The sequence below is a fragment of the Hypanus sabinus genome, chromosome 13 (genome assembly GCF_030144855.1).
Source record: "Hypanus sabinus isolate sHypSab1 chromosome 13, sHypSab1.hap1, whole genome shotgun sequence".
NCBI classification, from domain to species: domain Eukaryota; kingdom Metazoa; phylum Chordata; class Chondrichthyes; order Myliobatiformes; family Dasyatidae; genus Hypanus; species Hypanus sabinus.
In genome coordinates, this window is record NC_082718.1 from 11,809,537 (window position 1) to 11,881,625 (window position 72,089).

General features: G+C 42.4%; 1 protein-coding gene across 1 annotated transcript; it reads right to left on the reverse strand.

Annotated features, from left to right (window-relative positions):
* Positions 1–12,314: 12,314 nt before the first annotated feature.
* LOC132403441 (C-type lectin mannose-binding isoform-like) lies at positions 12,315–47,395 on the reverse strand. Its single transcript, XM_059986843.1, has 6 exons — positions 47,338–47,395; positions 26,816–26,886; positions 23,790–23,959; positions 21,400–21,540; positions 15,228–15,342; positions 12,315–12,514 (listed from the first exon to the last, which is right to left on the reverse strand). Exons 2-6 carry the CDS (start codon positions 26,868–26,870, stop codon positions 12,444–12,446), a joined length of 552 nt encoding a protein of 183 aa, XP_059842826.1. The 5' UTR covers positions 26,871–26,886; positions 47,338–47,395; the 3' UTR covers positions 12,315–12,443.
* Between the last annotated feature and the right edge of the window lie 24,694 nt (positions 47,396–72,089).

The window sequence follows — 72,089 nt, forward strand, 5'->3', positions numbered from 1 at the left end:
CTTATGAAATTATGCCTAAAGTTAATGACATGGATTATGTGATTAAAAAAAAGCCAGGTCAAAGAAGACCAACCTAGCTTTGTCATATATACATATATGATAAAACTATATTATGATGGATATAACCAGTAGTGTCAATAACTCTGTTCCTCTATCTAAATATTTAAGGGTAATAAAAAGGTTTGGGAAATGTAGATTTATCTCATATGAAAGTGTTGAATAAATGGTCTCCAGTTTTCTTCAAATTTAACCGAATGGTCAAAAATAACACTTCTGATTTTTTCTAAATTTAAAAAATATATAGTTTGGGAAAACCATTGGAATGTAGTTGGAGAATTAATTTCTTTCCAGTTCAATAGAAAGGATCTTCTAGCCATTAATGTAACAAATGCAATCGTCTGACGAGCTGAAGGGGATATATAACTGTTTTCCACCATTGGTAAGCCAGAAATTGCAGTAATAGGGTGAGGATGTAAATTAATACTCAAAACTGTTGAAATAGTACCAATATTTCTCCAAAAAAGGGCAAGACCAGAACATGTGTGTCAAAGAGGCTACTTCGAAATGGCACCTATCACAGATAGGATTAAATGTGGGAGTAAAAACGAGCAAGTTTGTCCTTAGACATATGGGCCCTATGCACCACCTTAAATTATATCAACGCGTATTTAGCACATGTAGAGAAGAAGTTAACTAAGTGTAAAATTTTCTCCCATTTCTCTGTAGGTAAGTAAAGTTGAAGTTCATTTTCTTATTCATTCTTAATTTTATCTGATTTACCTGCTATATTTTCATGATCATATCATAAATAGTTGCTACTAAACCCTTCTGATAAGGGTTTAAACCTAAAAAAAAATTCCATGATATCGGTTGGGTATGAATTTGGAGAAGTCTGTAACATATTATTCAAAAAAATTCTCATTTGTGAGTATCAAAAAATGCGATCTGGGTAAATTATATTTATTAGACAACTGTTCGAAAGACATGAAACAGTTATCCAAGAATAAGTTGTGAAAACATGTTATACCCTTGGTTTTCCATATCAAAAAGTCTTGGTCCATAACAGAGGGTGGAAAAAGAAGTTAGATATAATAGAGCTCTTACTATCTTTCCTTTTGGTTAGTCCTGACGAAGGGTCTTGGCCCGAAACGTCGACAGTGCTTCTCCCCATAGATACTGCCTGGCCTGCTGTGTTCCACCAGCAGTTTGTGTGTGTTGTTGTTTGAATTTCCAGCATCTGCAGATTTCCTCGTGTTTGCTCTTTAGATATAATAGGGCTTGATAAAATAAACTTATTCAAATAAAAACTTTAGGAAATTGAAACCATATTCGTAATGTATATTTAATTATTGGATTAACCATTTGTTTATTTAATTTAGAAAGAACAAAGGAAAGTGAAGTCCCTAAAATAGAAACCAATGAGAAGCCTTTTACAGATTTACATTCAAGGTTTATCCATTGTGGTCTTCGTATTGCCACTTAGTCTTGTGTCCAAAATATTAAATACCGAACATTAATTGCCCTATAGTAAAATCTTCAATTTGGCAATGCCAAACCACCTTCCTTTTCAGACTTCTGTAAATATTTTTTTACTTAATCTAGGATTTTTATTCTGCCATATATGTGAAGAAATTTTAGAGTCAACAATGTCAAAAAAGGATTTAGAAATAAAAATAAATAGAACATCCAGATGGTCTCTTGTAAACTGGGGATGTGCAGCAATGAATTTTTTGGACAGCAGTTGTTTCCTCTGTTGTGTCCTTCCATGAAAACCATTCATGTTCAGTTTTTTTTATATAGAGGACAGATGAACAGAGAACTTAGCAAGTTCCAGAGAATTCTGTAGGCCTTTTGTTATTACCCTTGGGTTCTTTTTCACCCGCTTCAGCACTGCATGTTTTACTTTTGGTGTAATCTTTGTAGGATGCCTACTCCTATGGAGAGTAGCAACAGTATTGGGTTTCCTCCATTTGTAGACAATTTCTCTTACTGTGAACTGATGAACACGCAGGTCTTTCGAAATGCTTTTGTAGCCTTTTCCAGCTTCTTTCATTTCTACAGTTCTTCTTCTAAAGTCCTCTGAAAGCTGTTTTGATTGAGGCATGACGCGCATAAACAGATCTTTCTTGAGAAGAGCAGGCTCCATCAGCAACCTGACTTAGTGTGTGTCTATTTTTTTTATAGGGCAGAGCACCTCTTCAACCTACACCTCCAATCTCATCTCATTGATTTCAGCACCTGACCTCAAATAGCTTTTATAGAAGGCATTACCCAGAGGATCACATACTTTTTACAAATAATACATGTGATTTTGGAACATTTTTCTTAATAAATAAATGAACAAGAACAATGTTTTTGCTGCTATTTATTTAATTGTGTTCTCTTTATCTAGTTTTAGGATTTACTTGAAGATCTGATCACATTTTAGGTTATATTTATGCAGTAATAGTAAAAATTCTCCAAGATTCACAAACTTTCTAGCATCACTGTATTGAGTATTTATATAATTATAAACTACATTTCGAGATACAGGACATTAAGAGGCCCTACTGGCCCAATGAGCTTCTGCTGCCCAAATGAACAATTAATTTACTAACCCTTATGTCTTTGGAATGAAAGTTGAAACCTGGGGCATCTGGAGGAAACCCATGTTGTCATGGGCCTGGGAAACATACAAATTATTTACATATAGCAACAGAATTGAACCCTGGCCACTGGTACTGTAATACTTTACACTATTGCTACTTAGTAGAAAAGCAGTAGCTTTTTCTTTGGGATGAAATGTCTAATAGCACAGGATAAACATTTAAGGTGAGAGGGGATACGTTTTAAGGGGATGTGCAGGGTAATTTTTGTTATGTAGTGAATAGTGGATGCTTTGAATGCGGTGCCAAGGTTGGTAACGGAGACAAATACAATGGAAGTGTTCAGGCTCTTAGATAGAGATTAAATGTGCAGAGAACAAAGGGATACGTACAATGTGGAGGCTGATGGGACTCATGTAGTGGGGTTGTAATAACTAACATTGTGGGCTGAAGGGCCTGTTCCTGACCTGTACTGTTTCATGAGGGTCTCCCAGCTCTCCGAGATGATGAGATAGTAAATGCTACTGCACATCGATCCGTATTTTCCAGTAACTGGGACTCTCGGCCAGGCAGCTGGATTACTAACCCGATGGGGAGATCTTAGAGAATTGGCAGGTGGATGAGAGGTGAGAGGAGCAATCAATGCTGCTCAGGAAGTTGCCATGATCTGAAATACACTGATTGAAAGGCTGGAGGAAGCAGAGACAGTAATAAATATCAAAGGATATGGCTAAATGTGTGAAGGAACAATTCCTTCAGGAATTCACTTTCCTTGTTTTACTCCCCAGGCTGCAGAGGAAGCCTGTTTTGTTTGAGTGTTATTTTCTCTCTCTTCCTGTGAAGACAGTGCAGCAGTTTTCCAACCCTCGTCTGTTTCCACTCTCCTTTCAGTGGGTCCCACCTGCTGCTCAATCACACTGTTTACACATTTACCTTGAATTCAATGGTGGAGCTGAAGCATTTACTATTGTCTGTGTTTATCCTTTTTTCCATTGCATGAATCTCTACCTTACCACCTCTTTAATTTTCCTTTCTTCACCTCAGTAATTATTCCTTTAATAAAACCAAGCATGAAGAGGGACAAAATGCTGTTCTCCTTCAGGCAGCCAGGCTCCCCTGCTGGCAAGACAGCAACATGACATCAAATGGCAGAATAACACAGTGAAGTACAGGTCTCAATATACTGCACTCTTCTTCTTTTTCATTCTCTCCATATATCTCTCTCTTTCTCACTAACCCTTCATCCCTTTATGCCTATTTCCCTGTCTGTCTCTCTCTGTCCTGCTCTCTCCCACTCTCTCTCTCTCATTGTCCCTCGGGCCATATTTCTTTCTATCTCTCTTTCAGTTAACTTTCCCAGTCATGTCCTCACTTGTCTCCATATCTCTAACTTGTTCTCTTTCTCTCAATAATAATCTCTATTGGAGCAATACAAAACTGGAGACAGCCCTGTGAGCGAAGCCTTCTTGTTTTACTGAGATCAAAAACAAGGGAATGATGAGGATGAGAGTAGGACCATACAAGAAATTTATGTTTGGAGTCATGAGATATTAGAAAAGTACTAAATGAATAATTTTCATCTGTTTTCTTCAAGGAGTAAGACATGGAGTTTGGAGAGATCTGTGTGGGTGTTCTGATATTGTAGGATGTTTTGAGATCAAGCCAAAGATGGATCTTCTGGAAATCATTAAAGTGCATGAATCACTAGGGTCTGAAAGGATCTATGGTGGGACTCTAATGGGAACTTTCTTTTTGAGTAGTGCTGGAGAGAATTCTTGGGGATAGGAAGAATGAGGAAGAATGTGGGTTGATGTAGGACAGTCAACAAGTTTGAGTAAATTATTTGAGGAAAATGACTAAACAGGGAATGGAGGGATATGAATTGGTGGTAATAATTATTTTAATTTGGCATTATGCTGAGCAGCTGTGCTGTTCTCAGTTATTTTCCTCCTCCAGACACCCCCTGCTCAACCAGCACAACTCAATACACTGCACATCTCCCCTTTGGCTTAAACTTCACTTAACTAAAGTAAAGAGTTCATAACCATTCATCAAACGAACAGAACAATTACTAAATCCTGTGCTGAAATAGTTGTTTCAACCATGTCAGGGAATTATTCAGAGTGTTTCAATGAAGGGTCTTTGATCTGAAATGTAGACTCTGAATCTTCTTTCCACATTCACTGCCTGACCTGCTGAGAGTTTCTACCATGTTGTGCTTTTATTTCAGGAAATTGTTCTGTCTAGTACTGAGCTTGTTGGCAAAAGGAGAAGCAGAGTCAGCTTTGTCTGATACAAAGATCAAGATCCTCGGGGGGGCTTCCATTGCCATACACAGTGTGGTGAAGAATATTGGTGAAGGGTACACGGTGCAGTGTGCTGTACAAGGATGGTGAGGAATGAACAGAAGAGTTCCTTTCTCTCTGAGTGTTACAGAACATCGGGGAAAAGTCACATTAGTAATGTTTGGGGAAGAGAAAGACTCTCTATTCTATAGAGAAACACCTGGGAATTTTTTTAGCCTTTGGGTATCTTTTGTTCAGGGATCTTCATGAATTAATTTCTTAAAAAGTAGTTTCTCAGTTGCAGAAATGCTTTGTGGAAAGAATAAAGAGGAGTCTTAATTGATCCTGTTTAGTTCCCTGTCATGCCTGCTGCAGGTAAGCACAAAAACTTGGTGCCTTTCACAGTGTCCAAGCAGTTTATGAAAATGTCAGATTTCTTGACCATGATAACACCCAGACCATTTGTTCTATCAATGCTGGTGGAGTGATGGATTCTGACCAGGACATGAGGAGAACTCTTCAGCCAGTGGATTTGTGGACATTCTTTCACAAGTGTACAGGGAATTAAGATTTCTTCAGAGCAGGTAAAATTGTGAGTAATCTCAGAATAATGGTTGATATTTATTCATTATCTGTACTGCTAATCTGCCTGAGTAATGTCTGACTCTTCATTGATTTGTGGTGGGTAAAATAACAGGGGGGCACTTCTCTCAGTACACTCTAACTGAAGCCAAACCTGCTCTCACATCGCTAGGAGTCCAAGAAACTCTTGAGGTCTTCTTGCTTTCCAACCAGATGCATTTTGCAGACACTGAGGGGGGAAGAGGTTCCTGAGATTGCAACTGGAGTCAAAACCCTAGAGCCCTGGATGGCAGAACTATACAGGGAGTAGAGAGGTCAAGGGAGCAGCAGTACTGGGAATTTACCAGCTGTGGACAGACATGTGAGTGTGTTTGGGTGCATTGTGGTTCAAGGTGGTTCACTGTCTCCTGGTGTCAGGGCTAGGACATCACAGTGACCGCAGATAGTTCTGGATGTTCAAAAAGTGAACAGTTAGAGGTTGTGGTCCATATTGGTACCAATCACATTGATGGAAGAAGGAATATATAGAACACTGCAGCTCATAACAGATCATTCAGTCGATAATTTTTGCACCAATCGATGCCAATTTTTACTAATCCTCTCCTACAGTGTATCATCCATCATCCATCTTCCTCTATTCACTCCATATTCAGGAGGCCAGCTAAAAGCCTTTTAAACTCCACCAAACTGCCTGGATCTATTACTACTCTGGTACTCCATTCCAGACACCTAACAGTAATTATATGAACAACTTGCCCGACATGTCATCTTTAAACATCTCAATGCACGTCTTCTGACTCATTATGTATTTTCTGTGGCTTTTGAATCTCTGCAATTTCTCTGCAAAATTTGCTCTTTATCATCCTTCCCTCTGGTCAATGATCTTTTGTCTGAATCATATGACCCCAGCTTTTATTTTATTTATAATTATTTTTCTTGATCATCTCCAGTGCAGGAATATTGCTGTCAGAACTGCTGCTGCCCACTGCCATCTGTTCAGAATATTTGGGACTTTTCCTTTATTTGGATGTAGCCCTGCCACAAAAACCGCATCTCTGTCTCCCCACCTTGCTTCATATGTTCTTGTGTTTAGGTCTCAGCACTGCCAAATATTTTTTTTACCTTCTTGTATTTGTCATCTAGTCTTATCTAATAATAAGTAATTTTTGCTGTGGAGCTTTTATTTCTCCTGGTAATTTTGCCCATTTCACCAAGTCAGTGCCACTGGAGTGGTCAAGAAGACCAGAGAACAGCCAATGTTGTTCCTTTGTTTTACACCATAAGACCATAAGATAATGGAGCCATTAGGCCATTAGGCCCAGCAAGTCTGCTCAGCCATTTTGTCATAGCTGATCCATTTTTCCTCTCAGCTCCAATCTCTTATCTTCCCCTGTATCCCTTCATGCCAAGATCAGTCAAGAATTATGTCAAACTTTGACTTCTAATCCTCTTGAAATGAATGCTAACATTGCATTTACCTTCCTTGCCACAGACACAACCTGCAAGTTAACCTTTGAGAATCCTGCACAAGGACTCCCATATTGCTTTGTGCCTCAGATTTTTGTACTTTCTCTCCATTTAGAAAATAGTCAACCCGTTCATATCTTCTACCAAGGTGCATGACCATATATATCCCAACACTGCATTCTATCTGAAACTTCTTTGCCTATTCTCCTAATCTACTTCAGTCCATCTGTAGCCTCTCTATTTCTTCATCACTACCTGCCCCTCCACCTATTTTCATAATATCTGCAGACTTTGCAACAAAGCTATTAATTCCATCATCTAAATCATTGACACATAGCTTTAACACAGGCCCCAGTGGAACATCACTAGTCACTGGTAGCAACCCAGAAAAGGCTCCCTTTATTCCCACTCTTTGCCTCCTGCCAAACAGCCACTGCTTTATACCTGCTAGAATCTTTCCTGTAATACCATGGGCTTGTAGCTTGTTAAGCAGCCTCATATGTGGCAGTTTGTCAAAGATCTTCTGAAAATCCAAATGCACGGCATCAACCAATTCTGCTTTGTCTATCCTGCTTGCTATTTCTTCAAAGAATTCCATCAGAATTTCCTTTGAGGAAACCATGCTGACTATGGCCTCCAAGTACCCTGAAACCACAATTGACTCTATCATCTTCCCAACCGCTGAGGTCAGAATAACTGTCCTATAATTTCCCTTCTTCTGCCTCTCTCCCTATCGAGTGACATTTACAATCTTCAGTCTTTTGAAACCATTCCAGCATCTAGCAATTTTAGAATGATCATTACTTATGCCTCCAAAATCCCTTTAGTCACTCTTTCTGAATCCTTGGGTGTACAGCATTAGCTCCAGGTAGCATATTTACCTTCAGACCTTTCAGTTTCCAAGAACCTTCTCTCTAGTAATGGTAACTTCACACAATTCATGCCCCCTGACATGGGGAATCCCACAGTGAAGACTGATGCAAAATACTTCTCATGTTCATCTGCCATTTTGTTGCCCCCCTCCCCTTCAGCATCGCTTTCCAATGGTCTGACATCTACTCTTGCCTCTTTTTTACACTTCATGTGTCTGAAGGAACTTTTGGTATCATCTTTAATCTTATTGGAAAGCTTACTTTCGTATTCCATCTTTATCTTTTAATTAGTTTTTTAGTTGCCTTCTGTATGGAGAGGTCTCACCTCCCATTTTATGGTATACTCTGAAGGCTGTCTTAAGAGGGAAAATTATAGCGATATCTCATTTAAGACAAAAATAAGGAATAAAACATTAGAGGAATTACAAAATAGGCTGAAGGAACTAGAGAAAAACACAAATTGAATTTGGCACAGGATACATGGCACAGGGGAAATTTAAAAAATTAGGAATGAATTAATATTTTGGCTACACAAGAAATCAGGAAAAATTTAATGTTTCTGAAACAGAGACATTATGAAAGTGGATCAAAGTCTATGAAAATATTGGCATGGAAACTGATTAAAAAAAAGATAGCAGAAAATAGAATTCATAGAATTAGGGACCCAAGAACGAAAATGATAAAAAATAAGGTAAGTGAAATTCAAGAAGCTTTTGAAGTGTTGTACGAAACTCTATATTCCAAAGCTCCAGGGGGAAGCATAACCCAAATTGACACTTTCTTGAATTCTCTAGAGTGACCCTCTTTAAGTGAAGAACAAAAGATGACTGCTGACATAACTGAAGTTGAATTAAAAGCTGCAATTAGTAGGCTTAAATTAAGAAAGTCACCAGGATCAGATGTGTATACAGCAGAGTGGTACCAAGAATATAATCTAGAGGGAGAGATTGCAATTCTTAAATGGTATGCATATGACTTAGATTTTACTCCAAATAAATTGGATGCTAGATTTAAGGACTGGACAGCTAAAGGAATAAAAGTTCTTTGCAACATAATGAAAGAAGGAACACTATTCAGTATTGAAATGCTTAAAGAGAAACACTTATTAGAAAAACAAGATTTTTATCGGCATTTACAGATGCAGTAATACGTTAACAAGATGCTTAAAAATGTAACCAAGGCAAGCACATACTTGATAGAGCTACTTAGAAAAGCCTATAATTCAAATAACGGTAGTAGAATCATTTCAAGCATGTACAAGGGGTTGTCAGATCTTAAAACACATTCAACTTCATACATTAAAACAAAATGGGAGAAGGAAAGAGGGATAATTACATTTGAGGAAGAAAGGACAATAATATGGAGGTATCAATGGAAGTGTACCAGTTCACAGAAATGGAAGGAATTGCGATGGAAAAACCTGATAAGATATTTTATTACAGCCTCTCAGAAATCCCATTATGATAGTAACGTCCCTGTTTGCTGGAGAAAATGTAGAAATCAAAATGCAAATCATTATCATATTTTTTGGGACTGCCCTGTTATCAAAGACTATTGGAGGGGGATACAAAATGACCTACCAGGCATCTTTAAATGTGAAATACCCTTAGAGAGTAAGACCATATATTTTGGATATATACCTCAAGAATGGTTGAAAAGAGATAAATATTTAATGAATATACTGTTGGTGGCTGGTAAAAAGACTCTTCCTAGGAAATGGTTATCACAGGAGAGCCCAACTTTAATGCATGAATGGAAATTACAATGGACATTTACAAAATGGAGAAGATAACAGCATCTGTTAATCATAACCTGGAACAATTTGATTCATACTGGGAAAAATGGTTTCACTGCATAATGCCTCATAGGGCTGATTTTATTCTCACAAATCAATGAATATGTTGTAAAAAAATCACTCCCTACTTGTACATAGTAATCAGTTCTGGCCAATTCCTTTCTCAGTCCTCTATAATTCTTTTTACTCCACTGTAATACTGATATATCTGACTTTAGTTTCTCCTTCTCAAATTTCCGGGTGAATCTAGTTATATTGTGATCAATATCCCCTGAGGGTTGTTTTACCTTAAGCTGTCTAATCAATTCCGCTTCATTGCGCAACACCCAATTCAGAATAGCTGATCTCCTCGTGTACTCAACCACGAGCTGCTCTAAAAGAACATCTTATAGGCATTTGAGAAATTCTCCCTCTTGGAATCCCCACCAACCTACCTGCATATTGAAATCCCCCATTACTATCATAACATTGTCCTTTTGGCATGCATTTTCTGTCTCCCATTGTAATTTGTAGGCCACATCCTTATTACTGTTTCAGGGTTTGTATTCAACTCACATCAGGAAGTTTTTAACCTTGCAGTTCTTTAGCTTTATCCACAATTATTCAACTCCATTTGATCCTATGTCCCCCCTGACTAATGATTTGATCTCATTTTTTATCAACAGAGACCCTCTGCCTTCTTGCTCGTCCTTTCAATACAATGTGTATCATTGGACATTAAGCTCCCATCTATCATCTTCTTTCAGCCATGATTCAGTGATGCCTGCATCATACCCGCCAACCTGTACCTGTGTTATAGTTCATCAGACTTATTCTTATACTGCACACATTAAAATATAACACCTTTAGTCCTGTATTCGCCCTTTTCAATTTTGTCCGCCTTTTACGTTGCAACTCATCCTGTCAACTGCAATTTTGCCCTTTCATCAGCCTCTCCTTGCTAGGAGTCTCACTGCACATTGCCTCCATTTGTAATCCAACTACTCATCTTCCGTACTATCACTCCACTTCCCATCCCCCTGCCAAATTAGTTTCAACCCACCTAAACAACTCAAGCAAACCATTCCACAAGGATATTGGACCTCCTCGGGTTGAGGTGTAACTGGTCCCTTTCGTACTCATCATACCTTCCTCAGACGAGATCCCAATGATCCACAAATCTGAACCCCTGCCCCCGATCTCATTCCACAGTCACACATTCACCTGACTAATCACTCGCTTCTTACCCTCACTGGTTCATGATATGGGCAACAATCCAGAGATGACTACCCTGGAAGTTCTGCTTCTGAGCTTTCTACCTAGATCCTTAAAATCTCTCTTCAGGACCTTGTCTACCTATATCATTGGTGCCAATGTGTACCAAGACATCTGGCTGCTCACCATCCCCCCTGAGAATGCCATGGACACGATCCCAGACTTCCCACAAAACCACATATCGTACAAAATATTGCCCCTGGAGCTATTCTCACTATACTATGCTCTAATAGATGAGGAATGAACAAAGATAACTTACAAGACAATTTACCTCACCCACCGCCTACTCTCACCTAAACCTGATGAGCCAAAGCCACTCTAGTGACTGGCACACTCCCAAAGAATGGCCACTCTGCTTGCACATGAATTATTTTTCTTGGCCCTTTCTAATGAATCCCTCTTGCTGATTGGTCTCTCCTGAACTTGGACATACTGCTGTGAAACTCTGCCTTTAAAGTCTCAATCACCACTCCAACTTAAAATTAGCTCTTTTTACTCACAAACAAAATAATCTGCAGATGCTAAAAATCCAAGCAGCACACACAAGATGTTGGAGGAACTCAACAGGCCAGGCAGCATCTATGGAAAAGAGAATAGATGCTGTTTCAGGCTGAGACCCTTCATGAGGACCCCTGTCAAGGTTGATCCAGGTAGTGGGAGGTGGTATGCAGATAGAACATGGGAGGGTGTGAATGTTGATGGGAGGAGATTGGAGGAAGTGATAAAGGGATGACACCAATAGGTGATGAAGGTAGAACAGGGAATAAAGTGAGGAGCTGGGGAGAGCAAATGGGAACAGAGGGAGAAGGGATCCAGTTGGAAGAAATTGAGGGTGATGGGCAGATGGAGAAGGTTAAGGAGGGGAATGGGTCATGGTGATAGGACTCAGGTAGATCTGGAGGGGAGAACTAATGGACAGAGGGAGAGGATTTGCCAGAAGGTAGAAAATTCAATGTTCATAGTACCAGGTTTCAGCATGTGATGCCCAGGCAGAATATCTGTCATTTTTCCTGCAAACTTGAGTACATGCTGTTTATTCTGTGAGTAAAGAATGACTGTTGTCCTTCAACATCTCTTGGCAGATGAGGTTTCCCTCCTGCAATGTGGTCACGTCGCTTGGGGAAGTTTTAATCTGGAAACAGGGTGATCGGAAACAGGAAAATCTCGTTGGAAGGTCAGGAGTAGAATCCTGTGAGGAGTGTCACAGTTCCTAGAATTCTATGGGAAATCATCTCTTTCACATTTCTGTCAATTATCTATTGAACAGAGATCCTTTATTTCACTCTCATGTGCTGTTGCCAGAACCCAGCACACCAATTGTGGCCAAAATGAATGGGTTAATTTTGCAAAGTCTGTGTTGAATTCCCCTCATTTCAGCATTGAGTGTTGAGGTGGTGAGGAAGCAACAGTGAGACAGGAAGGCTGCTGGAAACTGGACTCAAACAACAACAACACACACAGCTCAGGATGCAATTCTCTTTATTATTGGCTGAGAAACTATGTGAGTACAGACACCACAGACAGTGAGAGCAGCTACAAAGAAATCAGGGCACTGAATCCACTGTTTGAAATCATGAGTGGATGGTTCTGGAGTCTTCCAATTTCATTGCAGTTTGTACGAACAAACAAAACCATGTGACTCGTCACAGTCATAATCATTCCACTTTTCAGAATCTTGAAACAGGAAAAAGAAATCCAGATTGACCTGTTAGTCCACAAGCATAACATTGCAGAGGCTGAAAATCTGAAAATAGTACTTGAAATACTCAGTAGGTCAGGCAGCATGTATAGTGAGAGAAACAGGAAAGTCATTGATGAAGATTTAAACTCTGTTCTCTCTCTGTAGGTGCTGCCTCACCAGCTCAGTGTTGCAATCACAAGGTCACAGAACAATACATCATGGATAGAAGTGTTTCAGACTAGTAAGTCCACGTTAACCATGATTTCCAACCATTTGGTCTCAATTTCCTGCATTTGGCCTGTACCATTCAAAGCCCCATCCCTCTCTGTACTGATCCAAGTCCTTTTAATATGAGAATACTGACCCAGCCTCAATCACTGATGCTGGTAGCTCATTCTATATCCTCACCTCTGTCTGATTGAAGAAATTGTCCTCTGTTCTCTTTAAAATCATTCCCCTCAAACCTAATTCTCTGCCTCCTAATTTTCTCCTCCCCTAAACTGGGGAATAGACTTACCATCCATCTTTTCTATGCCTCTCATACGTTTAAACATTTTGTTCAGGTCACTTTGGAATGTCAGACTGGACTACTCAAATATTCCGAGGAATAGAGGTCCAGTCTGGCAAATCGCTCCCTTCAAACCCGTCCCTCTACTCCTGGCAACATCCTTCTAAATACTTTATCTGTCCTTTCCAATGAAGACTAGTGTGCTAAGAGCCTTTTTCAGCACTCTTTGTACCTGTGAAGCTGCTGTCAATGAACCATGCACATGTGCTCCTCTGTTCCTCTGTCCCACTGTAATCCAGAATGCCTGACCATACATAGACCAGATTGAATTTCCAAAATGAATCAGTTCTCCCTCCCTGGCCCAATTTCTGAACTGAAGTAGATCCCCCTGTAATCTATAATAACCTCTTTCACTATGATCAACACCTCCCTAATCTTGTGACTTCTGAAAACCTATTGAATTGAATTGAGGTGATTTTATTACTTACATCCGTCATATACATGAGGAGTAAAAATCTTTACATTACATCCATGTCTAAATGTGCAATGTGCAACTTGTAGCAATCTATAATAAATATTACATACAATAGGATAGTCAGTATAACATAGAAATACAGTTGCATCTGCATGAATTAATCAGTCTGATGGCCTGGTGGAAGAAACTGTCCGGAGCCTGTTGGTCCTGGCTTTTATCCCACGGTTCTGTTTCCTGGATGGAAGCAGCTGGAACAGTTTGTGGTTGGGGTGACTCGGGTCCCCAAAGATCCTTGGGGCCCTTTTAATACACCTGTCTTTGTAAATGTCCTGAATAGTGGGAAATTCCCATCTACAGATGCACTGGGTTGTCTGCACCACTCTCTGCAGAATCCTGTGATTGAGGGAAGTACAGTTCCCATACCAGACAGTGATGCAGCCAATCAGGATGCTCTCAATTGTGCCCCTATAGAAAGTTCTTAGGATTTGGGGGCCCATACCAAACTTCTTCAACCATTTCAGGTGAAAGAGGAGCTGTTGAACATTTTCACCACACAGCCGATATGTACAGGCCATGTGAGATCTTCGGTGAAGTTTATGCCGAGGAACTTAAAGCTGTTAAAGCTTAAAGCTTAACCCCGGATCCATTGATGTCAATAGGGGCAAAACTGTCTTCATTCCTTGTGCATTTGCATCCGGATAATTTAGATAACTAATGAATAACAAAGGTTCCGATATTGATAGTATAATGGCAAAATCAATCTCCAAAACAAGAAACAGACTTCAATCATCAGCCTCTACCTTCCACTACAAAGCCATTTGAATCTACCTTTCCAGCTCAGACCGGATTCAATGCGACTTAATGTTATAGAGCAGCCTACAACGCGGAAAGTTATCAAAGGCCTGGTTAAGCTGCCCAGCATTTTCAATTTTCAGATTTGTTTAAGTGTTTATTGTCTGTGAGCCATGAAGTTTCCCTGACCATGTTCCATGACGTTGCCTTGTGAATAAAGGGAATCACTTCCTGTGGACCATGTGCAGTCAGAGTGTGTGTTGCTCAAATCGGACATCATGCAATATTCACCGGGGATTGAACTGTTTCAAACTGAGTGCTCGGTTCACCCTGGTTTGGAACTCCATGTGTGAGCTGGAATATATGACTGTCCCATCAGAGATAATCTGAGCCCTCCCCATTCCATTGACCTCACATAATGGGGACAGAGTTTGTAATCCATTGAATAGTTTAATATACCATATGGAGTGATGCAGAAGTTGAACATTATATTTCAGGTTTCAATTTCACACTGATAACTTTACGCTTCTTCATGTTTTTGACTTTCTTTATCTGCAGTGGCACATTGTTGATCTTGCAAACCGGGTATTACATCCCTTATACATCGCTCCACATACAAGGTAATACTGAGTTGAACCTGACCAAGTTCTCAATGTGAAATATTAACTCTGTGTTTCTCTCCGTACTTGCTGCCTGACCTGCTGAGTGTTTGTGAAAATCCAGGTTTTATCTCAGATTCCCAGCATGGGAAGTGTCTTTTCTCATCTTCATACATGGACAGTTCCCTTATCCTTGCAATACATCCCATTTATCCTCCTCTAACTGGGCAATGAGTCCAGTTCTGCTGAGCATGGGGTTGGTTCATTCCTTCTGCAATACTGCGTCTGAAATGGACTTGAAAAAATAACATTTCTCTCACTGCTGCACTTACCTGAAAAAAAATGAATCTGCACACAGTCTTCATAGAAATGTTGATCATTGGGTTCAGAGTCAGCCCAATTGCTATAGCTGTAGATAGTTCCATCACTCCATGTGAAATTCCCTTCCTGTGGGACATAAATCAGTGATTATTCCTGTGGGATCGTTCAGAAACCTGTCACTTAATGGTACAAGGAGGAGCTGTACCCGAGTCAGAGTGAGATCAGAATATGAGCAAACAGGGCAGTGAATGAGATTTTAAATGACGGACTGTCAGGGTGGGGGAAATCTCATGGAAGTAACAGAATCCTGGGAACAAAAGAAACCGGACCTGAGAGTAAAAGTCAGGGAAAATGAATAATGACAACTCGGACAATGAGTCATTGAGCACAAATACACAGTCTGATCTCATAAACACAAGAGGGAGAAAGGACAGAAGAACTTCACATGAATGAACACAAACTACAAAACCAAATGGGATTTGGAGACATGAAAATTTGTGACACACTCAGATCCTGTGTACAGTTCTGGTCTCCAATGTATCAATAGGGTATGGAGACACCACTGAAAGTGAGATATTTGCAGGGAAAGGACCAAAAATGAGAATTCATACTTATCAATAAAGTTTGAGCAAACTTGAACATTGTCATCCCTCAATGACTGAGTTTGGTATCTCTCTCTGTTTCTCTATTTCCCTCTATCTCTGTCTGTCTGTCTGTCTGTCTCTCTCTCTCACTCTCTTTCTGAATAGCTACCTGCTCTAGCTGTAGAGCCAGAGCTAAAATTAACACTTGGATGTTAAAGCCAGATGATTGTATGTGGAATGGCCAAGCAGCTCACTGGGATTCTCCCTCAAATGTGAAGAGTCAACAAGCTCAGCATGGAGAAAAGTTTCTACTTGAGGTGCAGAACAATAAATAAAGGAGAGTCATTAATCAATCCATATAAACATAAAAAACCTACAGCACAATGCAGGTCCTTCGGCCCACAAAGCTGTGCCGAAGATGTCCCTACCTTAGCACTACCTAGGCTTTACCCATAGCCCTCTATTTTTCTAAGCTCAATGTAGCCATGGAGGAGAATCTTAAACAACCCTATCATTTCCGCCTCCACCACTGCCGCTGGCAGCCCATTCTATGCACTCACCACTCTCTGTGTAAAACACTTACCCCTTACATTTCTCCTGTACCTTAAAACTATGCCCTTTCGTGCTAACTATTTCAGCCCTGGGGTAAAGTCTCGGACTATCCACATGATCAATGCCTCTCATCATCTTGTACGCCTGAATCAGGCCTCCTTTCATCCTCTGTCACTCTAAGGATGGTCCTCTGTCACTCATTGGTCCCTTAGAGAATCAGAGTGGACAGCTATGTGTGGAGCCAAAAGAGATGGGGGAGATTTTGAACAATTTCTTTTCTTTGGTATTCACTAAGGAGAAGGATATTGAATTGTATAAGGTAAAGGAAACAAGTAGGGAAGTTATGGAAACTATGGCAATTAAAGAAGAGGAAATACTGGCACTTTTAAGGAATATAAATGTGGATAAATCTCTGAATCCTGACAGGATATTCCCTGGGACCTTGAGGGAAGTTAGTGTAGAAATAGCAGGGACTCTGACAGAAATATTTCAAATGTCATTAGAAACGGGGATGGTGCCAGAGGGTTGGCATATTGCTCATGTTGTTCCATTGTTTAAAAAGGTTTCTAAAAATAAACCTAGCAATTATAGGCCTGTAAGTTTGACGTCAGTGGTGGGTAAATTAATGGAAAGTATTTTTAGAAATGGTATATATGATTATCTGGATAAACAGGGTCAGATTAGGAACAGTCAGCATGGATTTGTGCATGGAAGGTCATGTTTGAGAAATTTAATAGAATTTTTTGAAGAGGTTATGAGGAAAGTTGACGAGGGTAAAGCAGTGGATGTTGTCTATGTAAGCTCCAGTAAGGCCTTTGACAAGGTTCTGCACGGAAGGTTAGTTACGAAGGTTGACTCATTAGGTATTAATATTGAAGTAGTAAAATGGATTCAACAGTGGCTGGATGGGAGATGCCAGAGAGTAGTGCTGATTAACTGTTTGTCAGGTTGGAGGCCGGTGACTAGTGGTGTGCCTCAGGGATCTGTACTGGGTTCAATGCTGTTTGTCATATGATTTGCATGATGGGGTGGTAAATTGGATTAGTAAGTATGCAGATAGGTGTTGTTGTGGATAATGAAGTAAGTTTTCAAAGCTTGCAGAGAGATATAGGCCAGTTAGAAGAGTGGGCTGAAAGATGGCAGATGGAGTTTATTGCTGATAAGTGTGAGGTGCTACATTTTGGTAGGACTAATCAAAATAGGACATACATGGTAACTGGTAGAGCATTGAGGAATGCAGTGGAACAGAGTGATTTAAAATAATGGTGCTTATTTCCTTGATGGTGGAATCTCATGTGGACAGGGTGGTGAAGAAAGCTTTTGGTATGCTGGCCTTTATAAATCAGAGCATTGAGTATAGGAGTTGGGATGTAATGTTAAAATTGTACAAGGCATTGGTAAGGCCGAATTTGGAGTATTGTGTACAGTCCTGATCACCGAATTATAGGAAAGATGTCAACAAAATAGAGCGAGTACAGAGGAGATTTTCTAGAATGTTACCTGGGTTTCAGCATCTAAGTTACAGAGAAAGGTTGAACAAATTAGGTCTCTATTCTTTAGAGTGTAGAAGGCTGAGGGGGGGACTTGACAGAGGTATATAAAATTATGAGGGGGATAGATAGAGTTGAAGTGGTTAGGCTTTTTAAATTGAGAGTAGGGCGGATTCAAACAAGAGGACATGAGTTGAAAGTTAGGGGGCAAAACTTTAGGGGTAACACGAGGGGGATTTTCTTTACTTAGAGAGTGGTAGCTGTGTGGAATGAGCTTCCAGTAGAAGTGGTAGAGGCAGGTTCAATATTGTCATTTAAAGTAAAATTGGACAGGTATATGGACAGGAAAGGAATGGAGGGTTATGTGCTGAGTGCAGGTCGGTGGGACTAGGTGAGAGTAAGCGTTTGGCACGGACTAGAAGGGCCGAGTTGGCCTGTTTCCGTGCTGTAATTGTTATATGGTTATAAGGAGAAAAGGCTGAGTTCAACCCATTCTCATAAGGCATGCTTCCCAATCCAGGCAACATCCTTGTAAATCTCCCCTTTTCCCCCATTTTTATGGTTTCCACGTTCTTCCTGTAGTGAGGCGACCAGAATTGAGCACAGTTCTCCAAATGGTGTCTGACTAGAGTCCCCTGTAGCTGCAACATTACCTCTCAGCTCTTAAACTCAATTCCATGATTGATGAAGGCCAATGTATTGTATGCCTTCTTAACCACAGAGTCAACCTGCATAACAGCTTTAAAAGTACTGTGGACTCGGACCTCAAGATCCCTCTAATCCTCCACATTGCAAAGAGTCTTACCATAAATATCATATTCTGCCATCATATTTGACCTACCAAAATGAACCACCTCACACTTACCTGAGTTGAACACCATATGCCACTTCACAACCCAGTTTTGTATCCTATCAATGTCCAACTGTAACATCTGACAGTCCTTCACGCTGTCCACAACACCTCCAACCTTTGTGTCATCAGCAAATTTACAAACCCAACCCTCCACTTCCTCATCCAGGTCATTTATAAAAATCACAAAGAGTATGGGTCCCAGAACAGATCCCTGAGGCACGCCACTGGTCACCGGCCTCCATGCAGAATATGACTGGTCTACAACCACACTTTCCCTTCTGTGGGCAAGCGAGTTTTGGATCCACAAAGCAATGTCCTCATGCATCCCATGCCCCCTTATTTTCTTAATAAGCCTTGCATGGGGTACCTTATCAAATGCCTTGCTAAAATCCGTATACACTACATCTATGGTTCTACCTTCATCAATGTGATAAATCACATCCTCAAAAAATTCAATCAGGCTCATATGGCATCACCTGCCTTTGACAATGCCATTCTGACTATTCCTAATCATGTTATGTCTCTCCAAATGTTCATAAATCCTGCCTCTCAGGATCATTTCCATCAACTTACCAACCACTGAAGTAAGACTTACTGGTCTATAATTTCCTGGGCTATCCCTACTCCCTTTCTTGAATAAGGGAACAACATCCACAACCCTCCAATCTACTGGAACCTCTCCCATCCTCATTGATGATGCAAAGATCATTGCCAGAGGCTCAGCAATCTCCTCCCTCACTTCCCACAGTAGGCTGGGGTACATCCTGTCCTGCCCTGGTGACTTACCTGTCTTGATACTTTCCATAAGCTCCAGCACATCTTCTTCCTTAATATCTACATGCTTAAGCTTTGCAGTCTATTGCAAGTCATCCCTACAATCACTAGAATCCTTTTCCGTAGTGAATACTGAAGTAAAATATTCATTCAGTACCTCCGCTATTTCCTCTGGTTACATACACACTTTTCCATTATCACACTTGATTGGTCCTATTCTCTCACATCCTGTCCTCGTGCTCTTCACATACTTGTAGAGTGTCTCGGGGTTTTTCTAAATCCTTTCCGCCAAGGCCTTTCCATGGCCCCTTCTGGCTCTCCTAATTTCATTCTTAAGCTTCTTCCTGCGAGCCTTATATTCTTATAGTTTCCTATAATTACCTATTTTCTTGAACCTTTTGTAAGCTCTTCTTTTTTTCTTGATTAGATTTACAACAGCCTTTATACACCACGGATCTTGCACCCTACTCTCCTTTCCAGGTCTCACTGGAAAGTACCTACTCAGAACCCCACACAAATATCCCCTGAACAGTTGCCATATTTCTTCCATACATTTCCCTGAGAACATCTGTTTCCAGTTTATGCTTCTAGATTCCTGCCTGATAGCCTTATATTTCCCCTTACTCCAATTAAACTTTTCCCTAACTTGCCTGTTCCTATCCCTCTCCAATGTTTTGGAAAAGGAGATAGAATTGCGATCATTATCTCCAAAACCCTCTCCCAGTGAGAGACCTGACACCTGACCAGGTTCATTTCCCAATGCCAGATCAAGTGCAGCCTTTCCTCTTGTAGGCTTATCTACATAATGTGTCAAAAAACTTTCCTGAACACACCTAACAAACTCTATCCCATCTAAGCCCCCCACTCTAGGGAGATGCAATCAATATTTGGGTAATTAAAAATCTCCCACCACAACAACCCTGTTATTATTACTCCTTTTTCAGAATCTGTCTCTTTATCTGCTCCTCAATGTCCCTGTTACTATTGGGTGGTCTATAAAAAACACCCAGTAGAGTTATTGACCCCTTCTTGCTCTTAATTTCCACCCACAGATACTCTGTAAACAATCCCTCCATGACTTCCTCCTTTACTGCAGCCGTGACACTATCTCTCATCAACAGTGCCACGCCCCCACCTCTTTTACCCCCCCCTCCCTATCGTTTCTGAAATACCTAAAGCCTGACCCCTGCCCCTGCACCATCCAAGACTCTGTAATGGCCACAATATCATAGCTCTAAGTGCTGATCCATACTCTAAGCTCATCCGCTTTATTCATAATACTCCTCGCATTAAAATTGACACATCTCAAACTATCGGTCTGAGCAGGTCCCTTCTTTATCATCTGCCTATCCTCCCTTTCACACTATGTCCAAGCTTCCTCTATTTGAGAGCCAACCTCTCTTTCCTCCGTCAATTCAGTTCAGTTCCCACTAACAGGCTCCTCGAGAGAAACCCTTCTCTCCAGACTGTCAGGATGTGACTTATTGGGGTCAACGTTCGGTGACGAAAAGATGGAGAAAGGAAAGTCACACAGATCGTGTCAGATGAAGAAGGGAGAGAGAAGGCTCATGTGGAGAGAAACAGGGTCATAAAAATGTGGGATTTATTTGTTCACTGGACTCAGTGACGCTGTGAACAACCAGCATTTATTGTTCTTCTCTGATCATCGTCTGACTATTTCATACGGCAGCTAAGATTCTACACACTGGAGTCACAGTGAGGCCAGACAGGGGAATTATTGGATTTACTGCATTTTATTTACTTGGATCCAAGTTCCTGGATGCTGGAATGGGATTCAAACTCATGTCCCTGGATCATTCGGATACACCCAGTGACTTCACGCTCACACTGCCATATCCGAGTTACTCAGCAGGTTGTCCAGTGTAATTCTATCTGTGGTAACAGTGTAACACGTCATCATGAACTTTACCTTCCATATGTCATTCAGGCCAATCCACGTCCCTGGCGTGTTTTCATCCACATAACTGATCACTTTTGAAATGAATTTGTTGTGTCTGTTTGAGGTCACAGTTGCCAGATTTCCATAATGTGAGTATCGATTGCAGAATTTCTATAAATAAAAGAGTATCATTATCTTTAATCCTCACACTGGGTCCTCAGTAAATCATCTGACCTGTTGTTAGGAATTTCCTTAAACAGACTTGTTTTTCTTCAAAGTGTTTGCTGTCAAAAGAAACACTGTGTTAACTCCACTGGTTGTGGAGTTTCTCCTAAATTATCCTGTGTCTGATCCCCTATAATAAGTAGATTGATTTGTTTACTCTCGGGGCTGGGGCGTGGGGTAGGATAAACTATCAAGTGGAAGCTGCAGCAACCAGGTCACTGGCACTGAGTCTGTCTCTGTGGTTCAGAAGGGATGGGGGTCAAGAGGAGTGCAGTAGTGATAGGGGATTCCATTTTAGAAGAGCTGAAAGCAGATTCTGTGGACCTGAAAAAAAACACCCAGACAGTACGTTGCCTCCCAGTTGCCAGGGTTAGAGGTGTCTCAGACTGGGTCACAACATTCTAAAGGGGGAGGGTGAACAATCAAAAGTTGGGCAACATATTGGTACCAAAGACAGAGATAAGAAAAGTGAGGAGTTCCTGAAAAGAGAATATAGGGGGTTAGGCAGAAACCTAAAAAGCAGAACCTCCAGGGTAGTGATCTCTGGATTGCTGCCAGTGCCACATGACTGTGGGGGTGGGGGGGGGGGAGGGGTAAGAATAGGATGAATTGGCACATGAATGTGTGGCTTGAGAATTGGTATAGCTGATATTATCCTGAACAGTGGTTGGAAAGATATTGGAGTCTGTCATTAAAAACAAGCTTTTGGGGTACTTAAAAGCAAATGATAATATAGGCCAAAGTCAGTCTGGTTTTCTAAAGGGGAAGTATTGTCTGACAAATCTGTTGGAATTCTTTTAGGAAATAACAGGCTTGATACTCAAAGGAGACTCAGTGCATGTTGTTTCTTTGGATTTTCAGAAGGACATTTCTGCACATGAGGCTGCCTAACATGATAAGAGTCTGTGGTAATACAGGAAATGTTCTAGCATGGATAGAAGATTGACTGACAGGAGGCATAACAGGGGCCTTTCCTGGTTGGCTGCTGGTGACTAGTGGTGTGCACAGGGGTCGTGTTGGGACTGCTTCTTTTCTCATTATATGTCAATGATTTGCTTGAAGGAATTCATGGATTTGTTGCCAAGTTTGTGAACGATATGAAAATAGGTGGAGTGGCAGATAGTGCTCAGGAAGCAGGGTGTGTACAGAAGGACTTAGACAGTTTGGGAAAAGGGCATAGAAGTGGCAGATAGAATACAGAGGAGGACAGGCATGATCATGCACTTTGGCAGAAGGAATAAAGATATGGACTATATTCTAACTGAGGAGAACATTCAAACATCAGAGCTGCAAGGGAGGAGGGAGCAGTCATGCAGGATTCCCTAAAGGTTAACTCGCAGATTGAGTCAGTGGTAAGCAAGGCAAATGCAATGATAACATTCATTTAAAGAGGACTGGAATACAAAAGCAAGGACGAAATTCTGAGGATTTATAAGCCACTGGTCAGACTGAACTTTGAGTATTGTGAACAGCTTAGGACCTCCTTTCTTAGAACAGATGCACTGTGATTTGAGAGCATCCAAAGGAGGTTCATGAGAATGATGCCAGAAATGAAGGAGTAACATTTGATGTTTTGGGCCTTAATTCACTTGAGTTTCGAAGAAAGAAAGGAGGTCTCATTGAATCCTATCAAGTCTTGAAATGCCGAGATGCAGTTGATGTAGAGAGGATGTATCCAGTAGTGAAGGAGTTAAGGACTAGAGGGCACAGCTTCATGATTGTGGGACAGGGATTTGGAGCAGGGATGAGGACAAATTTCTTAGCCAGAGGATGGTGAATCTGGAATTCAGACAACTTTCCAGATAAAGTGACTGGGTATATTTAAGGTGAAGTTTGATAGTATTGATTAGTCAGGGTTTTGAGGGTTGCAGGAGAAGGCAGGAGAATGGGATTGAGAGGGATAACAAATCAGCCAATGGTGGAATGGTGGAGCAGATTTGATGGGCTGAATGGCCTGACTCTGATCCTGTGACTTTGGATCTTATTGTTTTACATTCTTTATTTCCCAGTTTTCTCGACATTGATCTGACTGATAGGAAGCGGAGCCCATAACCACAGTGAAGCACACCCTGTAACACAAGAACCCATCATTGACAATTCAACTAGAGTCTGTGCTGTGAGTTAATGGGAATAAACCAGCAGAGCCCAACATTCTCCAGGCCTTGATGTACTATTGCTGGGTTTCAGGGACTTACCTCAGCTTCATTCCATGTCATTAGGTAATGGTAATACCGGAAACAGGAGTTTAGATCAGAAAAATAAAACCAATTTTCATCACAATGTCCTTGGTTTAGAACGTAATACGGGGTCCATCGCTGCTTCATGTCCACGGGATCATTCCCATTTTGTTGGATAGGAATTGAGACTTAAAACAGATAGAATAATGAAACAATTTCCATTAGTCACAACACCAGACACACTGTGGATTTGCTGAAGATGGCCAGTGCTCTTTACCCACATCATGGCCCCAGGGGACTGAGGGCTTTCTGGACGGACACCATTCTTTGTAACAGGGACACTGGTTAAACCTGACAACAACAAATGACTGTCTGACACTGGTGGTGGGAAATGTTTACAAACAGTTCTGATGGATGGAAAAGTTCATATTTAGTGTTTAGCAGGTTAATCCACAATAAAACATTTTGTAAAGAGATGGCTTTATCTGATGAGAAATTGAATTTTTGGAGGCTATAATTCAGTAAGGATAGAAGGTTTCATGTGGCAAGCATGGATTTTAACAAAATGTTTGAGAAAGTCTCATTCAGTTGATTCAAGTAGATCTAAGAGAAACAAATTTATGAAACATTTTGTTCAGTTCACACCTGGAGTTTATTATTGCACAGGAGAGAGTGCAGAGGAGAGTCACTGAGATGTTGCCCAAGGTGGAGTGTTTCAGATTCGAGAAGGGACTGGATGGAATTGGTTTGTTTCCCTGGAGTGGAGGAGGCTGAATGAAGACCTGATAGAGATACACAATATAATGAGAGGCATCAATTGGGTGGTGGTGAGAAAATATTCATCAGTACAGAGACTTCTAAAATGAGTGGAAATTGTTTAAGGTGAGGGATAAGAAATTCAAAGGGGATCTAAGGATTTTTTCACTAAAAGTGTGAATGCCATTTAGGATTCACTTTCTGAGATGGTGGGAGAGGTGGGTACACTCACAGCACTTGGAAACATTGGAGAAATATTTGAATCAAAATGGCACGATGGATGGCGACAAGCCGTGCGTGGTGAAGGGGGTGAGGAGAATTGTACTTGATTGTTGACATGGATATGGTGGCCAATAGCTTTCTTGTTGTATAATCTGTAAAATTATAGATTAGCTGAGGGTTAGTATTGGAAGGAAGCGCATGCGCTGGCCATGCATGTAGCCTGTTACTGCCGCTCTGACTAGTTTTCTTACTTTTCTACTTGGCATGATTAACTTATTATTATTTAATTATTTATGGTTTTACATTGGTATATTTCTACACTATTCTTGATTGGTGCGGCTGTAACGAAACCCAACTTCCCTCAGGATAAATAAAATATGTCTGTCTGTCTGTCTCATGTGTGATACACGGCAGGACCTCTACTTTCTTAGTATTTTGCATAGATTTGGCCTGTCATCTAGACTTTGACAAACTGTTATAGATGCATACAGGAGAGGATCCTGACTGGTTTTCTAAAAAAACTACAGAAAGTTGTGGATACAGCTCAGTTCATCACAGGAAAAGCCCACCTGAAAATTTAACGCATTAAGCAGATTGCTGCCATAAGGAACCTGCATCCATTTTCAAGACCCCACCACCCACTATCCAGGTCATGCTCTGTTCTTGCTTCAACTTTTGCGCAAACAGCATAGGAAACTTCAGCACCACACCACCAGGTTTATGAACAGTTATTACCCTGCAACCCGCAGGCTCCTGAACTAGCATGGATAATGTAAAACAGCTCAACTCTGAACTCATTCCACAACCTACCGACCTCGAAAGGGTGTCTGCACAAGTGTGATTCTACAATTCATGTTCTCAGTATTCTATACAGTTTCTCTTGTTTTGCAACTTTGTTGTTCATCTGACTTAAAATACATCAAATTTGCAATAATTCAGTTGTGTTTTTATTGACTGAAGGAAAATGATAATCAGGGTAGCAATAGCTGACCTATACATAATTTGAGAATAAAGTTTCTTTGACTTTGACAATGAAGATGTTTGCTGATGATTCTAAAGCTGACATTCTTGTAGACAGGATAGAATAATGATTAGGTTACAGGAAGACATTTGTCGACTGGTCAGGTAGGAACAAAAGTGGAAGTGGAAATCAATCCTCAGAGAATGTGGCCATGCATTTGTTGGGATCTAACAGTACAAGGGTACTTATGGGGAATGGTGGGATAGTAAGCAGTCGGAGCACAAACTTTCAAGACAAGCTCTGCAGAGGGTCAAAAGCCAAAGGGATGGATACAAGTCATTGCTCACAGGATTCATGTGTGAGGGAGAGAAATATTTTCAGCACATAGGCTCTGTATCTTTCTGATTCTCTGCCTTGTCCTACATACTGGCATCTAAACTACAGCCCTCCATATCAATCTTATCCATATACCAATCCAAACTTCTCTAAAATGTTGCAATTGAATCCATTTTTGCCACTGCTGGCAGCTCAGTCCACACGTGTACCCCCTCAGAAATAGTTAACCTTCAGATTTGCCATAAATATTTCAACTTTCACCCTAAACTTCTGACCTCTGGTACTACTCTCACCCACCCCCAGGGTAAAAAGCCTGCATGCACTCACCCCATCTATGGTCGTTATCGTTTGCTATTCTTCTCTGACATTTCCCCTCACTCTCCTGTGCTCCAGGGCCTGATGTCCTAGCCAATTGAACCTATTCCTGTAACTCAGGTCCTCCCAAAGTACAACACCTCACACTTGTCTACCGTAAATCTACCTGCTATTTTTCAGTCTAGTTTCCCAGCTGGTTCAGATCATGCTGCAAGATTTGATAACATTCCTCACTGTCTGCTATGCATCAGTCTTGATATAATCTGATGTCTTTGTCTCCTGATCTCTAGGAGAGTCTCTGACTCATCTTCCATCTCAATAGATCAAAGTTGAATGTCCCAAACAAGACATTTCCTACCATACCCCAACCGGACCCAATGCCCACAAATTCCCATGTCCCACAGTCCCAACACAGATATATATCTCTAAAGTTCCTTGAATCAATGGGCTTTACCTGCCACATCACTGACAAGCAGTGTGGTCACCACCAAAATCCACATCAGCATCATGGTTCTTCCCTCAGACCTGAAACACAAGAAAATAATTCAACATTAGTGTCAGGTTTCTCAGTGAAGGTAGGGATATCCTGCTGCCACTCCCACCTCTCTCTCTCCCAGCTCTCTGTGTCGAATAGATTTTCAATCCTGAGGCAGTCCTATTTATGTGCAGGTCTTAGATATTGGAGGTTTCACGAACCATTGAAATCAAACCCAATTGGCTGGACCCACCTGCATAAAAAATTCTGCAAACCAATCACTGAAAGATCTGAACATGATGATTGGGAAACCACAGGAATGTCTTGTGAGCTTCAAGTGTGACTGTGGAATGTTCCTCTGTAACTGAACACTGAGAAACAGAGGCTGCCTAAAACATTTATGTTCCCATGATGTTTTTCATGAAATCAGATCTCAATAAATATTATAAATAACAACAATTACAATGTAATTTTCAGGTGAATACTTCATCAGCTACAGCTTATGATGAACGCACTCATACATACAATTGTCCTGGTCTTTTTCTCATCCATTTCCCATCGTGGGGGATGATCTTTCTCTGTCACTGACTCTGGAAAGTTTGCAATCCATTTGTAAGGATTGGGTTCAATTTAGAATCATGGTCACTGTCCAAAAAAAGGTTGCAGTGAACTCTACTCAGACGGAGCATGGAAGGATGTGGAGATAATAGATTGCTTGATACTTGATGTTTTTCCAGGGACAGTTCTGGAAGGTGTATGAACTAACCTGATGTGGGAATGAATCCATTGATCTCCAGTGGAGTGAGACTGATGGGCCAAACAGATCTTCCTTTCCCTGGATCTTCTCTTGTTCCCCAATCATGTTCTATCAGTAGATTTCCGATCCTGACAACTCCCTGATCAAAAGTGATTCCTCCTGTCACCTTTGATCACCACTTACCAATTATCTAAGATCTCTACCCTCTAGTTAATGTCCCCACTGCCAAGCAGTAGGCTGTAGGAAGTTATTGATAAATCAGCTGATGATGGTTGTGTCTGAGACACTGACCTAAGCAATTCAGGCAATGATGTTCTAGGCTGGAATACTCTACCAGCCAACTTACATTGAGCGAGTAATAAATCCAACCATTGAAATATTTTCTCCATTATACCCCCTGTTGTAGAATGACCAGGTCTCCTCAGTGCTGCATTCAGTGAAATGCTGCCATATTTTAAATGAGTGACGCTGTGACTTCAGCACTTCACCAGTGGAATCTGGCTGTTTGTTCTGCATTTGGACCATGGCTGTGAAAGGTTTCATCTTCATGAAACTGACAAGAAGAAGGCATTAACAATTTCCTGAGATTTTGTTCAAAAGAACACAAAACTAATCCTTATTCGGAAGAAAAAATGTATAGATGTTGTAAGTCTGATATAAAAAGGCTGCAAATATTGCTCATTATAGAGTATTTGCACAGGAAGACATGGGAAAGTAAAGATAAATATGCACTGTAACTGTAGAACAAGGGTTAAAGGAAAGTTTGTGGATTGTTGATTGGAGAGTAACTGAACAAGTTGAACAAAACTGAAGTGGATGTCAGATTGTGAGAGAAGATTTGCAGAGCAGGTTATTTTTTAACTCATATTCTTCTTTGTTCTACACAGGTCTCTTGTTTTTTCTCTCTCTGTGATAGTTGAGATGTATTAATAAGATCTTGTTGATAAACTAATATTTCCTGTACTATCTAATTGCTGGAAAGTGCAGATAATGCAAAGCTTTAAAATAGTATTGTACATTTTCCTTACATCTGAATGAATTTAATGAACTCCAAGTGAGGTCTCAATGTAACAGTGTAGAATATCGGTGAGACTTCCTTGTTTCTGTTCTCCAAAGTCCAACAATAATTGACCTGCTGCTGTATGACTTCATAATATCTCATTTAACTGACAGATTAAGTTTCTGCATCATTTGAACCAGAATGCCAGAGCTCATTCACACACCATCATTGGCTGGTTCCATTCAGTGCAGCACCTTCTGTTTCGCTATTTCTCCCATCAAACAACCAACTCCTCAATTCCCTACCGTACTCTCCAAGTGTAGCATTTACCAATTCATCTTCAATATAAGCTCGTTCAGGAAATTGTCTGTGACTGCAATATTGACTGTCAGTACATGTCTGATGGATATTGATACACAGGTTTATTGGATAATTTTCAAATAAAGTATAAGAAAATAATAGTTAAAGTGCTGTCTGTCCCAGTGAATCGACACCACTCCAGTACAGTCTTTCAGCTCCACTGACAAACCTCAGTACATTCAATATGCACATGTTTCTGTGTAGTTCACCTCCTTCCATGAACTCATTGTGATCAGTTTGGTTATTTTACACAGGACCTTGCATGGTTGGAATTTATTCATTTCTGACATGAAGGCAGCTCAGTCAATGTGTGAGGTGTGAAGATATGCTGCAGTAGTCAACAAGAGGAGCAAAATGTATTGAAATGTTAAACAAGAAATTGGCAACCACCCTGCAGAGAGTGTAACACAGAGCAGCAAATGCACAGAGGGAGATCTGGAGTCAGTAATAAATTACACAGGTCTGAGCAGGTCTAGATTCAGTGTTATGCGAGGAATTTGTGCAGTTTGGCGGAGTATTGTTGGAAGATGGATGGGAGCATAAGGGTTAGCATAACACTTTACAGTAGGAGTGACCGGGGTTGAATTTCCACCACCGTCTTTAAGGAATTTGTATGTTCTCCCCGTGATAATGCAAGTTTCCTCCAGTTACTACGGATATCTCCCGCAGTCCAAAGTCGTATAGGACCAATCAGCGGCATCAACCAAGCTCTATGCAGAGATATTTCTCGCAGGTCAGCAGCAGTTATTTAAAAAGCTGTCTTCACGGGCATTTGTCCATTCTACGAGGCCTATCAGCAGAATCAACAGACCTCTACGAACTAAATAAAAGTACAGAAGGGATAAGCCAAGTGGCCATTGTCAGAATGGACATTGTTGGAATGGCCATTGTTGACAGTAGGCCAGTGGTAAGAGTAGAAGTGACAGGCTTTGGCTCGGAAGAGGCATCGGCTCTGTATAAAGCATCTGTTAAAGTTTCCTTTTCATCTTCTTTTCTTCTCTTCTTGTCCCATTTAAGTGGCTGTGGTGTGTTCTTCATGCCAGATGTTGGAGAACTGGGAGACCCAAAGTCTCCCAGGAAACTACATCTGCATGAGGTGCATCCAGCTGCAGCTCCTTGAAGACCGTGTTAGGGATCTGGAGCAGCAGCTGGATGACCTTTGGCTTATACGGGAGAGTGAGGATATGACGGATCAAAGTTACAGGGAAGTAGTCACCCCGAAGTTGCAGGAGGCAAGCAGCTGGCTGACTGTCAGGAGAAATGAAAATAGGCAGTGAGAGCAGAGCACCCCTCTGGCCATTCCCCTGAAAAACAAGTATACCAATTTGGATACTTGTGTGAGGGATGACCTCCCGGGAGAATCCCATGCCAACCGTGTTACAGGCACTGAGCATGGGACCATGGTGCACAAGGGAAAGAGGGAGAAGAGCAGAGTGGTAGTGATCAGGGACTCAATAGTGAGGGGAACAGACAGGAGATTCTGTGGATGTGAAGGGGACAACCAGATGGTGTGTTGACCAAAATGTTGATTGCTCATTTCAACGGATGCTGTCCGACCTCTGAGTTCATCCAACTTGTTTGTACGGATGGTGTGTTGCCTCTCAGGTGCCAGGGTCAGGGATGTCTCAGAACGCATCCACAACATTTTGGAGAGGGAGGGTCAGCAGCCAGATGTTTTGGTACATATTGGTACCAATGGCATAGGAAGGAAAAGCAATTAGGTCCTGAAAAGAGAATTTAGTGAGTTGGGTAGAAAGCTGAGAAGCAAGCCCTCCTGGATAATAATTTCTGGATTGCTGCCTGTGCCATGCCCCAGTGAGAGCAGAAAGAGGATGATTGGGCAGATAAATGCATGGCTGAGAAGCTGGTGCAGGGGGCAGGGTTTCAGGTTCTTGAATCACTGGCATCTCTTTTGGGGGAGCGAAGACCTGTTCCAAAGTGATGGGTTGCGCCTGAACCCGAGGGAGACCAATATTCTTGCAGGCACGTTTGATGGGGCTGTTGGTGGGGGGTTTAAAGTAATTTGGCAGAGGGATGGGAACTGGAGTGAAGGGACTCAGGATAGTCCAGATGGTAAAAAAGTAAAGCTAGCATGCAGTCAGACTGTCAGGGAGGACGGGCAGGTGATGGGACTTAGTTGCAGCCACCAGGCTGAGTATCAAATCATTAGTGATACAGAATCAGAAAGGACAGCAAATACAGTACTCAAGGTGCTGTATCTAAGTGTATGGAGTATAAGAAATAAGGTGAATGATCTTGTTGCACTATTACAGATTGGCAGACATGATGCTGTGGCCGTCATGGGAGATTTTAACATGCATGTTAAATGTGAAAATCAGGTTGGTCATAGATCTCAAGAGAGTGAGTTTGTTGAATGCCTAAGTGATAGCTATTTAGAGTAGTTTGTCATTGAGCCTACTAGGGGACCAGCTGTACTGGAATGGGTGTGATGTAATGAACTGGAGGCGATTAGGGAGATTGAGGTAAAAGAACCTTTAGGAACCAGAGATCACAATATGATTATATTCAACTTGAAATATGATAAGGAGAAAGTAATGCCTGATGTAGCAGTATTTCAGTGGAGTAAGGGAAATTACAGCAGTATGAGAGAGGAGTTGGCCAAAGTAAATTGGAAGGAACTGCTGGCAGGGATGTCAGTAGAGCAGCAATGGCATGCACTTCTGGGAAAAGTGAGGAAGGTGCTGGACATGTATATTCTAAAAATAAAGAAATACTCGAATGGTAAAATAGTACAACTGTGGCTGACAAGTGAAGTCAAAGCTATTGTAAAAGCAAAAGAAAAGGCATACAACAAAGCAAAAATTAGATTGGGAAATTTTTAAAAACCTACAGAGAGCAACTAAAATATCATCAGAAGAGAAAGCATAAAATGTGAAAGCAAGGAAGCAAGTAATATCATAGTGGATAGTAAAAGTACTTTTCAAGTATGTTAAGAATAAAAGAGTGGATATAGGACTGCTAGAAAATGAGGCAGGAGAAATAATAATGGGGAGAAGGAGATGGCTGATGAACTTATTGAGTACTTTGCATCAGTCTTCACCGTGGAAGACACGAGCAGCATGCCTGATGTTGTAGTGTGTGAAGGAAGAGAAGTGGGTGCTGTTTCTTTTACAAGAGAGAAGGTACTGAAAAAACTGTAAGACCTGAAGTTACATAAGTCACACGGACCAAATGAATTACATCCGAGGGTTCTGAAAGAGGTTGTGTTAGAGTTTGTGGTGGCATTAGAAATAATCTTTCAAAAATTTTTGGACTCTGGTGTGGTGCCAGAGGACGGGAAAACTGCAAATATCACTCCACTCTTTAAGAAAGGAGGAAGGCAGCAAAAACTAAACTGTAGAATAGTTAGCCTGATCTTAGTAGTTGGGAAGATGTTTGAGTCAATTGTTAAGAATCAGGTGATAGAGTACTTGGTTACACAGGACAAGATAGTACAAAGTCAGTATGGTTTCCTTCAGGGAAAATCCTGCCTGACGAACCTGTTGGAAATCTGTAAGGAGATTACAAGTAGGATAGATAAAGGGGATGCAGTGGATGTTGTATATTTGGACTTTCAGAAGGTCTTTGACAAGGTGCCACACATGAGGCTGCTTACCAAGTTAAGAGCCCATGTTCTTATAGGAAAGTTACTAAAATGGTTAGAGCAAACACAAGGAAATCTGCACAAGGAGGGTTGAAGATGGGAGAAGGGGTCATCGGTGGTGGTAGGAGAGCCCTTGTCAAAGAAGTAAGCTCGGAGACGGAGCTGGCGGAAGAAGAGTTCAGTGTCATGGAATACGCGGAACTCGCTGAGGTGTGGGTGAAAGGGGACAAAGCTGAGGCCCTTACTGAGGTCAGAGCGCTCTGCTTCAGAGAGTTGAAGGTCGGAGGGAATGGTAAAGACCTGGCACGGATGAGAGATGGGATCAGAGGGGGGAGGGAGGCTGGTAGTGTCAGTGGAGAGGGAAGGATTGGGCTGAGAGGAAGATGGTGCCTCTGAGGGCCCAGGAGTTGACGATGGGATCTGAGGGAGAGGGGATTGCAGAGTGGTGGTGGGGGAAGGGGAGACGGGAGTCACAATTGCAGCATGTGAAGACCCGGCCTGGAGTTCAAGGCTGGAGTCGCAGTTGGTGGTTGCGCAATCGCTTTGAATCTGTCCATGGTTGTTGGAACCCGCGTTGATGGTGCTGGAGTCCGGGTTTTGAATATGCCCTGGGTTGCTGGGGCAGCCAATATCGATGGCCGGGGTCGGGGCCATGAAACGAAGTCCATGCTCTGGGGTCTGCAGATGGAAGATCTTCCGATCCTTGCAGGAAGTGATAAAGTCAAAGAAACGGCGATTGCACGCATGGATCCGACAGAGGATGAAGTAACAGACAGGTCCATTGCAAACGGAGAAAAAGGTGTCCCGGAGGTGTGGAAGGGATTGTGATAGGGATGCCAGGTACCTTCTCATGGCAGAAAGTGTCGCCCTCAGAGCTCGATGGGAGAAACAACGGGAGGCAGAGACAATTAAATGTGAGTACCTGGGATCCTCAGAAGGTCCAAGTTGAGAAGCTCGAAAGCAGATCCTGAAGCCAACTGGAGTCAGTTGGCAGTGCAGACACGTTCCAAGGAAGGATATATGGCTGTAATAGTGGGTCTGGGTCAAAATATGATTGAAAAGTTGAAGGGCTGAAGGAATTATAGATGGGGAGCAGTGAGAGAGGGTTTCCCTGAACTCCCGTCAAAGAGAAGATTTAAACTTCTTCAGTTTAGGCATCACTGGCATAGGCTTCGCAGTAGAATTTAAAGAGCAAACACGAGGAAATCTGCAGATGCTGGAAATTCAAACAACAATACACACAAAATGCTGGTGGAGCACAGCAGGCCAGGCCGCATCTATAAGGAGAAGCGCTGTTGATGTTTCAGGCCAAGACCCTTCGTCAGGACTAACCGAAAGGAAAGGTAGTAAGAGATTTGAAAGTAGTGGGGGGAGGGGGAAATGCAAAATGATAGGAGAAGACCGGAGGGGGTAGGATGAAGCTAAGAGCTGGAAAGGTGATTGGTGAAAGTGATACTGAGCTGGAGAAGGGAAAGGATCATGGGATGGGAGGCCTCGGGAGAAAGAAAGGAGGAGGGGGGGACACCAGAGGGAGATGGAGAACAGGCAAACAACTAAATATGTCAGGGATGGGGACTGTTCATGGACAACCCGCTCTGGCCTGCTCTGGATCTCTTTATTACTAATTGCCAACGGGACATCAATGGTCTCGACTTCACCACACCCTGTTCCAATTCCAATCTCACTCCTTCCCACCCTGTCTCTTGCAAAAATGCTATCCCCTTCTCACAATTCCTCCGTCTCTGCCGCATCAGCTCTCAGGATGAGGCTTTTCATTCCAGGACGAAGGAGATGTCTTCCTTTTTTAAACAAAGGGGCTTCCCTTTGTCCACCAACAACTCTGCTCTCAAACGCATCTCTCCCATTTCCCGCACATCTGCCCTCACCCCATCCATCTGCCACCCCTGCTTTGTGTGGTAACAAATTGTATGTGTCCATAATAATATATATTGTGCAGAAACATGAGAACAACCAACCATTCACACTTAAATGTGGCAATGAATCTTGTATGGCAAAGCAATCAGGCTGCTCCAGTCAGGATTGATCATTGTAGGACCCCAGCTACCACAAGAGCACCACAGTGCAGTGAGGGCCAGAGGGACATGTGTGGGAGAAAGGAAGGGCAGATAGAGTGATTATTAGAAGATTCTGGCAAAAAGGTTACTCTAGTACCAGGTTACAGACACATGGAGGTAGTTTTTAATTTGACTTGTTTTGTGACCTCCCAGTTTTGTGGGGATTTTACTAATCATCTTTTACTGGTTAAACAAGTTACTCATGGTGAGTTCAGAACGAAAAGGCAGGGAAGTAAAATGAGCTTGATAGAGTTGTTAGGAGTAGGTATGTCCACAGTCAATACCTTAGGTATTACAGATACACAAATCAGTTCCCTTTGGCAGAAATTGAAGAGGGCCACAAGACAAAATGATGATGATCTGGGACAAACTAGTAGAATAGGGAAACAAGGGGTAGAAGTGGAATTGGGAACTTTCCAGTTCTTGCAGACATTTAAGGACATAATTGAAGAAGTTATTGTTAGAGGGAATAAAGGCACACAAAGGCATGATAAAATGCAGTGCTGCCTGGAATTTGTCTGTAGTTGGAGGGAGCGTGTCTATCTCTAAGCAATACACATGCCTTTGTAATGGAGTTATACAAGTCTGATGATCTTTTGATCATCAGGAAGAATAACGAAATTATTAGCAACTGTTGAAAAGTGTAAAGGGTCATGAGAATAGCACCAAAAGTGGCGCTATTGGTGGGCTGGTTTAAAGTGAACTACATAAATACACTTGGAGTTACCCCTCTTAATTATGATAACATTCTTTTCTCTCCATTCCAAAACACAGAACTAGGCTATCGTAAGGGGGCGTAAGGGGATATTGGTTTGCATCATGGCAGACAAAGCAAAGGAGATGGAACGTAGGTCAACAGGAACCCAAGACTGCTGTATGCCATGATGGGAGGTAGGAATAGATGCAAAGGACTCAAATTTACTGAGGAGGGAGGAATGCTGTTGAGAGGCCAACCAGGTCATTGTGCCATCCAGAATAACATCACCTGGCACTCGTAATGGTTGTCCCTATAATAACTCAGCCGTCAATGACCACTTTTGGAGCAGTTATGAGCTTCAATGGGACCACTGGGTGAAAATTATGCCAACACCCATCCACTGGGGAATTCCTCAAAGCAGCCTTTGAGGATCAGTGAAACTGCCCACACAGACCATTGGACTAGGGATGATATACTGTAATGTGATTTAGCCTAAAACCAAGGTTCGGAGACATCATAGCCCAGAGGTCTGAGATGAGTTGGGGACTGTGGTCAGAGGAAATATCAGATGGGGTGACGAAGTGACCAACCCAGGTGCTGATAAAAGCCTGAGTCACTTCTGCAGCCTTCCTCGATGCCAGTGGGACTGCCCCGGTTACTTGGTTTTCCAGTCCACCAAGGTAAGAATGTGCATGATACCGTGGAAAGTGGAAATAGGACCAACAAGGTCCACATTGACATGGTCAAACTGTCGCTCAGGGAGCTTAAAAGGTGTCAGTGGTGCCTGAAGGTAACGGTTATTTTTTGCGCTCTGATACTCCACACAGGCTGCAGTCTGATTGTGAATGTACTCTCTAAGGCCGTGCCACACAGACAGTAGAGCAACCAGTTTCTGAGAGGCCTTCTGGCCCTGATGCTAGAGGCCAATTTGTGGAGTCAAAAACAGTCCGTCTCCAGTTTGTGGGGCAGGGTCAACCAGTTGAGACATTGAACAGGAGAGAAACGCAGCTTTCTTGAACTTAGTATCAGGCCCATGATGCTGATCAGTACGCCTGGACCTCTGGGTCAGTAGCTCGTTCAGCTGCCATGCCAGCATAGTCAACCCCCATGGGTATGGCCTCAATGGCTTGCCCTGAGAGGCAATCAGCCACAGGATTGTCTTTCCCTTCATATAAGGCGGCACGGCATGGCAGCAGCGGCCTTTCAGACCTGGTATTACATTAATTTAATTTTCTATTTTAAGTTTGATACTGAATTTTTGATTAGGGCACATGGATAACAGAGTGGGTATCTACCATCGCCAGATACTACTACAATACAGAGATCATCCAAAAACAAACCTCCACAAAGATCTGCTGGCTGAATTACGCGACGTCGGCTTGCTGAGGGGAACGGGCCTACAATCCTTGGACTTACCTGATGCTGGGAGCCGGAGATGGAGATGTCGAAAGCGATGTGCGAGGAAGCAGAAGTGAGGCAAATGGGCAGGGGTCCGTGCCAGGCTAAAAGCAAACCCTAGCCGGCCGGCTGTCCCGTCCATTCTGCTCTCCAATGTCCACTCCCTGGACAATAAAATGGACTACATCCGATTCCAACGTAATACTCAGTGGGATTACAGAGTTTCCTACGCGTATGTCTTCACGGAGACATGGCTCACTGATGGAATTTCGGACGCTGCCATCTAACTAGACGGGCTAGCTTTGTTTCATTCAGACGAGATGCAGCTGTCTCCAGTAAGGCTCGCGGTGGCGGTGTGTGTGTTTACTTCAACACAGAATGGTCTAAGAACTCTACTGGTTTCCAGACACTGCTCATCGTTAGTGGAGTTTGTGACAGTTCAATGCAGACCATTTTATTTGCCACGGGAATCCTGTCCTTATATTAGGTGTCTACATTCCCCCCAGTGTTAATGCTAAGGAGGCGCTCTGTGAACTGTACGGGGCTATTAGCAAACTGCAGAACGCACACCCTGAAGGTCTGTTTATTGTCGCCGGTGACTTGAACTACGCGAACCTTAAGTCAGTGCTCCCCAAATTCCATCAGTATGTGGACTTTGCAACGAGGGGGGAGAACGCATTGGACCTGGTTTACACAAACATTCCTGGCGCGTACCGGGCAGAGCCTCGCCCCCACCTCGGATACTCAGACCACATCTCTGTTATGCTAATTCCAGCAGACAGACCGCTTGTTAGGTGCTCCAGACCAGTTCAGAAGCAGGTGAAAACCTGGCCAGCAGGAGCCATCTCTGCTCTTCAAGACTGCTTTAAGCACACTGACTGGTACATGTTCAGGGAGGCTGCAACCGATGGCGACTCTCCCAACTTAGAGGAGTACACAGCATCATTGACCAGCTACATCAGCAAGTGCACTGATGATGTTACTCTGTCCAAGACCATCACTATACGTGCCAACCAGAAGACATGGATGACCGCAGAGGTGCGTGCGCTGCTGAGGTCCTGTGACTCTGCCTTCAGAGCAGGTGACAAGGCAGCTCTGACAACAGCAGGGGCCAAACTGTCCTGAGCCATCAGAGGGGCAAAGCGTCTACATGCCCAGCTAATCCACAGCCACTTCCAGGACAGCGGCGACACACGGCACATGTGGAAGGTGTTACGGATTCAGCAACAATAAATATATGAGTGATGCAGGGTTTTGATAATAAACAAAAACATTTATTAAAAACTGAAAAACAAATCCCCCAAAAGTAAACAAATTACTAATGTAACCGGGAATCAGCTGCTGTGCGGCAGCTTAAACAGTTCTTAAAACAATGTTGCAAAAGTTCAAAATGCTTACAGTCCATTTAAGGGAGAGACATTTTAAGACGATTTAAATTCTCTTTCACGTTGTCTTGCTGTGATCCCCAGTTGAACTACTTTTCCTACAAAGAATTTGCGAAGATGAAAATGAAACGGCTTAAAGGCACTGACCTTTCCTTTACAAAACTGTTCCCAATCCTTTCTGTTATCCACAGGGATTAACACGGGGACAGTCAACAAATTCCTTCCAAATGAGGATCAAACAAGGTCGAACCTGTTTCACCGTCGAAATCAACTTTCCTCGATCTTTTAACTCCCGAACTCCGATCTTCGCTCTCCACTGATTCTCAACTAGCAGTCTTATAAAGAAACTGCTGGCAATGACTTTTCGAACTTTAGGCATAAAATAAAACTCCATCTTTCAACCATACTGTGTCATGATATTAAATCACGCAGTGGCATGAAGTCAACATGGCAAATCCAGTTACGAACTGCCCCTCGTCACAGGGAGGGGTCCTCCTTTTATACCCTGTAAAAAAAACCTGTCACATGACCTCTACTGGCGGGAAAATTATGTCACTCCACCATTACAAGACCATTACCTCAAGTCCAGTACAGCTTCAACACCAGTCACGTGACAAGTACACCACTGTCACGTGTCACAGGTACGTAACAAAGGGCATCCAGGACATCACCAATTACAGGACAACATCACCTGACTGTACGGGTGATGCCTCCCTCCCAAATGCACTGAATAACTTCTACGCCCGGTTTGAGATGGAAAATGATGTGGCAGCAAGGAAGTCCACCCCTCCTGCGAATGACCAGGTGCTGTGTCTCACCGTGGCCGACGTGAGAAGATCCCAGTGCAGGATCAACCCACGGAGGGCTGCTGGACCAGACAACATTCCTGGTAGAGTGCTCAGAGGATGTGCAGACCAGCTAGCAGATGTTCTCACTGACATCTTCAACATCTCCCTAAGCAGCGCCACCATTCCAACGTGCTTCAAGGCCGCCACCATCGTCCCCGTACCGAAGAAGTCTTCAGTGTCCTGCCTAAATGACTACTGTCCCGTTGCACTTACATCCATCATCATGAAGTGTTTTGAGAGGCTCGTCATGAGGCATATCAAGACCCTGCTGCCCCCCCCCCCACTGGACCCCCTGCAGTTTGCGTAGCATCCCAACCGCTCAACAGATGACGCCATTGCCATCACCCTCCACCTGGCCCTAAACCACCTGGACAAAAAAGTCACATACGTTCAAATGCTGTTCATAGACTTCAGTTCAGCATTCAACACAATCATCCCTCAGAAACTGATTGGAAAGCTGAGCCTACTGGGCCTGAACACCTTCCTCCGCAACTGGATCCTAGACTTCCTGACTGGGAGATCTCAGTCAGTCCAGATCAGGAGCAGCATCTCCAAAACCATCACACTGAGCATAGGGGCTCCCCAGGGCTGCGTGCTCAGTCCACTGCTGTTCACTCTGCTGACCCACGACTGTGCTGCAACACACAGCTGGAACCATATTATCAAGTTCGCCGATGACACGACTGTGGTGGGTCTCATCAGCAAGAACAACGAGTCAGCTTACAGCGAGGAGGTGCAGTGGCTAATGGACTGATGCAGAGCCAACAAACTGTCTCTTAATGTGAACAAAACAAAAGAGATGGTTGTTGACTTCAGGAGGGCACGGAGCAACCACTCCCTGTTGAACATAGACTGCTTCTCGGTAGAGATCGTAAAGAGCACCAAATTTCTTGGTGTTCACCTGACAGAGAATCTCACCTGGTCCCTCAACACCAGCTCCATAGCAGAGAAAGCCCAGCAGCGTCTCTACTTTTTGCAAAGGCTGAGGAAAATACATCTCTCACCCCCCATCCTCATCACATTCTATAGGGGTTGTATTGAGAGCATCCTGCTCAACTGCATCACTGCCTGGTTCAGAAATTGCACCATCTCGGATCGCAAGACCCTGCAGTGGATAGTGAGGTCAGCTGAGAAGATCATCAAGGTCTCTCTTCCTGCCATCACGGACATTTACACTACACACTGCATCTGCAAAGGAAACAGCATTATGAAGGACTCCATGCACCCCTCATACAATCCCTTCTCCCTCCTGCCATCTGGGAAAAGGCTCCGAAACATTCGGTCTCTTACGACCAGACTATGTAACAGTTTCTTCCCCCAAGCTATTATACTCCTCAATACCCGAAGCCTGGACTGCCTCCTTGCCCTTCTGTCCTGTTTATTATTTATTGTAATGCCTGCACTGTTTTTGTGCACTTTATGCAGTCCATTGTAGGTCTGTGGTCTAGTATAGCTTTCTCTTTATTTTATTACGTAGTTCAGCCTAGTTCTTTGTACTGTGTCATGTAACACCATGGTCCTGAAAAACTTTGTCTCATTTTTTTCTATGCACTATACCAGCAGTTATGGTAGAAATTACAATAAAAGTTGACTTGACTTGACTTGACTTGACTTGATATGTTGTGTCCCAGTTGTGAACTGATATTTAGGCTCGTTGACATTGCTGCATACAGACCAGTCTACGCATGTGGCCATGGATTAATGGACTGTGCTTAACTCCAAGTTTTGTGACTGTAGTGTTGAATGTGGGCTTGGTGAGGTCAGGGAATTCATCTAGCAGTGGAGTAAACTCACATGCAGTGTTGCATGTGCTTGACAGAGTCTTTGTGGGGAACATACTGTGGTGCAGGCTAATAACCCAAAGACCTTGACATCCACAAGCCAGCAGTTCTTAATATCAACAAACAGTCCTTGGGCACACAGGAAATCTAGAGGTCTGCCCACTTTACCCAGGATGAAATCCCATATGTAATGTTGCTCACTGAAGAAGAGTGTCTCCCATCATGTCCTGTAAGTCTGTATCCTGCTGTCATTGGCAGCCTCCAGCGAGGTTTTGTCGCTCTTTGTTTCTCATCGATAGGCGATACAGGCAGCACACTCACTTGAGCACTCACATCACACAGGAAGCATTGCCATGAAAGGGTGTTTGTAACGAGCAATAGATGTCCCTGGCAGCTGGAGCCCGCAGTGTTCACAGATCTCTGATGTTCCAGTGCACTGGCACTAGCGTTCGTACCTAAGTGAGCTTGGCAAAAACACAGGTCCAGTGTCATCTGTTTCACAGCTGTGGGCATCCCTATTTTGGGGGCCTTGCAGATGGGCTTATTGAGGTACCTAAATGAAGAATGATGCATCACTGCCTGGCTGACTGTGGACTGTCAGCCATTGTAGCAAGCTCCCTGTCATCCTTCACGGGTGCATTAGTGAGGGCTACCCCAATTTGATCAGACATTTGCTAGATGGATTTCTTTAAGAAGAAAACAAGGATAGTGATTCCCCAAGTGAGACAGCATGTGGTATATTAGATCCAACAGCTGAGCATTGCTGAGGCCAAGCAAGCAGAGCAGCTGTTTCGTGAGCTCAGAATCCAGTTGTCCAAAATTCTGTGAAAGGTGAGTTTTCAGTGATCAGTATTTATTGTGTTCAGGGAGATAGTCAAGTAGACTCACCATCTCTCAATCACAGAGATGCTGAGTGATGCTACCACATAGAAATAATTGGTGTTGTCAGCATCGATTACTGGCAAGGTGAATTGGGTCTCAGCTTGTACAATCCAAGTAATGGCATATTGCTCCCAGAACACCAACAGTTTCAAAGCAACTGCAGTGACCAATATATTCAAGAGCTCTGCAATTGTCCAAGAGCATTGGGGTCACAAATGCAGGTTTTCACAAATAAAAAGAGTGGAGATGTTTTATGTTCAAGAAAAAAACAGAACAATTCATTTATTGGACTGTACTCCAAACACTGAACACAAATCACGGTAAAACTTCTTTATATAATTACACCATCATGTCAGACCAGCCTCTTAAAGTGAACCCCAACTTAATGTTGGTGGCTGTGAATTAAGTACGTTTCCACCAATTACATTACCATACATTTCCACTTCCTCTCTGTACTGCAACTTGAAGTTGTTGGTAAGGCCAACGACTGTGGTGCCATCTGCAAACTTGATGACATAGTCTGCGGAGAGGTCCTGACGTATTGGTTCTCCAGATGCAGAAGCTTAATCTGTGGTTGGAACCAGCAATTTATGATGTCAAATAGCATTTTGTCTGTTACTGTAGGAGCGTTGGAGAAAAAAGGCAATTGGGTTGGAGGAGCAATAACTCATATCCTGTCTGGGTAGCTTCCAACCTGATAGCATGAAAATGGATTTCTGCAATTTCCAGCTGTTTCTTCCCCCTCTCATTCTCCCTTTTTGCATTCCTCTTTCTGGTACCCTCCCACCCTTTCTTTTCCCCACAACTGCCTATTACGTCCCTGTGATATCCTTCCTCCTTCCCTTTTCTCGATGGTTCACTATTCTCTCCTATTAGACTCCTTCCTCTTCAGCCCTTTACCTCAGCCTCCCTTCATCTCCCAACTTCTTAATTCCCATCACACTTCCACCACCTAAATACCTTCCCCTGGTAACCTGCCTACTTGTGCTTTTTCCCCTCATCTCTCCTTCTTAATCTGGCTTCTACCCACTTCCTCTCCAGTCCTGATGAAGGTTCTCTGCCCAAAATGTTAACTGTTTATTCCCCTCCATAGATGCTGCCAGACTTGCTGAATTTCTCCAGCATTTTGTGTGTGGTGCTCAAGGAAGTCTCCCTGATACTCTGCAGTGTGACTGTAAAGCATCATATAGAAGATAGAATGTAGAACACTGAAATTTACAGCACATTACAGGCCCTTTGGCCCACAATTTTATGTCGACCATGTAACCTACTCTAGAGACTGCCTAAAATACCCCTAGCACTTAGCCCTCTATTTTTCGAAGCTCCATGTTCCTATCTCAGAGGCTCTTAGAAGACCCTATTGTATCTGCCCCCACCACTGCTGACAGCAGTGTATTTCATACACCTACCACTCTCTGTGTGAAAATGTTACCCCTGACATCCCCTTGGTACCCATTTCCAAGCACCTTAAAATTATGAACCCTCATGTTAGCCATTTCAGCCCTGGGAAAAAACCTCTGGTTATCCACACAATCGGTGCCCCTCGTGATATTATACTCCCCTATCAGGTCACCTCTCATCCTCCGTCACTCCAAGGACAAAAGGCCAACTACACTCAACTTATTCTCATAAGGTACACCATCCGATCCAGGCAACATTCTTGTAAATCTCCTCTGCACTCTCTCTATAGTATCCACATCCTTCCTGTAGTGAGGTGACCAGAATTGTACACAGTACTCCAAGTGGGGTCTGACCAAAGTCTTATATAGCTTGAGCTCAATCGCACGGTTGATGGACATCATCACACTATATACTTTTGTAACTACTCTGTCAACCTGTGCAGCAGCTTTGAGTGTCCTATAGGCATGGACATGAACCCCAAGATCTCTAAAATCCTCCATACTGACAAGAAACTTATCATTTTTATTATATTCTGTCTTCAAATTTGATCTGCCAAAATGAACCACTTCACACTTATCTTCTCAGCCCAGCTCTACATCCTATCAATGTTCTGCTGTAATCTCTGACAACCCTCCAGTCTATCCACAACACCTCCAACCATTGTGTCATCAGCAGACTTACTTACTCACCCTTCTACTTCTTCATCCAGGTCATTTATAAAAATCACAAAGAGGAGAAGTCCCAGAACAGATCCCTGTGGAACACATTTGGTCACTGATCTCCATGCAGAATATCTACAAGCACCCTTTGGCTTCTGTGGGCAAGCCAATTCTGGATCCACAAAGCAAGGTCTCCATGGATCCCATGCCTAATTACTTTCTGAAGGAGGCTTGCATGGGGAACCTTATCAAATGCCTTACTGAAATCCACATACACTACATCCACTGCTCTACCTTCATCAATGCTTTTGTTACATTCTGTTAAGAATTCAGTCTGGCATGTAAGGCATGACCTGCCCTTGACAAAGCCATGCTGACTATCCCTAATCAGATTATGTCTCTCCAAATGCTCATAAGTCCTGCCTGTCATGATCTTCTTCTCCAAAAACTTAACCACCACTGAAGTCAGACTCTCTTGTCTATAATTTCCTGGGTTATCTCGACTCCCTTTCTTGAACAAAGGAACAACATTTGCAATGCTCTAATCCTCTGGTACTTCTCATGTTCCTATTTGAGAAGCAATGATCATTGCAACAGTCTCAGCAATCTCCTTCGTCGCTTCCCACAGTAGCCTGGGGTATATCTTATCCAGTCCCGGTGACCCATCTAACTTAATGCTTTTCAAAAGTTCATTGCGCATCCTTTTTCTTAGTGTCTTTATGCTCAAGTGTTTCAGTCCACTGTAAGTCATCCCCACAATTGCCAAGGTCTTTTTCCCTGGTGAATACTGAAGCAAAGTATTCATTAAGTACTTCCGCTACATCCTCTGGCTCCATGCATATGTTTCCACTATTAGACCTGAGTTGTCCTATTCTCACTTGGCTCATTCTCTTGCTCTACACATACTTGTAGAAGGGGTTTTCCTTAATCCTGCTCAACGAGGCACTTCTCATGGCTGCTACTGGCTCTCCTAATTCCTTTCGTAAGCTCCTTCTCAGCAAACTTGTAATTTTCTAGAGCTCTAACAGTGCCTAGTTTCTTGAAACTTTCGTAAGCTTTTCTTTTCTTCTTAAGATTTTCTACATAACTTGTACACCATGATTCTTTAACTCTACCATCCTTTCCCTGCCTCAATGGAACATGCCTATGCAGAACTCCATGCAAATGTTCCCTGAACATTTGCCACATTCCAGCTGTGCATTTCCCTGAGAACATCTGCTCCCAATTTATGCTGCCCAATAGCATCATATTTCCCCCTACCCTAATTAAACATTTTCCTAGATTGCTCCTAACCCTCTCCAGCGCTCTGGTGAAGAAGATAGAGTTGTGGTAATTACCTCCAAAATGCTCTCCTACTGAGAAGTCTGACACTTGACGAGGTTTGTTTCCCAATACTTGATCAAGTACAGCCTCTCCTCTTGTAGGCTTATCTACATATTTCCTCAGGAAACCTTCCTGAACAGAGCTAACAAACTTCACCTCATCTAAACCACTTGCGCTAAGGAGATGCTAATCAATAAAAGGAAAATTAAATTCTCCCATCAGAACAATCCTATTATTATTGCATCATTCTGGAATCTGCCTCCCTATCTGCTCCTTAACATCGCTGTTATTGGGGGGGGGGTCTATAAAAAAGCACCCAGTTATTGTCCCTTTGGAGTTCATACGTTGCTTTGGTCTGTGTACCGAAGACAGGAAATATTTGCTTGGAATATTGAATATCAGATGGATTTTTGGAGAGAGGGCAAGGTCCACTGAAGACAGATTAATCTGAATTGGTTGAAATGCACTTGAAAAATATGCCAGTGATCATATTGAGAGTTCCAGGATTCTGAAAGGAACTGTGGGGTCATAATGAGAGTCTTTTTCCTCATTCTAGCACAAGGGTGATGTCAACAATTTTGGAAGACAAGTTCCTTTGGAAAGAATTGGGATTTATATGAATGTTTTTCATGAGAGGGCTGTGATCCCACAGAATGTACAGAATGTCAATATTACTCTACAAAGGCATTTCAGTAAATGGTGCAGCCGGTTGGTAGAAAAAACCTAAACCTAAACCATCCCCTTAGGGTGGGGGACTTGCTGGTTATCACCACCCTGCTCTCTGTGTGACACCTGTCCATCATCAAACTGCCTCTCCTTCATTAACTGCCCCAAGAGGTTTTCCAAAAGCCCCACAGGTAGATTAAACTCTGCACCAAAAGCATCTCGAAGCAGACAAGCTTTGCCAGAGAATTCCACTATTATCTAGAATCTCACTTCACAAAATCCAGGTAAAACATGTCAGGTATTATAGAGAAAGACAACAGGTACACCTTTCATTGAATATGAGTTGTACACAAACATATTTGCTGTGACATTCGGATGCTGTATCTGGGAGATATCAAAGGTCTTTATTCTCCCTCCTTCGCATCCACCCACACACCCACTCACATACACAGACAGTCCGGTTCATCTACATCACTGCTGAATGCTTATCTTTCAGTTTGTTCTCTCCAGCTCTCAATCAGTCCGTTGACCCAAATTTATTTATTTTTCATTTGCCTTAGTTCATTAGTATATTCCTTATTCAATTAATGTAGTTGTTCTGATCCAATCCTGGAACCAACAACACTGATTTCTCTATTATCTGAACATATCTAAACCCTCTTCCTTCTCTTGGTTTCCATTTCCCATTCTGGCACTCTTTTAAACCTTCTCTTCTCAGCACTTGCCCATTACTTCCACTCAGTGCCACTCTTCCTTCCCTTTCTCTCATTGTCCTTTACTATTTCCATCAGATTAAATCTACTTTTGCCCTTTACCTCTTCCATCTCTCACCTCCTAACTTTGAAACTCATACCTCTCCCTCTCTGTTTTCATGTTCCAATGGTGTCAGATCTTCAAGTATTTTCTATACTGTGAATTTTCTAAAGACTAACCCAATGAAACAGTGTGTGACAAAGTTAACTGTATGATCAGCCATTGATAACCATTCACAAATCTAAACTCACAGTACACTGCAGATGCTGTGGTCAAATCAACATGTACAAAACAAGCTGGATGAACTCAGCAGGTCGAGCAGCATTTGCTGAAAGTAGCAGTCAACGTTTCGGGCCGAGACCCTTCGTCAGGACTGAAGAAGGAGGGGGCAGGGGCCCTATAAAGAAGGTGGGGGGAGGGGGAAGGTGCAGGTGGAAAACCAATCAGAGGAAAGTTCAAGGGGTGAGGGAAGGGAATGTAAGGGTATACTATGGGTTGTAGAAGGAGGCGGAATCATGAGAGAATTGATGGGCAGCTAGAAGAGGAGGCAGAGTGAAAGTGTGATAGGGGAAGGAGAGCGAGGGAATTACCAGAAGCTGGAGAATTCAATGTTCATGCCAAGGGGCTGGAGACTACCCAGATGATATATGAGGTGTTGCCCCTCTAACCTGAGCTTGGCCTCATCATGGCAGTAGAGGAGGCCATGTACGGACTTATCCGAATAGGAATATGAAGCAGAGTTGAAGTAGGTGGCAACCGGGAGATCCTGTCTGTTGTGGCGACGGAGCATAGGTGCTCAACGAAGCGATCCCCCAATATGTGTCGGATCTCACCGATGTAGAGGAGGCCACAACGGGAGCACCGGATGCAATAGATGACCCCAACAGACTCACAAGTGAAGTGTTGACTCACCTGTAAAGGGATATCCATGTCTGATCATCCAGTCAATTACATCACATGCTGTCTCCACCTTGTCAGTATTTAGATCACTGAAGAGAAAGTTCACAGTGCAGAAAATATGAGAAGTTCAGAGATCATCAGGATCAAAAGTACAGAAAGGGAGAGGGGATGAAGTTAGGAGCTGGGAGATGATAGTTGGAAGAGGTATAGGGCTGAATAAGAAGGAATCTGATAGGAGAGGATAGTGGACCATGGGAGAAAAGGCACTGAAGGGAAGTAATGGGCAGGTGCAGAGAGGACAAGGGTTGAAAACTCTGTGTCGGAATGGGAAATGGAAAAAGAGAGATGGGAGTCGGTTAAAAATGACCAGAAAGGAGAGAAATTAATGATTATGCCATCAAATTATTGGCTCCCAGTCTCTGAGGTGTTGTTCTTCATACCTGAGAGTGGCGTCATCATCGCAGTAGAGCAGGATGTGAACAAACATGTTGGAATGTGAATGGAAGACCTTTCTGTACCAGGCAATTTCTGCAACCCCAAACTGCATACATGGTTGGTGTGTTGCCTCCCAGACACAAGAGTCAGCGATGACTCAAAGTGGCAACAGGCATTCTGGAAAACAATGGAATGTGACAAAATGATTTTGATGATAAAGTATTTGCAAAACACTGAAGTTCGATTCAAATTCACCAGGTGTGAAAACTAGACAACTGACTTAGTAATTTTCTGTTGGAACTTGGGTCAGAACAGCTACATTAATTCGATAAGGGATATACTAATGTAGTCAGGCAAATGGAAAGAAGTTAATTCAGGTCAACAGGTCAACCAGTTGAGAGATGGAGAGAACAAACTGGAAAGATGAAACATTCAGGAGTGATGCGGATGATCCAGACTGTCTGTGTTCTTGTACAGATTTGACAGACTGAACATCTCCTTAGCTCAGCAACCATTCTGTAAGTTTAAGATCCCAAAACCGTGGAACCAAAAACCAATATCTGATTGTAGGGAATCTGAACTTTAGGCTCTTGATTCCTCAGTGATTTTAGACCTTGCTCAGAAATGAATTTGTATGTGGTGAGACACACAGCAAAGTGGTGCTAATCCCAATGTACCAACCGTATTTAAATACAGTCTTTCAGATTCATTGAGATATCTCATCTTTCACAAAATTGCAGAGCATTTATCTGTGCAATTCACCTCCCTCTGTGAACACAGAGTGATAAGGTTTGTTTATTTTTTCACAGCAAGTTCCATGTTGGCTTTATTGAATGTTTCATCTTCTTCATCAGCATGATTCCATGCAGAAAAGAGAGAGGAAAATCAGGAACAGTATATACCAGTTGGGCTAACAGGAGCTGTACAATAAATGTTCAAATCTACCAGTGAGGAAATGGGTGCCAGCAGGATGAAAAATCTGGGCATGATGAAGGAGAACGAATAAAGATTTGTGAATGATTATCCATGGCTGATCATACAGTTAAGGATGTCACACACTGTTTCCCTGGGTTAGTATTTAGATCACTGAAGTGAAGATTCACAGTACAGAAAAACTTGAAGATCAGACAACATCAGAATATGAAAACACAGAGAGGGAGAGGTATGAAGTTAGAAGCTAGGAGGTGAGAGGTGGAAGAGGTAAAGGGCTAAAGTAGATTTAATCTGATAGGAGAGGATAGTGCACCATGAGAAAGAGGGAAGGAAGTGTGGCACTGAAGTGAACTAGTGAGCAAGTGCAGAGAAGAGAAGGGTTTAAAAGTGTGCTAGAGTGGGAAATGGAAAACTAGAGAAGGAAGAGGGGTTAGTAATAATCAGATATTAGAGATATCAAAGTTGTTGGCTCCAGGACTTAATAGGATGCGTTGCTCCTCCAACCTGAGAGTTGCCTCATCATTGCAGTAGAGGAGGTCATGGACTAAGATGCTGGAATGGGAGTGGGAGATTCTGTATATAAAGACGTTCCAGTAGCCACAAGCCGGTCTCCCAGTTGGTATGTCACCTCCCAGGTGCAAGGATAGGGGATATCTTTCAGCAGCATCAAGGCATGCTGGTAAGCAACGCACGATCACAAAACAAAGCTGATAATAAAATATTTGCTGAAACTGAATTTGTATCACACTGACAAGGTGTAACCACTAGAGCAGTGATATAGTCAGTAGTTCTCTGATGGAACTTGAGCTGCCTGGATCCGAACAACGACATTAATTCAACTAGGAATATACTGATGAAGTGGACAAATGGAAAGAAGTAAATTCTGGTGAACAGACCGATTGAGAGATGGAGGGAAGAAACTGAAAGACTAAGCATGCAGGACTGATGTGTATGGACCAGACTGTCTGGGTGTGTGAGTGGGTGAAAAGGGGTTTATTTTGCTGTTGCTGTCTTGTTGCTTGTTGTCTTCTGTTGTTGTTACTTGTGTGGTACTGCTGAGCATTGTGGGCACACTTTGTTGGTGTGATGATTATACAGTTAATACAGCATCTTTTTTTTTAACACTATTTCAGTGCATGCTTAGAACTACATGGGAAAGATAAATGAATCTGAATCTGAACATTTGTCCTCAGATTCTGGACAATGAATGCGAAGGACCTGTTTAAGCAATTGCTCTGTCTGTGGTGCAGTGAGAATGATAGGGCAAGCACTTACACTGAACCCATGTTCCCATGGTCTACAATCGTCTGAGTGGAAATACTCTCAACATGTACTTTTTTGAGAACTCTCAAGATCCAGTCATTTGATTGTAAGGTTCCCGCTGTCGACATTGTTTATCTTGATATTTAACCCACAACACTGGTCAAGAATGCCCTTGTGGGAGAATACCATGAGGACATTGCTCGCACTACTGTAGTGATGAATATTCTAATGTAGATCATTCATGTGAAAGATCTTTTAACAGAAATGACAAACTATCTTTCTGTGCCAGAGAAGGTGTGTGAGGGGCATGTGGAGCAATGGAAATATGTCTGGTGTTGCAAGAACTAATCAATGCAGTGGAGACGTGTGCAATGGAAAGAGATGTCATTGCTTTGCAGAGTGACGAGGGAGAAAGGGATGTGCAGGGCTGTGGGCAGCGCATGGTGGAGTTGAAGTACCTGGATCAGGTCAAACATCTCCTAAGCTGCTGCAACTGTTCTGTAAGTTTGAGATCCCAAAATCATGGAACCAAAAACCAATATCTGATTGTAGAGAAACTGAACTTCAGGCTCTTGATTCCTCAATGATTTTAGACCTTGCTCAGAAATGAATTTGTATGTGGTGAGACACACATCAAAGTGGTGCCATTCCCAATGTATCAACCGTATTCGAATATAGATTTTCAGATCCATTGAGATATCTGAATATGCACAAAATAGCAAAAGATTCTTCTGTGTAATTTACCCCTTCTGTCAACACAGAGTGATAAGGTTTGTTTATTTTTTCACAGCAAGTTCCATGTTGGCTTTATTAAATATTTCATCTTCTCTGTCAGCATGATTCCATGCAAAAAAAGAGAGAGGAAAATCAGCAACTATATATCATTTGGGTTAACAGGAGCTGTACAATAAATGTTAAAATCTACCAATGAGGAAATGGGGGCCAGGTGAAAGGAAAATCTAGGCATGATGAGGGGGAACCAACATATACCTCATATACCATCTGGGTAGTCTCCAGCCCCTTGGTATGAACATCGAATTGTCTAACTTCCGGTAATTCCCTCTTCTCCCTTCCCCTATCACACTTACATATTGAAAGTATTAAGTGCATATCGAGAGTATTTGCTTTCAGACATATGTAGATGAAGGGCAGAAACAGGATGATTTGACTGAGAAGCTGATGCAGTAGTAAGGGCTTCAGGTTCTTGAATAATTGGGATCTCTTCTGGGGAAGTATGACCTGTTCAAAAGTGATGGATTTCACCTGAACCTGAACGGGACCAATATTCTCCCAGGTAGGTTTGTTAGAGTTGTTGGGGAGGGTTTGAACGAACTTGGCAGGGGGGGCATTGTTCTGGTAGTCATGGGAGATTTTGACATGCAGGATGGTAGTGGATCTCAAGAGAGAGTGTTTGTTGAATGCCTGAGAGATAGTTTTTCAGAGCAGTTTGTCATTGAGCCTAATAGGGGACCAGCTATACTGGATTGGGTGTGTGTCATTAACAGGAGGCGATTAGGGAGCTGAAGGTAAAAGAACTCTTAGGAACCAGCAATCACAATATCATTGTATTCAACCTGAAATTTGATAAGGAGAAAGTACAGTCTGATGTAGCAGTGTTTTAGTGGAGTAAAGGAAATTACAGTGGTATGAGAGAGGAGATGGTCAAAGTAAGTTGTAAATTGGCAGGGATGTCAGCAGAACAGCAATGGTATGTGCTTCTGGGAAAAATGAGGGAGTGCAGGACATGTGTATTCCAAAAATGAAGAAATACTCAAATAGTAAAATAGTACCACCATGAATGACAAGGGAAGTCAAAACTATTTTAAAAGCGAATGAAAGGGCATACAACAAAGCAAAAAATTAAAGAGAAGATAGAGGATTGGGAAGCTTTTAAAAACTTAAAGAGAGCAACTAAAAAATAATTAGAAGGGAAAAGATGAAATACGAAAGCAAGCTAGCAACTTATATCAAAGTGCATAGTAAAAGTTTTTTCATGTATATTAAAAATAAAAGAGAAATGATGGAGGATATGGGACTGCTAGAGAGTGAGGCAGGAGAAATAATAACAGGAGATAAGGAGATGGCTGATGAACTAAGTGAACAAATGAGTATTTTACATCAGGCTTCTCTGTAGAAGACACTAGCAGTATGCATGTTGTTGTAGTGCTTGAAGGGAGAGAAGTGTTACTGTTACCAGAGGGAAGATGCTCAAAAAGCTGAAAGACCTAAAGGTATGTAAGTCACCCAGATCAGAGGAACTGCTCCCTAGGGTGCTGAAAGAGGTAATGTGAGATTGTGGTGGCATTAGATATAATCTTTCAAATATGACTGGATTCAGGCATTGTGCCAGAGGTCAGGAAAACTCAAAATGTTACTCCACTCTTTAAGAAAGGAGTAAGGCAGCAGAAAGGAAATTATAGACCAATTTGCCTGACGTCAGTGGTTGGGAAGATGTTAGAGTCAATTGTTAAGAATGAGGTGATGGAATACTTGGTGACAAGGGACAAGATCGTACAAAGTCAGCATGGTTTCCTTCAGGGAAAATATCGCCTGACAAACCCGTTGGAAGTCTTTGAGGAGATTACAAGTAAGATAGATAAAGGCAATGTTGTGGATTTTGTATATTTGGACTTTCAGTAGGCCTTTGACAAGGTGCCACGCATGAGGTTGCTTACCAAGTTAAGAGCTCATGGTATCATAGGAACATTACTAACATGGTTAGAGCATTAGCTGATTGGTAGGAGGCAGTGATTGGGAATAAAATGACTCTTTTCTGGTTGGCTGCCAGTGACTAATTGTGTTCTGCAGGGGTTGGTGTTGGGACCACTTGCTTTTGTGCTGTATATAAATGATTTAGATGATGGACTAGATAGCTTTGTTACCAAGTTTGCAGATGACACAAAGATTGGTGGAGGTCCAGGTAATGTTGAGGAAACAGGTAGGATGCAGAAGGACTTAGACAGATTAGGAGAATGGGCAAGAAAATGGCAAATGAGATACAATGTTAGAAAATGCACGGTCATGCACTTTGATAGTAGAAATAAATGTGCGGACTATTTTCTAAATGGAGAGAAAATCCAAAAATCCGAGATGTAAAGTGACTTGGGAGACTTTGTGCAGAACATCCTAAATGTTAACTTGCAGGTAGAATCAGTGGTGAAGAAGGCAAATGCCATGTTAGCATTCATTTCAGGTGGTTTTGGATACAAAAGCAAGGACGTGATGCTGAGGCTGTATATGGCACATGAGAGATCTCACCTTGAATATTCTGAACAGCTTTTGGCCAGTCATCTTCGAAAAGATGTGCTTGTATTGGAGAGGGTCCAGAGGAGGTTCACAAGGATGATTCCAGGAATGAAAACGTTATCATACGAAGGATGTTTGAAGGCTCTGGGTCTGTACTCACTGGAATTCAACAGGATGATCTCATTGAAACCTTTTAAATGCTGAAAGGCCGAGACAGATTAGATGTGAAAAGGACAAGATTTATTAAGTTAATTGCATCTAGAACAGGAAAACAGTATGTGGAAAAGTTGGTAGCTGTAACCTTTACCAAGACTTGTTGATTCTTTTTTCTCCCACCACGTATGTTGAATATAATTTCTCTACGTTTCTCTTTCTGTCTCTCTCCCTTTCCATGTTTTGTTCACCTTCCCAGTTTATTCTTAACTTCTGCCTACTAGGTCCTAGAGATACCTTACCCTGCTACTGTCAAAGATGAAAGTTAATGTTTGATTTATGTCCTGCCCTTCCTCCTCCCCTGCACAATGTTCCTTATTATCCTGACTTACTGCACCACAGGCTGAGCAATTTCTCTCAATCAGTCTGTTGACCCTAATTTACTTATTTCCATTTGCCTTAGTTCATTAATACACTCAAGGTCAAATTAATGTTGTTGTTTTGATCAAGGTGGTTGAAGGTCCAACCGAAAATCACTGACTAAATCAGTGCTCTAGTTTTCACATCTGGTCGGTGTGAAACAAAATGCAGTTTTAGTAAATATTTTATCATCAGTGTTATTCGGTGACTTTGCTTTGCTTTCTCGAATGCCCTACTACCACTGTGAGACATCCCTAACTCTTTCATCCAGGAGGTGACACACCATCTCGTTTTGGCCATAGAAGCTCCTGTTTACACAATCTGCCATTCCCTTTCCATCTTGTTGTTCCTTTGCCTCCTCTGCTGTGATGATGAGGCCACTCTCAAGTAGGAGTAGCAGCACCTCCGATTCCATCTGATGGCCTTGAACCTGATGGCTTGAACATTGATTTCTGTAACCTGGTAATTTCACTCCCTTGCTCCTTCTCCCATTTCCTTTCCCCATTCAGTTTACCCTCTTACCCCTTCTCTTCTCCTCACCTGCTCATCAGCTCCCGCTGGTGCTGTTCCTCCCTCACTTTCCCCCACAGTCCACTCTCCTCTCCTGTCAGATTCCTTCTTCTTCAGCCTTTCATCTCTTCTACCTGTCACCTCCCAGATTCTCTATTCATTCCCTTTCACCCTCATCTAATTTCACTTATCACTTGTTAGTTTGCACTTTGTTACATAAAATTCTTATCCTGGCTTCTCCTGCCTCCCTTTCTGGTTCTCATGGAGGGTCTCGGTCCAGCTGTGAATTGTTTCTTCTCCTCCATAGATGCTGCCTGACATTTTGAGCTTCTCTACTTCTTTTATGTGAACCTCCCAATCAATCTCTCTCTCTCCATCTCCATCTCTATGTCTACCTCTCCATCTATCTCTACCTCTACTCTGTCTCTGCATCTCCATCGTTGCCTTTGCTTCTATCAGCATCTCTAGCTCCTCCTCTATTGCCATCACCTTCTCTATACCTATCTCTGCATTTCTATCTCTATCCTCTTGTGTTTCACTTGTGACTTGCCTTGTCTGATTATGGATGCTTGAATGTTTCATCCTTTAGTTTGTTCTCTTTATCTCATTGCCGTGTTGCCTTATTTTCTTTGTACACTTTCTCTCGAGAGGATCTGCCATAATGATGCATCACCATGTTCTCTCCCATCAACAGCAGCATCATCTGTGCCATCCAGACTGACCTGCTCATCTCTGTCCCACTGACATTCTCTTTGTTCCCCCACCCTGCTCCCTCCCTGCACCTTAGATACATTTGTTTTCCAAATGCTGATGAAAGGCGTTGATCTGTTGCCTGAACTTTCTTGTCCAAATCCTAATGCCATCTGATATGTTGAGTGTTTTGTGTAGTTATGAATTTTCAGTTTAGTGATCTAAGTGCGGACACACTGAAAGCAACATTTCCATTGTGCTTCATTGCTGGTGGCATCCTCAAAAACATGACTGATGCTCAGACATCGATTTCTCTTCACCAATCCAAGTTGTTCATGGTCCGCTCCTTCACAGTAAAGCCCTCCCCACCTTTGACCACATCTACATAGATCGCTGTCGCAAGAAAACACCATTCATTGCAACACACCCCCATCATTCAGGCCATGCTGCCATCAGGAAGAAGAAGCAAGAGCCTTGGGATCTAAACCATCAGATTCAGGAAAAGCTCTCAACCATCAGGATGTTGAATCAGAGGGGATAACTTCACTCATCACCATTCACCCCATCAGTGCAATGGTCCCATAACATATGGACACATTAAGGACTCTTCATCTCATGTTTTTGATATTTATTGCTTACTTATTATTATAAATCTTTATATAACCATATAACCATATGATAATCACAGCACAGAAACAGGCCATCTTGGCCCTCCTAGTCTGTGCCGAACCCTTAATCTCACCTAGTCCCACCTACCCGCACTCAGCCCATAACACTCCATTCCTTTCCTGCACATATATCTATCCAATTTTACCTTAAATGACACAACTGAACAGTCCTCTACTACTTCTACAGGAAGCTCATTCCACACAGCTATCAGCCTCTGAGTAAAGAAATACCCACTCGTGTTTCCCTTAAACTTCTGCCCACTAACGCTCAAATCATGTCCTCTTGTTTGACTCTCCACTACTGTCTATGGAAACAGCCTATTCATGCCAACTCTATCTATCCCTCTCAAAATTTTAAATACCTCGATCAAATCCCCCCTCAACCTTCTACGCTCCAATGAATAGAGACCTACCTTGTTCAGCCTTTCTCTGTAACTTAAGTGCTGAAACCCAGGTAACATCCTAGTAAATCGTCTCTGCACTCTCTCTAATTTATTGATATCTTTCCTATAATTCGGTGACCAGAACTGCACACAATATTCCAAATTTGGTCTTACCAATGCCTTGTACAATTTTAACATTACATCCCAACTTCTGAACTCAATGCTTTGATTTATAAAGGCCAGCATTCCAAAAGCCTTCTTCACCACCCTATCTACATGAGACTCCACCTTCAGGGAACTATGCACTGTTATTCCTAGATCTCTCTGTTCCTCTGCATTCCTCAATGCCCTACCATTTACCCTGTATGTTCTATTTGGATTATTCCTGCCAAAATATAGAACCTCACACTTCTCAGCATTAAACTCCATCTGCCAACGTTCAGCCCATTCTTCTAACCGGCATAAATCTCCCTGCAAGCTTTGAAAACCCACCTCATTATCCACAACACCTCCTACCTTAGTATCATCGGCATACTTACTAATCCAATTTACCACCACATCATCCAGAACATTTATGTATATTACAAACAACATTGGGCCCAAAACAGATCCCTGAGGCACCCCGCTAGTCACCGGCCTCCATCCCGATAAACAATTATCCACCACTACTCTCTGGCATCTCCTATCTAGCCACTGTTGAATTCATTTTATTACTCCAGCATTAATACCTAACGACTGAACCTTCTTAACTAACCTTCCATGTGGAACTTTGTCAAAGGCTTTGCTGAATTCCATATAGACTACATCCACTGCCTTACCCTCGTCAACATTCCTCGTAACTTCTTCAAAAAATTCAATAAGGTTTGTCAAACATGACCTCCCACGCACAAATCCATGCAGGCTACTTCTAATCAGATCCTGTCTATCCAGATAATTATAAATACTATCTCTAAGAATACTTTCCATTAATTTACCCACCACTGATGTCAAACTGGCTGGTCTATAATTGCTAGGCTTCCTTCTAGAACCCTTTTTAAACAATGGAACCACATGAGCAATACGCCAATCCTCCGGCACAATCCCTGTTTCTAATGACATCTTAAAGATCTCCGTCAGAGCTCCTGCTATTTCTACACAAACTTCCCTCAAGGTCCTGGGGAATATCCTGTCAGGACCTGGAGATTTATCCACTTTTAAATTTCTTAAAAGTGCCAGTACCTCCACCTCTTTAATTGTCATAGGTTCCATAACTTCCTTACTTGTTTACCACACCTTACACAATTCAATATCCTTCTCCTGAGTGAATACCGAAGAGAAGAAATTGTTCAAAATCTCGCCCATCTCCTTCAGCTCCACACATAGCTGACCACTCTGATTCTCTAAGGGGCCAATTTTATCCCTCACTATCCTCTTGCTTTTAATATAACTGTAGAAACCTTTTGGATTTACTTTCACCTTTTTTGCCAAACCAACCTCATATCTTCTTTTAGCTTTTCTAATCTCTTTCTTAAGATTCCTTTTACATTCTTTATATTCCTCAAGCAATTCCTTTACTCCATGCTGCCTATATCTATTGCAGACATCCCTCCTTTTCCGAACCAAATTTCTAATATCCCTTGAAAACCATGGTGCTTTCAAACCTTTAACCTTTCCTTTCAACCTAACAGGAACATAAAGGTTCTGTACCCTCATAATTTCACCCTTAAATGACGTCCATTTCTCTATTCCATCCTTCCCATAAAACAACTTGACCTAATCCACTCTCTCTAAAATCCTTTGCATCTCCTCAAAGTTAGCCTTTCTCCAATCAAAAATCTCAACTCTAGGTCCTGTCCTGTCCTTCTCCATAATTATATTGAAGCTAATGCTATTGTGATCACTGGACCCGAAGTGCTCCCCAACGCATACATCTGTCAGCTGACCTATCGCATTCCCTAACAGGACTCTTATCTTATGATATCTTATGATATTTTAATTTTTTTCTCAGCTCAATGTAGAAGATCTGAGGGATGGTATGGGCTCACTCATTTGTGAAGTGCCAGAAACTTTCGAATGAGTCTAGTGGTGTTTAGTATTGTTGCTTTTAAATATTTCAAAGGTACATTTAATGTCAGAAAAATGCATGCAATATACATCCTAAAATTCTTTTTCTTCACAAACATCCACATAATCGAGGAGTGCCACAAAGAATGAATGACAGTTAAATGTTAGAACCCCAAAGTCACCCCCAACTCCCCACCCACACAAAGAACCAATTTTCCCTCCCCTACCAGCAAAAGAAATATTGGTGCCCCCCGATCGGGCACTCCAGTGTGCAGCAAAGCCTCAATAAAATCACAGCCTGACAGTACATCAAAGACTTTTCAATCACCCGGTGATTCGACATACCACGGGCTCTCTCCCTCTCCTGATAATTTTTTCACCCGAAGGTATAGCAGGAAAATGGGAAGTTGTGCTTTTTGAAGGAAGAATTAGCAAGCAAAACATTTTACAGGGTGAGACTCATTGATGTGGGGATGTGTCCTGGTATGCTAGTTCACATGATGCAGAAACTTAATCTACAGGTGTATTGCACAATTATAAAGTCAATTAACACACTGAGTGTTAGAGAACAAAAACAAGGATGTCTCGTTGAATTGTTTTTGATCTCTATAAAAAAAGACAGGAAATACTTGCCTTGGAGTCAGTGCAGAATTGATTCACTGCATAGATTTTTGGAATGACAGAAGTGTTTATCAAAAAGAGGTTGAGAAAAATTACACTAACCTTACTGCAATTTAGAAAGAATAAACTGCAAGTGATCTCTCTGTGTGTTCCAGGATTTAGAGAGGGAGCAAGGAAGGACAATAGGACCCTATTTTCTCAGTCTGAAGAGTCCAGAACTAGCATGGTGTTTACATTTTGGGATTTAGAAAAGGGGACTTGTTGGAAATCTTTGCAATGTTCTGTCTCAGAGGGTCCTGGATAGTCAAAATGTATGGACTTGGATTATTACCTGATGGGGTAACCTCAATCAATGATACTGTCAACTGCAGTGAGGACTGAACATCTTAGTTAACCATCTGGTTACCCCCACATCAAACCTTGACCAAGGATCTTCTCCCTTTACTGAGTGCTCTCAGAAAGTACCTATAAAGATACAGTGACATCTCAAAACTTTGCAACAACACCAACTTTCAAGAATAGTTTTTATGGTAAATTTCTGCTATATCAAAAATCTCATGTCACAACATCAATATTATCACACCAGAAATTCAAAAGGGAAAAACACAGTGAACATGCCTTCAGAATGAAATGAGTTATACTTTTTAAAAGTTGTTGTAGTTGTTTCTATTTTAGATTGTAGAAATGGTTTGGGGGCAGAGGGGGGAGTTAGGGAACACCATAGCATTTAGGGACAAGGATGAAGGGAAATTCGAGGTCAGACTGGAATCTACGCTCTGTTCTACGATCAAAGGCCAGCAACGTTGATGAAGAACACCCATAGTCAGATGTTGGATGTTGGTCTGGCAGACCAGTGTGAACGAGGACTGGTGGTCACTTCTCACCCACCCAGAATCTGCAAGTTGTCGGCAGGTTGCCGAGTCTGGGGTTCCATGCAGGGAGGAACAATGAGGTTGATGAGCACCCCCACCCCTCCGGGTAAACAAATCGATGAAAAAAGTGTTTGAGGCCTGGGTCCCATCATTGGGGTATTCAGAGTTCAAGACCCTATGTTTGGTGATCAGCAGTTCCTGGGGTTGATGCAGCAGATCCAGGGCCAAAGGTCAATTGGAGGTCTGAAAATCAAAGCCCAACGGCTGGAGCTCTATGTCTGTGAATCTCTGTGAGTGCACTGGGGAAGTGGATGGCCCAACGTTTGTGAATCTGAGTCTGCTAGAGGCTGGAGACTGGAGACAGCCTGTCCTAGTGTTGGAGGATAGTGTATGTGCGTGGGAGGGTGGATGGCCAGCAGGGAGAAATGAGATTTCTTCTGTTGTTGTGTTATATTGTGTTGTTTCACTGATCATTGTGCACATGATATGTTGGCACCAGAATGTGTGATGACACTTGGTGGGTTGCATGAAGCATGTCCTCGGGTGTGTTGCTTATTATGATAAATGAAAGATTTCACTGTATGTTTTGATATACGTGTGATGAGTAATGAATCTTGAAAATGTTCTGCAAGTCTCCTTCCCTCAACAATTTGATATATGCTGCAGTTGAATTAAACCTTTTCAACCAACCATTCACTTTCCTTTAAGCCTTTCCACATGCTCCTATTGAGCCATTCAAATCATATTTCGAATGAAACTTTTGGGGATTCAGTGGGGCACCCCTTCAAAAGGGGTAAACTGATTTTCTGTTTTTGAAGAAGTGGTGAAGTTTGCTGAGTTTAGAGCTTTGTATGTTATAGGTAAAGAGCGTCTGCTATTAGGAGAGGCTGGACACAATAGTCTTGTTTTCTCTGGAGCAGCAGAGGCAACGAGGAGGAGGGGGTGCTAGTAAGATTATAAATGGTAGAAACAGAGTATTTATATATATCTTTTATTTTACTTAGAGATACAGCATGATAACAGGCCCTTCTGGTCATACAGCAGCAGAGTTGAACCTGGCCACGGTTACTGTAATATGTCACACTAACAGCTACGTTGCTGTGCTGTACAGTAGTCACCCAGTAGCTTTTTCCCAGGGACAAAATGCCTAACACCATAGGGTAAATAAACATTCGAGGTGAGAGGGGTAAAGTTCCAAGGCGATGTGCAGGATAATTTTTGTTATGTAGTGAATACTGGATGCCCAGAATTCACTGCCAGGGTGGGCACTGGAACCAAATACAATGGAAGTGTTGAGGCTGTTAAATGGAGACTGAATGTGCTGAGAATGAAGGGATATGGACAACATGGAGGCAGATGGGAGTCGGACATTGTTCCTGAGCTGTACTGCTCCATGAGGGTCTCCCAGCTCTCCGGTATGATGAGGTAACAAACGCTACTGCACATCGATCCATATTTTCTAGTTTCTGGGGCTCTTGGCCAGGCAGCTGGACCACTAACACAATGGGACAGATCTTAGAGAATTGGCAGGTGGATGAGAGGTGAGAGGAGGAATCAATGCTGCTCAGGACGTTGTCATGATCTGAAATCCACTGATTGAAAGGCTGGTGGAGCAGAGGCAATAAAAACAATCAAAGGATTTGGTAAAATGAGGGAAAGAATAATTCCCAGTGGTACAGGGGAAGAGCAGGAGAACTGAACTAAATGGATTTGGCAAAAGAAAGGGTAGTTACAAATATCATGAGGCAAATGGCTTCCATCTATGCAGTATCACTACATCATTCTATGATTCTACCAGGCATTCTGAATGTAGCTGAAAATACAATGGGTTCAAGAGACCACTTGTCCTACTTGTAAGAAAGTAGTGACAGAAAAAGACCCAGAGAGAGAAAGGGCCATTTGGCCCATCAGTTCAACTTCACTGGAGACTGACAGTCTCGTTCCCACATCAGGTTAGTGCAGGAATCTCCCTGAGATGTCCCTGGAAAAGCATCCAGCATCAAACAGTTAATTAGCTCCGCCTACCTCTGTGTTCCTTCTGAGCAGAAATTCCCTCCAGACACCATGATCCAAAAATGAACTTGATATTTACAAATGGATTACAAACTTTCCAGAGTCAGAGGCCAGGCTTCCCTCCAAAATGGGAAATGGAGGGAAACAGACCAGAGCAAGTATATGAATGAGTAAGATGATCTGTGTAAATACTCTGCTATTTTTGAAGTATTCAATTGAATATTGCATCTTAACTGTTCATGTTCCTAATTGTTCATGAGGCCAAGTCATTGGGTATGCTTAAGGCAGAGGTTGATAGATTCTTGATTAGTCGGGGTATAGAGCGATACAGGAAGAAGACAGGAGATTGGGGCTGAGAAGGAAAATGGATCATCCATGATGAAATAAAGCACACTTGATGGGGCAAATGACCTAATTCAAAGGTTCAAAAGTTCAAAGGTCGAATTTACTGTCAGAGAAATGTATGCAATATACATTCTGAAGTGCTTTTTCTTCACCACATCCATGATAACAGAGAAGTGTTCCAAAGAATGAACGACAGTTGAACATGAGAACCTCAAAGTCCTCCCCCAGCTCCCCCCCACGCGTAAGTGGCAGCGAGCAATGATCCCCACTCCCCTCACCAGCAAAACAAAATGTACATCGGTTTCATCACTGAGAAGCGTGTGCTAAGCAAAGACAGAGACCAAAGTCACCCAAAAGGCTTTGCATTTCATCCAACATTCAACAAACCACAGGTTCTCTCTCTCCTTGGCAAGGGAGAGGGATGTGTCCCCTGTTTTCACAGTGAGAGGGAGATATAACAACAACCCACTGGTTTACAATGTTAAAAGTCTTTCTCATCGTTTTTTGTCAGCTCTGTGTCCGAAGATCGCAAAGACCTTGGGTCTTCGGGTCCACAGTGACATATTTTCCAGCCTCCCTGCTGACCCCTGGTCCGCCCTTCCCAATGATCCTCGACCTGCTGTGACACAGCCCCTCGATCCACATGCCTCCAGAGGCCTCTGAACATGATTGAGCCTCTCAAGCCAAACCCTTGGCATGTCAAATAACGGTCAGCCGTGGAACCCTGAGAACGGGACCCATTCCCGCAAAGAATCAAAGCCTGCGTGTAACTCTAGGTCAGGGTCTTCAAAAGAACCCTGAAATGGATTAATAAAGTTAGAAATAGAGCTGTTTCTGAAGATGAAAGCAAAGGAGTCAGCGTTAGGCACCATTATCCTTTCTAAGCAAAGATATATCTCATGTTGTTAAAATTCATTGAGTTCTAATATCAGAAGCACACCACAGGATTATAAATCCTTACTGCAGCCTCCATTTTTCAGTGCAAACATGAAAAAATCTGCAGATGCTGGAAATTCAAACAACACACCCAAAATGCTGGTGGAACACAGCAGGCCAGGCAGCATCTATAGGAAGAAGCACTGTCGACGTTTCAGGCCGAGACCCTTCCTTTTAAACTTGGAGAAGGAGCCGGCAGAAAAAGAGTTTAGTGTCATGGCGTATGCGGAACTCGCTGAGGTATGGGTGAAAGGGGACAAAGCTGAGGCCCTTACTGAGGAGAGAGCGCTCTGCTTCAGAGAGTTGAAGGTCGGAGGGAATGGTAAAGACCTGGCACGGATGAGAGATGGGATCAGAGGGGGGAGGGAGGCTGGTAGTGTCAGTGGAGAGGGAAGGATTGGGCTGAGAGGAAGATGGAACCTCTGAGGGCCCAGGAGTTGACGATGGGATCTGAGGGAGAGGGGACATCAGAGTGGTGGTGGGGGAAGGGGAGACGGGAGTCACAATCGCAGCATGTGAAGACCCGGCCTGGAGTTCAAGGCTGGAGTCGCAGTTGCTGGTTGCGTAATCACTTTGAATCTGTCCGTGGTCGTTGGAACCCGCGTTGATGGTGCTGGAGTCTGGATTTTCAAAAACTCCTTTGTTGCTGGGGCAGCCGAGATCGACAGCTGGGGCGAATCCATGGCCATTGGAACATGCGGTGATGGTGCTGGAGTCCGGTGTTTGAATATGCCCTGGGTTGCTGGGGCAGCCGATGGCTGGGCCCGGGGCCATAATACGAAGTCCATGCTCTGGGGTCTGCAGATGGAAGATCTTGCGATCCTTGCAGGAAGTGATAAAGTCAAAGAAACGGCGATTGCATGCATGGATCCGACGGAGGATGAAGTAATGGACAGGTCCATTGCAAACGGAGAAACGGAAGGGTCTTGGCCCGAAATGTTAATAGTGCTTCTTTCTATAGATGCTGCCTGGCCTGCTGTGTTCCACCAGCATTTTGTGTGTGTTGTCTCCATTTTTCAGTGTTCATTTGCAGAGCAACATTCTACAGTCACACTTGCAGTTCACAAGTTGTTTCTGTGGTTTCCTGGTCACCTTGTTCAAATCAAATCTAATAATCTTATCTTTGTCTTCTGTCAGTCAATGATTGGTTGGCAAGAAACTTCTACAATGATTGAGCAATTCATTTGGGTTATAATTCAATGGTTTCTGAAGCCTCCAAGATTTAAGATCTAAACATATATAGGGATGCAAGGCACTAGAAACCTAATTGACACAGACAGCTGGGAGGGAGAGAGAGAAGGGTGGGAGTTGTAGCAGAATAGCCCGACCTTCATGGCAAATCTTGACATTAAAGATCAACACACACGCTAAATGCTGGTTGAACACAGCAGGCCAGGCAGCATCTATAAGGAGAAGCACTGTCAATGTTTCGGGCTGACGCCCTTCGTCAGTTAATGACGTTAATGATGCTTAGCTTTCTTCTATTCAGGTCTGAGGAAAGAATCGACTTGCTGCTCTTGGTTCTGGTGGTGACTGCACTGTTTGAAAGTGATGTGGCTATTGATTCCAGGAAGTTTAGAAACATATTGCTGTGATAATGATTGTACAGGCCTTGTGTTTGGCCTAAGAGAGATGAGAGTTTTTGAGCATTGGGTATGGTCAGAGTGTGGTAGGAAATGTTTTCTGTTTGGAATATTCATCTTTGAGCTATTGTGATATAAGATGAGCCAGAGACTCTCCTACAGATCAGGCGACAGAGATTTCTCCAAAGTGATCCTTATAGGAAAACAAAGCTGCAGGAAGAGTCAGATGTGATATTCTGTCAGGAACCCAGGGGATACAGAGAAGAGGATTTTACAGGCACTGGTCCAATGCACTGGGTGCAGTGCGCTTGTACCCATGACAGTCAGGATGAAGGCATGAGGGAGGTTATTCACAATGCCTGCAATGGCACAGTAGAATGTGAGGCAGTCCTGGAAAGGGGAGAGAAATAGAAAAGTTGTTGTTGTGCCTCCTGAATTGTTAATTTAAATGACACACAACATTTCTTCAAAAATGAAAATGCTGCAGATGCTAGCATTTAATCATTATGTAGATGCCCCAAATAGATAGAGTGAGATACTGGATCTCCTCTTCGGGAAAGAGTCAGTAGAGTTGACAGAAGTGAGTGTAGGGAAGCACTTTGGATTGAGTGATCATGATTTCATTAGTGTCAAGATATTATGCAGAAGAATAGGACTGGTCCTCAGATGATTTTCTAAACTGAAGGAAGGCCAATTTTGATGGATCTGGCAGGTCTAGATTGGGATTGATTGTTTTCCAGCAAAGCGATACTTGCCAAGTGAGGTCCTTGAAAAGTGAAATATTGAGTGCACTTAAACTGTATGTTCCTTTGAAAAGGAAAGGCAAGGCATACAGTTTTAAGAAACATTCGTTATTGAGGATCAAAGGTCAAGGAACAACTTTATATTCCATTTGCATTGTCATTTGATTTTCAGTGCTCCTTTGGATCTTGAAAGATATCATAAAAACTTCCTTTATCTTCTCCACTATTATCAGATGTTGGACCATAATTATTGAAACTACCATTATTGAAGTGCTCATATGTTGCCCTCAGGCTTTCACCAGAAGTAGTCTGTCCCATAATGCCCAGTATCCCATCAGGATTTTGCTTCTTTTAGCATTTGGTGTTATTCCACACCTCATTCCTGTTTATCATCACCTGAATAGATCATTTTGTATTCATCAGAATCCAAACAACCACTCCCTTTCTAGCTTGTCTCACACATTCCCATGACAAGCATTTAAATCCTGGAATCATTTTTGTGAACCTTCTTTGAACCCTCTCCAAATCAGCACATCTTTTCTACATAATGGGCCCAAAACTTTGATTGGGGTGGTACGTGTGTGAAATGAGCTGTCAGCTGAAGAGGCAGATGTGGATTATATTGCAACATTTCAGAGGTGTTTAGATTAGTATGTAGATGAGATTGACATGGAAGTCTGTGGTTTAGGTGCAGGTAGATGGGACCAGGCAGAGAACCAGAAAGATACAGAGCAGATGGGCTGAAGTTATTTCTCCATATCACCCATGAATCCTGTGAACAACTACTTGTGTCCATCCCCTTGGTTTTCGACCCTCTGCAGAGCCTGGTCTCCAGATGTCTTGGACATCCGTGTTCCCTCTGCCTACTATCCTGCCATTCTCCATGCTTACCCTTGACTTGTTTTCTCCCTGTAAATACATTACTACACTTTCTCAGGACTGAATTCCACTTCCACTGTTATGTCTACCTGACCAATCCACAGATAACATCCTGTAACCTAATCGTTGTTCTATACTGGCTATAAGACTGTCACCTTTAGAATCAACAGCAAACATATTCATTGTCAGCATTAAAGAAAATTTATTCTCAAAATATACCTCCCTGAGATTCATTTTCTTGTAGGCATTTACAGTAAATAAAAACACAATAGAATTTAGGACAAATTCTACATAAATAAAGGCTGACGAACAAAACCGTTGCAAAAGAAGAGAAATTGTTCAAAAATTCTGAGGACATGAATTGTAGAGTCACATTTGTACACACACACTTTTAAGGTCTGTAGGCTGTGGAATGAGTTCCCAATTGAGTTGAGTTACATTATCAATGCTAGTTCAGGAGCTTGAGGGTTGCAGGGTAATAACTGTCTGGAATGTGCCGGTGTGGTGCCTAAGGCTCCTGTATCTCTTGTCCAATAGTAGAAGCAAGAAGAGAGCATGACCTGGCTAGTCGGGTGGTGGTGGGGTGTGGTGGTGTCCTTGATTATAGATGCAGATTTCTGTGGCAGCATTTCTTGTATATGTGCTCAATTCTCACAAAAGCTTTGCCTGTGAAGGACTGGGGTGTATCAACCACTTTTTGCAGACTTTTCATTCCTGGGATTGTTGTTTACATACCAAACCATGATGAGGCCATTCAGAATACTCTCCTCTATACATCTATAAATGTTTGTCAAAGTCTTAAATGACATACCAAATCTACACTAAGTTCTAAGGTTGAGCTGCTGTCACGTATCACAGATTCTTCCAATACCAACAAATGTTGTTGATCTTTCCCACATTTTTCCCCTCCATGAACTAACCTTCAAGTTCACTTTAAAGTCAACAGACTGTACAAGACAAAAAACATTAGCCACCATATCCGTGCCAACTGTCAAGTACAATTGATCTTATTCCCTTCACCTACACTTGGCCTGTAGCCATCCATCATGCCATTGTGATTCAAGTGCTTCTCCAATGTTTCCAAGTGCTGTGAGAGAGTAGCTGCCACACTCACCATCGCAGAAAGTGCATGCCAGATTGCAAACACAACTTGGATGAAAAATATCCTCAGATCTGCTCTGAATTATTTGCTTTCACACTATTTTAAATTTACCTATTTAATATACATTAACTTACTATAATAATTTACTGATATATTTATTCATTTCTATTTGTTTTATTCTATACATTATCATGTATTGAAAAAATGGAAGGTTAGCTAGGAAGGTTCAATTGTTAGGTATTAATATTGAAGTAGTAAAATGGATTCAACTGTGGCTGGATGGGAAATGCCAGAGAGTAGTGGTGGATAACTGTTTGTCAGGTTGGAGGCTGGTGACTAGTGGTGTGCCTCAGGGATCTGTACTGGGTCCAATGTTGTTTGTCATATACATTAATGATCTGGATGATGGGGTGGTAAATTGGATTAGTAAGTATGCAGATGATACTAAGGGAGGTAGCGTTGTGGATAATGAAGTGGGTTTTCAAAGCTTGCAGATAGATTTATGCCAGATAGAAGAGTTGGCTGAAAGATGGCAGATGGAGTTTAATGCTGATAAGTGTGAGGTGCTACATTTTGGTAGGAATAAACCAAATAGGACATACATGGTAAATGGTAGGGCATTGAAGAATGCAGTAGAAAAGAGTGATCTAGGAATAATACTGCATAGTTCCCTGAAGGTGGAATCTCATGTGGATGGGGTGGTGAAGAAAGTTTTTGATATGCTGGCCTTTATAAATCAGAGCATTGAGTATAGGAGTTGGGATGTAATGTTAAAATTGTACAAGGCATTGGTAAGGCTGAATTTGGAGTATTGTGTACAGTTCTGGTTACCGAATTATAGGAACGATGTCTACAAAATAGAGTACAGAGAAGATTTACTGGAATGTTACCTGGGTTTCAGCACCTAACTTACAGAGAAAGATTGAACAAGTTAGCTCTTTATTCTTTGGAGTGTAGAAGGTTGAGGGGGGACTTGATAGAGGTATTTAAAATTATGAGGGGTATAGATAGAGTTGACGTGGATAGAATTTTTCCATTGAGAGTAGGGGAGATTCAAACAAGAGGACATGGTTTGAGAGTTAGGGGGCAAAATTTTAAGGGTAACACGAGGGGAAATTTCTTTATTCAGAGAGTGGTAGCTGTGTGGAACGAGCTTCCAGTAGAAGTGGTAGAGGCAGGTTTGGTATTATCATTTAAAGTAAAATTGGATAGATATATAGACAGGAAAGGAATGGAGTGTTATGGGCTGAGTGTGCACCAGTCAGACTAAGTGAGAGTAAGCATTTAGCACGGACTAGAAGGGCCGAGATGGCCTGTTTCCGTGCTGTAGTTGTTATATGGTTATATGTATTGCATTGTACTGCTGCTGCTGCGTTAACAAATTTCATGTCATACGCTGGAGATACTGCACCTGATTCTGATTCTGAAATCTCTTCCAGCTCACTTTAAACCATGTCCTCTGGCTCTAGAAGTCTCTGTACTGGGGCATAGTTTCTCACAACATGGATTTACATGGTAACCCGCTGCGGTTCGCCAACCTGACCCCGACTGTAAACCTGTGGCGACATCATGCTTGACTAATCTGTTGGAGTTTTTTGAGGGTGTAACAAGGATGTTAGACGAGGGTAAGCCAGTGGATGTTGTGTACCTAGATTTTCAGAAGGCATTTGATAAAGTGCCACATAGGAAATTGGTGAGTAAAATCAGAGCTCATGGCATTGGGGGCAGGGTTTCAACATGGATAAAAAACTGGTTGGCAGATAGAAAGCAAAGGGTAGCAGTGAATGGGTGTTTCTCGGACTGGTTGGAGGTGACTAGTGGGGTACCACAGGGCTCTGTATTGGGACCACAGCTCTTTACGATTTATTTCAACGATTTAGATGAGGGCATTGAAAACTATATCAGCAAGTTTGCTGACGATACTAAACTGGTGGCAGTGTGACATGCGAAGAGGACGTTAGGAGAATACAGGGAGACTTGGATAGACTGGGTGAGTGGGCAGATACTTGGCAGATGTCATTCAATGTGAATAAATGTGAAGTTATCCACTTTGGAAGCAGGAACAAGAGGGCAGAGTATTGTCTGAATGGTGCAGAGTTAGTTAAGGGAGAAATGCAAAGAGACCTAGGAGTCCTAGTTCATCAGTCAATGAAGGTGAATGAGCAAGTGCAACAGGCAGTGAAGAGGGCAAATGGAATGTTGGCCTTTATTACAAGGGGAATTGAGTACAAGAGCAAGGATGTCCTTTTGCATTTGTACAGGGCCCTGGTGAGACCACACCTGGAATATTGTGTACAGTTTTGGTCTCCAGGTTTAAGGAAGGACATTCTGGCAATTGAGGAAGTGCAGCGTAGATTCACTAGGTTGATTCCTGTGATGGCAGGGCTGTCTTACGCAGAGAGATTGGAGAGATTGGGCTTGTACACGTTGGAATTGAGGAGATTGAGAGGGCAACGGATTGAAACGTTTAAGATAATTAAAGGATTTGATAGGATTGAGGCGGGAAATATGTTCCAGATGTTGGGAGAGTCCAGTACCAGAGGGCATGGATTGAGAATAAGAGGTCAGTTATTTAAAACAGAGTTGAGGAAGAGCTTCTTCTCCCAGAGAGTTGTGGAGGTGTGGAATGCACTGCCTCGGAAGACGGTGGAGGCCAATTCTCTGGATGCTTTCAAGAAGGAGCTAGATAGATATCTGATGGATAGGGGAATCACGGGATATGGGGACAAGGCAGGGACTGGGTATTGATAGTGAATGATCAGCCATGATCTCAGAATGGCGGTGCAGACTCGAGGGGCCGAATGGTCTACTTCTGCACCTATTGTCTATTATCTATTACCTATTAACAACCTAAGAGTGCTATATGAGGTAATTCTTACCCTCAGCCACTAGGCTCTATAATAAGCTAACCTATACCCGGGGGAAGTGATGATCCCCCTCTTGTTAGATTGTTTGTGATAACATTTTTTTATTCTTACTGCTCTTCCGATATTTGTATTTCTGTGCACTTGTAATGCTCCTGTGACACTGTAGTTTCTTAGGGATCAATAATGTATCTATGTATTTATCTAACTAAAAATTCCTCTATCACAATCGCATTCCTCTTCTTCCTCTTTCCATTCTGAGTCACTTACCTGCAGATATCCAATTAAGATCCTATATTGGAGAAAAGATAACTCCTGTGGGAATGACACTCATAACAGAGAAATACAACCAACAAACCACACTGGGCTTGTACAGAACATGGTAAAAACAGGAGGGCCAACATTGTGGGCCCATGAGTGGCTGAGACAATTACAATTTGTTGGAAATCCATCCTCCTTTTGCAAGCCACATCCTCTGGAACAAATCAACTGAAAGCATGTTAAAGAAGGTACTGGATGATGCCACAGCAGTGTTCACAGATGGCATTGGAAAACACAAATATATTAAGGGTAAAATAGTGCTAAATGAAAAAGCCACACCTAAATTTACGAAGCACTTCTGGTTCCTTATCCCATTTGTGATAAAGTAGCCAGTGAACTGGATCGCATGGAGGATAAAGTAATTCTTTCCAAGGTTGAGTGGAGCCCGTCGGCAATGCTAATGGTCCGAGTAGCAAGAAGAATGGCTCTGTCAGAATCTGTGGTGATCTTAAGATCACCATCAGCCCAGCACCAATAACTCCTGCCCAGCTGTATGTTCTGTCAGGAACATAGTCTTCTCTCAAACTTTTACTGTTGAAGAATGAACACTTACCACACAACCTTTGCCAGAAAACAACCTGTCCTAATCAACTCTTACCAGATCCTTTATGATATCATCTTCAATTTAGAATCTGAACTCGAGGACCAGCCCTAACCTTCTCATAATCATCTTGAAACTAATGCAATTTAATTAGAGATTGGGATCCAGTGTCATTTAGCTAACTGGATATTAATTTGTCTTGATGCATGGAGCTAGAGGGTTGCTACTAGTGGTGTTTTTCAGGAATCAGCTCAGGTCCCTGTTGTTTGTTAATGTTTTGGATAACAATGCAAGTGCCATGATTAGTACGTTTGCAGATGACACCTATACAGTATCAGCAGTGTCGTGGACAGTGAAGAAGATTGTCCAAGTTCACAACAGGATTCAGAACAACTGAGAAAACTGGCTCAAGGAATGGCAGAGGGAATTTAACCAGGCACGTGTTGGTACCAGCAGCCTGGATTGGTCCTGAGGTAGGAAACCGCAATGGAGAGTAAGAAGAGCCAAGGAAGAGATGTGAAGTAATGTGGGACATTGGTCTAAGATTTCAATGAGGACAAAGAGTGCAATTGATTGTAGATCATTTAAGTTGCAACCATTAGTCTTGTGGGTGAAGAAATTGCCAAGATTTCTGCTCCTGAAATTACTGGGGAAAAGTTGGCAAGTTGATTAACTTTGTCTGAGAGGCAATCAAAGTTCAGGTACCCTGTTGAATAGCACGACCTCAACAAATGATGCATCTTCAGTGAGTAGACACGAACTGCTGTCCTTCAGGCCAATGAGACGAATACCTCACTGCAGATGAAGGTTTCCTGCTACAATGTGATGATGTCACTTGCAGAAATTGTAAACTGGATATGCAATGATTGCACAAAGAGAGATCCCACTGAAAGCTCAGGAGTGGACTCTCCCTGAGTGGTGTCAAGTCTTCCAGAACTCTGTGGTGAATAACTCTATGAACCAAATGTTGGAATGAGGGATATTGTGACTCTGCTCAGGAAAACAAGGACATGTGTTCGATATAAATAGCTGGGATCAAGTGAATCCCTTAAGGAGTATATGGGATAGAGGAGAACATAAAGAAGGTAATGAGGAAGGCAATAAGGGAGAATAAGGTAGCTTTGGCAGAAGATTAAGGGAAATTGAAAGATACTTTAATAAGTATATTAGGGGAAGAAGTGCAACAACCAAAATGGACAG

Excerpts from the sequence above, each read along its gene's own strand:
- LOC132403441 (XM_059986843.1), bottom strand. The coding sequence starts at position 26,870 with ATGATGCTGATGTGGATTTTGGTGGTGACCACACTGCTTGTCAGTGAT. Across the intron at positions 23,960-26,815 it reads GCTTGTCAGTGATGTGGCAG|TCTCAATTCCTATCCAACAA; the intron begins GTAAAGCCCATT and ends ATCTGTTTTAAG. Across the intron at positions 12,515-15,227 it reads GCAGATTCATTTTTTTTCAG|ATTCTGAAAAGTGGAATGAT; the intron begins GTAAGTGCAGCA and ends TCCTGTTTCAAG.